General features: G+C 38.7%; 3 protein-coding genes and 1 non-coding gene across 4 annotated transcripts in view; all 4 read left to right on the top strand.

Annotated features, from left to right (window-relative positions):
- The first annotated feature begins 17,945 nt into the window (after positions 1–17,945).
- On the top strand, positions 17,946–30,970 carry LOC132554846 (uncharacterized). The gene is made up of 4 exons (XM_060219169.1): positions 17,946–17,964; positions 29,492–29,758; positions 29,950–30,151; positions 30,736–30,970. The coding sequence occupies exons 1-4, from the start codon at positions 17,946–17,948 to the stop codon at positions 30,968–30,970; spliced, it is 723 nt and encodes a 240-aa protein (XP_060075152.1).
- A 12,483-nt stretch (positions 30,971–43,453) lies between these two features.
- On the top strand, positions 43,454–56,133 carry LOC132554844 (uncharacterized). The gene is made up of 4 exons (XM_060219167.1): positions 43,454–45,227; positions 46,255–46,357; positions 54,464–54,554; positions 55,693–56,133. Exons 1-4 carry the CDS (start codon positions 43,454–43,456, stop codon positions 56,131–56,133), a joined length of 2,409 nt encoding a protein of 802 aa, XP_060075150.1.
- Positions 56,134–70,690: 14,557 nt separating this feature from the next.
- Trnal-caa (transfer RNA leucine (anticodon CAA)) lies at positions 70,691–70,805 on the top strand. Its single transcript has 2 exons — positions 70,691–70,728; positions 70,760–70,805. It is a non-coding gene; the product is annotated as a tRNA-Leu (tRNA).
- A 572-nt stretch (positions 70,806–71,377) lies between these two features.
- LOC132554825 (ras-related protein Rab-11A) overlaps positions 71,378–72,089 on the top strand; it is a 10,725-nt gene continuing 10,013 nt past the window's right edge. Inside the window, exon 1 of the mRNA XM_060219145.1 lies at positions 71,378–71,634. Within this exon, the coding sequence (XP_060075128.1) occupies positions 71,595–71,634 (40 nt within the window). The 5' untranslated portion in view covers positions 71,378–71,594. The remainder of the gene's footprint in view (positions 71,635–72,089) is intronic.

Here is a 72,089-nt window from a genome sequence, read left to right as displayed (position 1 = left end):
ACAGGTAGAAACATACCAAAATCACAGGTAGGAACATACCAAAATCACAGGTAGAGACATACCAAAATCACAGGTAGAAACATACCAAAATTACAGGTAAGAACATACCAAAATCACAGGTAAAAACATACCAAAATCACAGGTAGGAACATACCAAAATCACAGGTAGAAACATACCAAAATCACAGGTAGGAACATACCAAAATCACAGGTAGAAACATACCAAAATCACAGGTAGAAACATACCAAAATCACAGGTAGAAACATACCAAAATTACAGGTAAGAACATACCAAAATTACAGGTAAGAACATACCAAACTCACAGGTAGAAACATACCAAAATCACAGGTAGGAACATACCAAAATCACAGGAAGAAACATACCAAAATCACAGGTAGGAACATACCAAAATCACAGGTAGGAACATACCAAAATCACAGGTAGGAACATACCAAAATCACAGGTAGGAACATACCAGAATCACAGGTAGGAACATACCAAAATTACAGGTAGGAACATAACAGAATCACAGGTAGGAACATAACAGAATCACAGGTAGGAACATACCAGAATCACAGGTAGGACCATACCAAAATTACAGGTAGGACCATACCAGAATCACAGGTAGGAACATACCAAAATCACAGGTAGGAACATACCAAAATCACAGGTAGGAACATACAAGGATTATAGAAATCGATTACGTTCTTTATTGATTACTGTGAAAACTTGTATCTCTATGTTACTTAAAACGATATGAAGTCGATACCATCTGCTTCAACTGACAATACAAGATAATACAATATACAATACAGTATACAATACAATATACAATACAGTATACAATACAATATGATACACACAGCAATGTAAATACAATGTAACTCACAATACAACTTGATGTATGATACAATATGATACCATTTTTATTCAGATATGAAAGCCTTGAAATAAGCGACGTGTCAATCACCTGAGTTCTACATAACGTGTCGATGTTTATGTTGTAGGCGAATCTTGTAAACAAAGTCAGATAACTACATTGTACATTCACTATATTAATACTTCTAATCAAGTCTGAATTATTTCCAATAGTGTACTCCGTAATGTCATTTTACTCAAATAAACAATAATAAACTCCTAACATAGTAACCTTCCCAGGGGGATATGAGACCCTTGGGTCACAAAATTCACAATTTGAGAATCCTCAAACCCTTCCATCCATGACGAGTATCTGATTCTACCAAATCTGTGTTTTGCGAACATTGTCGAAAGTTAACCCTTTTCGGTCCCAGCGCTCAGGAGATGTAGGAAGCACGAACGACAACACTCTTTAACGCAAGAGAAAAGTCTATCGCTATAGGTCAATTTAGACTTTGTCTTAAGTGAAATAAGATATGAAAATAAGAAAATAAACTTTTAATTTCCAGGCAGTCACGAGCTTGATAAGGTGTTTGAGATTATTATAGGATTCCCGATGATATTGGGCATAATTATCGCCGTCGTTTTAGACAACACCGTCAGAGGTAAGTAAATCACACCAAACCATTTGTCTGCCTTAGACTGTGTTACGTAAAACCAAGACTGTGTTCCTTAACACCAAGACTGTGTTCCTTAACACCAAGACTGTGTTCTTTAACACCAAGACCGTGTTCCTTAACACCTACCTTAAAACCAAGACCGTGTTCCTTAAAACCAAGTCTGTGTTCCTTAACACCAAGACTGTGTTCCTTAACACCAACCTTAACACCAAGACCGTGTGCCTTAACACAAAGACTGTTTTCCTTAACACCAAGACCGTGTTCCTTAACACCAACCTTAACACCAAGACTGTGTTCCTTAACACCAACCTTAACACCAAGACCGTGTTCCTTAACACCAAGACTGTGTTCCTTAACACCAAGACCGTGTTCCTTAACACCAAGACTGTGTATCTTAACACCAAGACTGTGTTCCTTAACACCAAGACCGTGTTTCTTAACACCAAGACCGTGTTTCTTAACACCAAGACTGTGTATCTTAACACCAAGACTGTGTTCCTTAACACCAAGACTGTGTATCTTAACACCAAGACTGTGTTCCTTAACACCAAGACTGTGTTCCTTAACACCAAGACTGTGTTCCTTAACACCAAGACTGTGTATCTTAACACCAAGACTGTGTTCCTTAACACCAAGACTGTGTTCCTTAACACCAAGACCGTGTTTCTTAACACCAAGACCTTGTTCTTTATACCAAGACCGTGTTCCTTAACACCAAGACCGTGTTCCTTAACACCAAGACTGTGTTCCTTAACACCAAGACCGTGTTCCTTAACACCAAGACTGTGTTCCTTAACACCAAGACTGTGTTCCTTTATACCAAGACAATGCATGATCTTCAGCATGATAAACGGCAACCAAGGAAAAAAATTCCATTCCAGATTTCAAGGTTGTGTGTGTGTGTGTGATGTGTGTCGACAGTGCCCTTGTGTGCGTGTGTGTGTGTGTATACATGTAAATTTATGTTTGGAAAAAAATTAAGTTACCTGTGGCACTCTTACAAACCTTAGTAACATCGTAATAATTGTTTACATAGTTCATCAATAATGTTCCTATCCCTTTGTCTTCCAATATGATGAGTGAACGGAACCCTATATAGACAGTACACCATTCCTTGTCAGTTCTAGTTGTTTTGTTAATCGGTTCCAACGCCAGGGGCGGACTAAAGTTTGTAGACCAAACGCGCCTACAAAGAAGAAATCAAGCGATGGTGGTTAAGAAGACTGTAAACAGCAGCCACTGACCGAAATATCTGGAACGATTCTCTCTTTCTCTCTATCATATGTGTGTGTGTGTGTGTGTGCGTGTGTGTGCGTGCGTGCGTGCGTGCGTGGGTGTGTGCGTGTGTGTGTGTGTAGGTGATTGTGCTGTGTTCATATGTGTGTGATGGAGGAGGGGAGGCAGGGTTTGGTATTATGGAAATATTCGATTTTTTCCGATGTACACAATTACGAAAACAGAATGTTCTCAGTATTAGGAGAACAAATACTGTCGTGACGTCATCAGTCGAAGTTATATTAAATATGTCTTCAAAAACTAATGTGAATGACACCCATACTTAGTGTCCCTAGATCATACCACATATCGATGAAATTTCTTATCCAAATCCAAACAACAGACGGAACTTCACACATCATAGGGCTTTGTGTTTCTTGTTTCAGGTAGTCAAGAAGAGCGCGGATTTGAACATCTCAAAGTGAATGGAACTGACCATGTGCCCGGAAGTGACGTCGGTATTACATCACGGTCAGAGAAATTTATGGATTTGGGTAAAAGGAACGTAGTTTATCACGTTCCCTATGTGAACCGTCTGTGTAGGAACAATTCGTGTTGGAGATATGTGCCGTTTGTACAGACACCTACATACTCCAAGGATACTGATGTTGTTTAGTGAAATTAGCATACGTAGGTGAAGAAGTATAATGTAATGAGTTCCCACAGAGTCCGACACGGTAGTATGTTTCTCGTGAGTAACTTTTCTTGTAACAGAAGTTTGTCTCTGTTGTCAGTCTGTATATAAATACTTAAACACGTTTATTCCTATAATAATCCTAATATTATGTTAATGACCGCAGCGACATAACTGATGTGAGTACATCTTGACTAAGTTAGATGATCGGACCAAAATCTACCGCCAAATTCGTTATTTAATGTCCGATGCAGATCCCCTCAAGAATTCTTGTGTCCTCTATCAATGAACTCTGAATCATATGCGCGTTTGAAACGGTTAATATTGCAAAGCTTCTTAATGACTCGACCTTCTACTTTGCTATTTTTCCTTACGCTGCAAACTAGATACCAGAATATCTATCGGTTAGTTGTTGATGTAAACTGTGGGGCGGGCTAATATCCGATAAATACACGGTGTCGTGGCTGTATAGCTTTTAACAAGGAACCATGCCACAGCTCTCAATATTGTCTTATACTTTATAAAAAAAAAACGATGTGATGGTTCTGTTTGATGGCAGATGTAGAATCTAAGGCCAAAAGCAGGTAATTCTTCCAACATGTAACCGAAGGTACCTGGATGTAGTAACCAGATGATACCAGCGGAATATTTCTATAAATCGACAGTGTACTTCTGTGTGAGGCAGCACAGGATACACATCCCTGTCAGGTGTTTTTATCACATCGAAAAAAAAAAATAATTCAACTCAAACTGAACTTGAATGCTCCGTCAGCGAGCTACCGGATAGAGGCTACATGAATGGTTATAGGGCTATACATTTACACTCAGATTTATATAGCGAAACTGACTTGGCTCTCTTATCGCTAGAAGGGAGAACAGAAATCTATATTTTCACAATTACCATCGGCAGGGCTTCGAATTCTTTCTGTGTTTCAGACAGTATAGGCTGAAGTCTCCTATTATAACATAAACAATCTAACTTGTCTTATGCAACTTTACTTCAGATTAGAAATCATGCGAAATTCTTTTTTTTTCTATCAACTACAAAAATGGTGGTTGATAAAGACATCAATATGAGGGACCCTACTCCTCTTTTTGTGCTTGGCAAAGTGAGACGAATATACCCCAGAACAAAGTTGGAAGGTATGAGAATTTACATGGACATGTTAAATAGAGGGAGTGACTAGAGTGTGTAGCTCAATCGGGAACCCTCGGCACTTTCCGGAAAGAGCCGAGGGTTCCCGATTTGTGTGTAGCTATGTAGTATGTGCTTGGCAGATATCCTATACATTATATATCATTATTCAATAAAACTTTGTGATAAAAAACTTGCTATATGTTATTTTCGCCATTTTCCTGCATTTCCCTGTTTTTTCTTTCATTCTTCTGATTTCAAAATTCGTTCTAATGTATTAAATATACTTTTTTCACATTCAGTTGAATTAAATTGTTAATGAGTGGGCTTATATTTCTTAACATGTGTCCAATTCTCTTGTTGTTTTAGAAGCAGTAAAGTATCTTTAAACATAAAAGAAAAAAATCTGTTCTAAGAGATTCTTAAGTAAATTCTGAAATATTGTTTGGTTTAATGTACATGAATATATAATTACAGTGGGTTTATTGTCACTTCGATCTAAATCTGGGTATAACACTGAAGTCCTCACAGTACAAAGTAGTCGATAATGAGTCAGTGATAGTATAACACTGAAGTCCTCACAGTACAAAGTAGTCGATAATGAGTCAGTGATAGTATAACACTGAAGTCCTCACAGTACAAAGTAGTCGATAATGAGTCAGTGATAGTATAACACTGAAGTCCTCACAGTACAAAGTAGTCGATAATGAGTCAGTGATAGTATAACACTGAAGTCCTCACAGTACAAAGTAGTCGATAATGAGACAGAGTGATAGTATAACACTGAAGTACTCACAGTACAAAGTAGTCGATAATGAGACTGAGTGATAGTATAACACTGAAGTACTCACAGTACAAAGTAGTCTAAGTCCAAGGCTCTAAAAATGGCTATGAAGTGCAGTGTAAGGCCAAGGGAGATAACTTGAGGAAGTAAGAACGTAAGAAACATTTGTTGCCCAACAAGTGAAGCTACAAAATAGTTTCTGTAAAATTTTGGTGAGATAAAAATGTCAAAGGTCAGGAGAACATGTTTGAGGATATCATTGGTGTATTGTTTATTTTACATGCGCTGTCAATATATTAAAAATCTCAAAGAACACGAAGAGTTATCCTGATATCACCTTCCTTGATATGTATACAAACACAGAATTCCAGAAATTCAAAAATTGTCAACATAAATTGATATTTGGATGAAAGCTACGAGACGACAACATAACCCTACCATGAGTACCTGACTCCATCGTGATGGTAGTTTACTACACACTGTTGTGAGAGAATATCGTAGTTCAAGTGACGGCATTATGGGAGTGAGCAGTAGCGGTTTGTAAGATGGAAGTTCCACCTAAGACTTAAAATAAACTGAATGATATAATATAGTTCTTTTTTATGTTTTTTGTTTTTTTTTTTATCAAATTTTTAGTCTCTATTTGATGTGTTATTGATTCCATTTGCTTTTAATGGGGAACCATTTATCTTTGGTTTATATGATAAAAATCAGTGTGGATAACTTCTTATCTTGAAACACTATATATACAAGGCCAGATGCCTTCAAACAACACTGTTCACTTCTGCCCTAAAAACCTTTAAGATATGCATACTACTCAAAAATATATAGCTGTTGGTAAAGGTGAAATTGATCTCCTGACCTTGAAACAAAAAAGGGAAAGATTATTAGAAACCACATAATTAAAAGATAAATGCAATATACAACCTTGCCTAGTCCCGGATTTTTTTTTTTTTTTTTTGACAAAATGTATTTAATTTTCAATAAGTTTCCATATAATAATTATGAAAAATTAACCTTCATTATTCCTAAGGCACCTTTTTTCTCCGTCTGTTCCTCTGTCTGTTCCTCTGTCTTTTCCTCTGTCTGTTTCTCTGTCTTTTCCTCTGTCTGTTCCTCTGTCTGTTCCTCTGTCTTTTCCTCTGTCTTTTCCTCTGTCTGTTCCTCTGTCTGTTCCTCTGTCTGTTCCTCTGTCTTTTCCTCTGTCTGTTCCTCTGTCTGTTCCCCTGTCTGTTCCTCTGTCTGTTCCTCTGTCTGTTTCTCTGTCTGTTCCTCTGTCTGTTCCTCTGTCTGTTCCTCGGTCTGTTCCTCCGTCTTTTCCTCTGTCTGTTCCTCTGTCTGTTCCTCCGTCTTTTCCTCTGTCTGTTCCTCTGTCTTTTCCTCTGTCTGTTCCTCTGTCTGTTCCTCCGTCTTTTTTTCTGTCTGTTCCTCTGTCTGTTCCTCTGTCTGTTTCTCTGTCTGTTCCTCTGTCTTTTCCTCTGTCTGTTCCTCTGTCTGTTCCTCCGTCTTTTTTTCTGTCTGTTCCTCTGTCTGTTCCTCTGTCTGTTTCTCTGTCTGTTCCTCTGTCTGTTCCTCTGTCTGTTCCTCGGTCTGTTCCTCCGTCTTTTCCTCTGTCTGTGTTCCTCTGTCTGTTCCTCTCTTTCCCTCTGTCTTTCCCTCTGTCTGTTCCTCTGTCTGTTCCTCTGTCTTTTCCTCTGTCTTTTCCTCTGTCTGTTCCTCTGTCTTTTCCTCTGTCTTTTCCTCTGTCTGTTCCTCTGTCTGTTCCTCTGTCTGTTCCTCTGTCTTTTCCTCTGTCTGTTCCTCTGTCTTTTCCTCTGTCTTTTCCTCTGTCTGTTCCTCTGTCTTTTCCTCTGTCTGTTCCTCTGTCTGTTCCTCTGTCTTTTCCTCTGTCTGTTCCTCTGTCTGTTCCTCTGTCTGTTCCTCTGTCTGTTCCTCTGTCTGTTCCTCTGTCTTTTCCTCTGTCTGCTCCTCTGTCTTTTCCTCTGTCTTTTCCTCTGTCTGTTCCTCTGTCTGTTCCTCTGTCTGTTCCTCTGTCTGTTCCTCTGTCTGTTCCTCTGTCTGTTCCTCTGTCTTTTCCTCTGTCTGTTCCTCTGTCTTTTCCTCTGTCTTTTCCTCTGTCTGTTCCTCTGTCTGTTCCTCTGTCTTTTCCTCTGTCTGTTCCTCTGTCTGTTCCTCTGTCTTTTCCTCTGTCTTTTCCTCTGTCTTCCTCTGTCTTTTCCTCTGTCTGTCTCCTCTGTCTGTTCCTCTGTCTTGTCTTTTTATCCTCTGTCTTTTCCTCTGTCTTTTCCTTTGTCTGTTCCTCTGTCTGTTCCTCTGTCTTTTCCTCTGTCCTTTCCTCTGTCTGTTCCTCTGTCCTCTATGTTTTCTCTGTCTGTTCCTCCGTCTGTTCCTCTGTGTTTTCCTCCGTCTGTTCCTCTGTCTTTTCTGATCTGTAACTGTCTTTTTCTTTCTCTATTTAGAAGTAGCACAAAGCACAATGTATTCCAACTCCTCATGAATCTGCTTTGCTTTAGTTACCTGTATAACAGTATAAGTATATACCAAGAAATAGGATTTCTATTTACAGATAAACTATTAAAAATGTGACTTTTTGTACTGCTGTCAAATTTTTTTTAAAAATGTATTGCATTTTGAATCAAATTAGTATTTTCTTCCCTTACAGGAGTATATATCTATGTTTGTACATGATATATTCTATAGTTATACCGGAGAATATATTCTATAGTTATACCGGAGAATATATTCTATAGTTATACAGGAGTATATATTCTATAGTTATACAGGAGTATATATTCTATAGTTATACCGGAGTATATATTCTATAGTTATACAGGAGTATATATTCTATAGTTATACAGGAGAATATATTTATACTATATATTGTACAGGAGTATATATTCTATAGTTATACAGGAGTATATATTCTATAGTTATACAGGAGAATATATTCTATAGTTATACAGGAGAATATATTCTATAGTTATACAGGAGTATATATTCTATAGTTATACAGGATTTTATATTATATAGGTATACAGGAGTATATATTATATAGTTATACAGGAGAATATATTCTATAGTTATACAGGAGAATATATTCTATAGTTATACAGGAGAATATATTCTATAGTTATACAGGGATATATTCTATAGTTATACAGGAGATATATTCTATAGTTATACAGGAGAATATATTCTATAGTTATACAGGAGAATATATTCTATAGTTATACAGGAGAATATATTCTATAGTTATACAGGAGAATATATTCTATAGTTATACAGGAGAATATATTCTATAGTTATACAGGAGAATATATTCTATAGTTATACAGGAGTATATATTCTATAGTTATACAGGAGTATATATTCTATAGTTATACAGGAGAATATATTCTATAGTTATACAGGAGAATATATTCTATAGTTATACAGGAGTATATATTCTATAGTTATACAGGAGAATATATTCTATAGTTATATATATTCTATAGTTATACAGGAGAATATATTCTATAGTTATACAGGAGTATATATTCTATAGTTATACAGGAGTATATATTCTATAGTTATACAGGAGAATATATTCTATAGTTATACAGGAGTATATATTCTATAGTTATACAGGAGAATATATTCTATAGTTATACAGGAGAATATATTCTATAGTTATACAGGAGAATATATATATATTCTATAGTTATACAGAATATATTCTATAGTGATACAGGAGAATATATTCTATAGTTATACAGGAGAATATATTCTATAGTTATACAGGAGAATATATTCTATAGTAATACAGGAGAATATATTCTATAGTTATACAGGAGAATATATTCTATAGTTATACAGGAGAATATATTCTATAGTTATACAGAATATATTCTATAGTTATACAGGAGAATATATTCTATAGTTATACAGGAGAATATATTCTATAGTTATAAAGGAGAATATATTCTATAGTTGTACAGGAGTATATATTCTATAGTTATACAGGAGAATGTGTTCTATAGTTATACAGGAGAATATATTCTATAGCTATACCGGAGAATATTTTGTATAGTTATAAAGGAGAATATATTCTATAGTTGTACAGGAGTATATATTCTATAGTTATACCGGAGAATATATTCTATAGTTATACAGGAGAATATATTCTATATTTGTACAGGAGTATATATTCTATAGTTATACAGGAGAATATAGTCTATAGTTATACAGGAGAATATATTCTATAGTTATACAGGAGTATATATTCTATATTTGTACAGAAGAATATATTCTATATCAGTATAAGTTTATCTTTAAAGGTCTATGATAGATAACGACAATCCACATCAGGATAGTTCAGTGGTTTAGTATATCCGTTCAGAAGCACCACTGTGACAGAGCTAGATCTTAACACACAATAAAGGTAATGTTTGTTACCTACATTCTCTGCTATAACATTATTACATGCGGGTCTAAACAAAACATAACTGTCAATGATAGACTGCCAACAGATCCGACACATATTATAGGCGTGTTTTTTATCGTGTTAATAATGTTTCTCGGACTAAAAACTCGAAAATCTTGGACTCTAGGTTTAAGGTTCAGTGAGACAACCTTTGCAATCAGAGCGGAAGATCGATATCAGGAGTTTCGTCAAATCTTACATGGCGAATGTCATCGGTGAAGCAGACGAAGCTTACCATTACGGAACACCTGGTCTTATTCTCCTTGTCGGTTTAAGGAGTTCCCGTGTGTTTATTATGTACATGTTAGTTTTATAGATGTTGAATTAAGATGCCGTTGACAAGTCAGCGTTATTTTATTTGATATAGAATTAAAAAGGTTTAACATCCAACAGTTGATCTTCCTCCCAATTATTGTCAAGTTAGCTAAAATGTGAAATTAAATCAAAGCGATGACAGAGAAGACTTACTGCCCCCACCTCCACCCTAACACTCCCCACCCCCAACCCAACACTCCCGACCCTCACCCCCACCCTAACACTCCCCACCCCACCCCAACACTCCCCACCCCCAACCCAACACTCCCGACCCTCACCCCCACCCCCACCTCCACCCTAACACTCCCCACCCCCAACCCAACACTCCCGACCCTCACCCCCACCCCCACCTCCACCCTAACACTTCCCACCCCCAACCCAACACTCCCGACCCTCACCCCCACCCCCACCCCCACCCCAACACTCCCGAAACCTTGTATACAAATTTCCTTCCTTCCCAACTACTTTTATGTTGCTATGGATACACTGTGATATCGGTATAATGTTTTTCTATTTTTGTGTTCTCTTTGCTTTATAAACATGTAGATTTGTTTGACATTAAAGGATTAAAGGCCAGACTATATGTGCTTGGCTCTGAATCATTGAATACAGTGAAAATACACCTGCAAAGGGATGTATCGGATACCTACACTTAATTAGGTTGGAGGGCGGTGCTATGTCATTTAAATTTTAATTAAGCCAAGCGTGTAAATAATGTTGATTTATGGGCTCGTGTGACACATTCTAAAGGTAAAATAATTTATCATCATATGATGCATAATCGTCTGGACTGTATACAGATGTGCAATTCCTTAAGATATCAACATTAAAGAGAGTATAATGCAGATGTAACGACTTCCCTAAATAATCCCACTGTCATTCAGGAATTCTAGCGTGTCAACCAAATCGTAAACCAAGGTCAAAGGTTAAACAGAGAGCGGTAACAGTTATATACAGGGTAACAGTTATATACAGGGTAACATTTATACACAGGGTAACATTTATATACAGGGTAACATTTATATACAGGATAACATTTATATACAGGGTAACATTTATATACAGGGTAACAATTATATACAGGGTAACATTTATACACAGGGTAACAGTAATATACAGGGTAACATTTATACACAGGGTAACAGTTATATACAGGGTAACAGTTATATACAGGGTAACAGTTATTAACAGGGTAACAGTTATACACAAGGTAAAAATCACACACAGGGTAACAGTTATACACAGAGTAACATTTATGCACAGGGTAACATTTATACACAGGGTAACAGTTATACACAGAGTAACATTTATGCACAGGGTAACATTTATACACAGGGTAACATATATACACAGGGTAACAGTATACACAGGGTAACAGTTATATACAGGGTAACAGTTATATACAGGGTAACAATTATTAACAGGGTAACAGTTATACACAGGGTAACATTTATACATAGAGTAACATTTATACATAGGGTAACATTTATATACAGGGTAACATTTATACACAGGGTAACATTTATACACAGGGTAACATTTATACACAGAGTAACATTTATACAGAAGGTTACATTTATACACAGAGTAACATTTATACAGGGTAACAATTATACACAGGGTAACATGTATACACAGGGTAACATTTATACACAGGGTAACAATTATACACAGGGTAACATGTATACACAGGGTAACATTTATACACAGGGTAACAGTTATACACAGAGTAACATTCATACACAGGGTAACATTTATACACAGGGCAACATTTATACACACTACGGTTTTATACATATGTAGACAATTCCTTTGATCTGAAGCATCTGTCGACAATTCCTTCAATTTTAGACAATTGTAGCCCATTTCTTCCATTTTAGACATTTTAGAGATATACAGAGAGAAAATATCTAGTTTATATCTTCATGAGAAATTAATATAATTGTTTTAGCATGTTTCTCACTTTCTAAATGTTAGAAAGTAGCTTACGTAAATGTGTCCTAGAAACATGTCTTATTTTCTGGCTGGCTGTGGCTAATCTATGGTAAAGGTTAGACCGGGTACTAAAATACTCCTCACCTGCTCTAGGGCTTTCAGCATAGAGACTAACGACGTAAATAGTTGGTTAAATCTCAAACAAATAGCCTGCCTTCTGAAATCTAGGCTCTGGTATTCAGAACACGGTTCAAGAAACTGGGCGGCTGTCTTGGTGGTAGGAGTATGACAGTTTCTGCCAAAGTTACCCTTCAACAACTCTTAGTCAGGTAATCAGTTTGTCATGTTTTATTTATTTCAACCCATTTAGAAAAAAAAACACGAGCGGAAGAGAAAAAAGATATTTGATCACGTTTGATATTCTCATTAGCCTCCTCGTTTAACTATATGATGTAGTATCACTGACGAGTCCTAGAGGGACGAAACAGGAAAAAGAAACAGGAAGGAGGAGGGGGTGTAAACAAGAAACAGGAAGGAGGAGGGGATGTAAACAAGAAAAAGAACCAGGAAGGAGGAGGGGGTGTAAACAAGAAAAAGAAACAGGAAGGAGGAGGGGATGTAAAGAAGAAAAAGAAACAAGAAGGAGGATGGGGTGTAAACAAGAAAAAGAAACAGGAAGGAGGAGGGGGTGTAAACAAGAAAAAGAACCAGGAAGGAGGAGGGTGTGTAAACAAGAAAAGGAACCAGGAAGGAGGAGGGGGTGTAAACAGGAAAAAGAAACAGGAAGGAGGAGGGGATGTAAACAAGAAAAAGAAACAAGAAGGAGGATGGGGTGTAAACAAGAAAAAGAAACAGGAAGGAGGAGGGGGTGTAAACAAGAAAAAGAACCAGGAAGGAGGAGGGTGTGTAAACAAGAAAAGGAACCAGGAAGGAGGAGGGGGTGTAAACAGAAAAAAGAAACAGGAAGGAGGAGGGGGTGTAAATAGGAAAAAGAAACAGGAAGGAGGGTGTGTTAACAAGAAAAAGAACCAGGAAGGAGGAGGGGGTGTAAACAGGAAAAAGAAACAGGAAGGAGGAGGGGTGTAAACAAGAAAAAGAACTAGGAAGGAGGAGGGGGTGTAAACAGGAAAAAGAAACAGGAAGGAGGATGGGGTGTAAACAGGAAAAAGAAACAGGAAGGAGGAGGGGGTGTAAACAAGAAAAAGAACTAGGAAGGAGGAGTGGGTGTAAACAGGAAAAAGAAACAGGAAGGAGGATGGGGTGTAAACAGGAAAAAGAAACAGGAAGGAGGAGGGGGTGTAAACAAGAAAAAGAACTAGGAAGGAGGAGGGGGTGTATATAGGAAAAAGAAACAGGAAGGAGGATGGGGTGTAAACAGGAAAAAGAAACAGGAAGGAGGAGGGGTGTAAACAGGAAAAAGAACCAGGAAGGAGGAGGGGATGTAAACAGGAAGGAGGAGGGGGTGTAAACAGGAAAAAGAACCAGGAAGGAGGAGGGGGTGTAAACAGGAAGAAGGAGGGGGTGTAAACAGGAAAAAGAAACAGGAAGGAGGATGGGGTGTAAACAGGAAAAAGAACCAGGAAGGAGGAGGGGGTGTAAACAAGAAAAAGAAACAGGAAGGAGGATGGGGTGTAAACAGGAAAAAGAAACAGGAAGGAGGATGGGGTGTAAACAAGAAAAAGAACCAGGAAAGAGGAGGGGGTGTAAACAAGAAAAAAACAGGAAGGAGGATGGGGTGTAAACAAGAAAAAGAAACAGGAAAGAGGAGGGGGTGTAATCAAGAAATAGACTATTTCACAGAGTAACGGACATCGTTCTGCGACAATGTGGAATAGTTTTATTTTACTCGTGACAAAACCTTCAAGTGTGACGTATCCCACACCATGACTAGACACATGTAAATGAGGTAGTGTTTTTATTAATATAAATGAGTATGTTGTGATATGTAGAAACATGTATTGTGGTGACAACAGACTGACGACGAGTCAACTCCAGCAAAATTGATAGACTTATAGAAAAAGACAAAAACTCGTTCAATCTTAATCATAGATATAAGATGGAGTGTGGGACCGCGTGTGAAGGCTTTTAACAATGTGATTTACCAGAGACACATATGGATGTTTGGACACGTGTTGTAATGTTTCTTTGTTTTATATCTGGAGACTGTATGTAGAGATGATGTGGTGTGACTTTTTATACCAACAACAATGACAGGTAGGTGTCCAACAATGGTCACTAGTTACGTCTTTACCTGTATGATGTAATCTAATTACTTCTATGGGCCCACGGCTCTGACAGAACGGCGGATAACATTGCAAATATGTTTTCTTATATGTCGTCATGTTTCACTCTGCACAGATTTAATCAACTTTATGATTTACTTTTATATACGATACCTTGAGTTTAGAGTGATGATAGGTGTAGAGAAGATGAAATGTTATTGTGTAAGGTACACAGATATTGTGTAAGGTTAAAGGTCAGTGACCGCTTCACCACATTACTGACCTTGGAGTGTACGGTTATATGTTATAGATGTAAATCATCACACAGGGTTGTAGTGTACGTTGATATGTTGGGGATGTAAATTATCACACAGGGTTGTAGTGTACGGTGATATGTTGGGGATGTAAATTATCACACAGGGTTGTAGTGTACGGTGATATGTTGGGGATGTAAATTATCACACAGGGTTGTAGTGTACGGTTATATGTTGGGGATGTAAATTATCACACAGGGTTGTAGTGTAGTTATATGTTGGGGATGTAAATTATCACACAGGGTTGTAGTGTAGTTATATGTTGGGGATGTAAATTATCACACAGGGTTGTAGTGTAGTTATATGTTGGGGATGTAAATTATCACACAGGGTTGTAGTGTAGTTATATGTTGGGGATGTAAATTATCACACAGGGTTGTAGTGTAGTTATATGTTGGGGATGTAAATTATCACACAGGGTTGTAGTGTAGTTATATGTTGGGGATGTAAATTATCACACAGGGTTGTAGTGTACGGTTATATGTTGGGGATGTAAATTATCACACAGGGTTGTAGTGTACGGTGATATGTTGGGGATGTAAATTATCACACAGGGTTGTAGTGTACGGTGATATGTTGGGGATGTAAATTATCACACAGGGTTGTAGTGTAGTTATATGTTGGGGATGTAAATTATCACACAGGGTTGTAGTGTACGGTGATATGTTGGGGATGTAAATTATCACACAGGGTTGTAGTGTACGGTGATATGTTGGGGATGTAAATTATCACACAGGGTTGTAGTGTAGTTATATGTTGGGGATGTAAATTATCACACAGGGTTGTAGTGTACGGTGATATGTTGGGGATGTAAATTATCACACAGGGTTGTAGTGTACGGTGATATGTTGGGGATGTAAATTATCACACAGGGTTGTAGTGTACGGTTATATGTTGGGGATGTAAATTATCACACAGGGTTGTAGTGTACGGTTATATGTTGGGGATGTAAATTATCACACAGGGTTGTAGTGTACGGTTATATGTTGGGGATGTAAATTATCACACAGGGTTGTAGTGTAGTTATATGTTGGGGATGTAAATTATCACACAGGGTTGTAGTGTACGGTTATATGTTGGGGATGTAAATTATCACACAGGGTTGTAGTGTAGTTATATGTTGGGGATGTAAATTATCACACAGGGTTGTAGTGTACGGTTATATGTTGGGGATGTAAATTATCACACAGGGTTGTAGTGTACGGTGATATGTTGGGGATGTAAATTATCACACAGGGTTGTAGTGTACGGTTATATGTTGGGGATGTAAATTATCACACAGGGTTGTAGTGTAGTTATATGTTGGGGATGTAAATTATCACACAGGGTTGTAGTGTAGTTATATGGTTGGGATGTAAATTATCACACAGGGTTGTAGTGTACGGTTATATGTTGGGGATGTAAATTATCACACAGGGTTGTAGTGTTCGGTTATATGTTGGGGATGTAAATTATCACACAGGGTTGTAGTGTAGTTATATGTTGGGGATGTAAATTATCACACAGGGTTGTAGTGTACGGTTATATGTTGGGGATGTAAATTATCACACAGGGTTGTAGTGTACGGTTATATGTTGGGGATGTAAATTATCACACAGGGTTGTAGTGTAGTTATATGTTGGGGATGTAAATTATCACACAGGGTTGTAGTGTACGGTGATATGTTGGGGATGTAAATTATCACACAGGGTTGTAGTGTAGTTATATGTTGGGGATGTAAATTATCACACAGGGTTGTAGTGTAGTTATATGTTGGGGATGTAAATTATCACACAGGGTTGTAGTGTAGATATATGTAGGGGAATTATCACACAGGGTTGTAGTGTACGGTTATATGTTGGGGATGTAAATTATCACACAGGGTTGTAGTGTACGGTTATATGTTGGGGATGTAAATTATCACACAGGGTTGTAGTGTACGGTTATATGTTGGGGATGTAAATTATCACACAGGGTTGTAGTGTACGGTTATATGTTGGGGATGTAAATTATCACACAGGGTTGTAGTGTAGTTATATGTTGGGGATGTAAATTATCACACAGGGTTGTAGTGTACGGTTATATGTTGGGGATGTAAATTATCACACAGGGTTGTAGTGTACGTATATATGTTGGGGATTTAAATTAACACACAGGGTTGTAGTGTAGTGTGATCTGGTGGTGTTTTATATTATCACACAGGGTTGTAGTGTAGTTATATGTTGGGGATGTAAATTATCACACAGGGTTGTAGTGTACGGTGATATGTTGGGGATGTAAATTATCACACAGGGTTGTAGTGTAGTTATATGTTGGGGATGTAAATTATCACACAGGGTTGTAGTGTACGGTTATATGTTGGGGATGTAAATTATCACACAGGGTTGTAGTGTACGGTTATATGTTGGGGATGTAAATTATCACACAGGGTTGTAGTGTAGTTATATGTTGGGGATGTAAATTATCACACAGGGTTGTAGTGTACGGTTATATGTTGGGGATGTAAATTATCACACAGGGTTGTAGTGTACGGTTATATGTTGGGGATGTAAATTATCACACAGGGTTGTAGTGTACGGTTATATGTTGGGGATGTAAATTATCACACAGGGTTGTAGTGTAGTTATATGTTGGGGATGTAAATTATCACACAGGGTTGTAGTGTAGTTATATGTTGGGGATGTAAATTATCACACAGGGTTGTAGTGTACGGTTATATGTTGGGGATGTAAATTATCACACAGGGTTGTAGTGTACGGTGATATATGTTGGGGATGTAAATTATCACACAGGGTTGTAGTGTAGTTATATGTTGGGGATGTAAATTATCACACAGGGTTGTAGTGTACGGTGATATGTTGGGGATGTAAATTATCACACAGGGTTGTAGTGTACGGTGATATGTTGGGGATGTAAATTATCACACAGGGTTGTAGTGTACGGTGATATGTTGGGGATGTAAATTATCACACAGGGTTGTAGTGTAGTTATATGTTGGGGATGTAAATTATCACACAGGGTTGTAGTGTACGGTTATATGTTGGGGATGTAAATTATCACACAGGGTTGTAGTGTACGGTTATATGTTGGGGATGTAAATTATCACACAGGGTTGTAGTGTAGTTATATGTTGGGGATGTAAATTATCACACAGGGTTGTAGAATATGTTGGGGATGTAAATTATCACACAGGGTTGTAGGGTTGTATATATATATATATTATCACACAGGGTTGTACGAAAACATATATGTTGGGGATGAACAGAGAACTAAAATTTTTTTATAAGAGGCCATTTGTAGTGTAGTTATATGTTGGGGATATATATTGTATAAACCGACGAAATAAGCAATATGGCGGAACTCAGGAACTGTAAGGATGGGCTATGACAACCATAATATAAATTGATAGCAATCGAATTTGAAATTCCTCGAACAGAGAACTAAAATAATAACAAGGTCAGTCGTAATTTTATCCTACAGCTCCTCTATTTGTTGGTTCCCTTTGTAAGTAAGGATGGAGAGTCTGTATTGCCCTTTAACTCGATATGTTTTTTTTATTGGCATAATGATACTGTCCCTAGAGGCCATTTTAGGGAAATCAGCTTTGTATCAAGTATGAGGCAAGAGAGGAGATCAGTTTGTTTCAATAGGTCTCACTTAATGGTATTTCAACCGATTCTAGCTTACCCTCAATATATTTCATTCAGAATACCAAGATACTTCAATGTTATACAATGATTACATTGTCTTTCATTTAGGATACCTTCAGACTGTTGTAACCGCTCAGCATCATATAATTTAAAAAAGAAAGAATATTATCGTAAGTGAACGAAGCTGTTTAACATTTCACCTATCTCATTATAGAAAAGGTATACTTGTTTACAGAACGATGCACATGTTTCATATCGTTTGGTACCAGCCAATATTGAGCATGTATCGTGTTTCTTATTAGATTTTATGAAATGAGTCTTAAAAGTTTTAATTTAACTCTGAAAAGTCACATTATGATAGGTTTGAAAGGGGGACCTTGTTATAATGTTTGTCTAATATAGGTTTGTCTTACAAGTATTATATGTTATAATGAAAACCTCTTTCCTGTTATAATAGGGGGATTCAACTGTTATAATGTGTTTGTCTTAAAGGGGGACAAAAAGGGTTTGTCTTAAAGGGGGACCTCTTTCCTGTTATAATGGGTTTGTCTTAAAGGGGGACCTCTCTACTGTTATAATGGGTTTGTCTTAAAGGGGGACCTCTCTACTGTTATAATGGGTTTGTCTTAAAGGGGGACGTCTGTCCTGTTATAATGGGTTTGTCTTAAAGGGGGACCTCTCTACTGTTATAATGGGTTTGTCTTAAAGGGGGACCTCTCTACTGTTATAATGGGTTTGTCTTAAAGGGGGACCTCTCTACTGTTATAATGGGTTTGTCTTAAAGGGGGACCTCTCTACTGTTATAATGGGTTTGTCTTAAAGGGGGACCTCTCTACTGTTATAATGGGTTTGTCTTAAAGGGGGACCTCTTTCCTGTTATAATGGGTTTGTCTTAAAGGGGGACCTCTCTACTGTTATAATGGGTTTGTCTTAAAGGGGGACCTCTCTACTGTTATAATGGGTTTGTCTTAAAGGGGGACCTCTTTCCTGTTATAATGGGTTTGTCTTAAAGGGGGACCTCTCTACTGTTATAATGGGTTTGTCTTAAAGGGGGACCTCTCTACTGTTATAATGGGTTTGTCTTAAAGGGGGACCTCTCTACTGTTATAATGGGTTTGTCTTAAAGGGGGACGTCTCTACTGTTATAATGGGTTTGTCTTAAAGGGGGACGTCTTTCCTGTTATAATGGGTTTGTCTTAAAGGGGGACCTCTCTACTGTTATAATGGGTTTGTCTTAAAGGGGGACCTCTACTGTTATAATGGGTTTGTCTTAAAGGGGGACGTCTTTCCTGTTATAATGGGTTTGTCTTAAAGGGGGACCTCTATACTGTTATAATAGGTTTGTCTTAAAGGGGGGTACCTTTCTACTGTTATAATGGGTTTGTCTTAAAGGGTTTGGGGGGACCTCTTTCCTGTTATAATGGGTTTGTCTTAAAGGGGGACCTCTTTACCTGTTATAATGGGTTTGTCTTAAAGGGGGATAATGGGTTTGTCTCTTTCCTGTTATAATGGGTTTGTCTTAAAGGGGGACCTCTTTACTGTTATAATGGGTTTGTCTTAAAGGGGGACCTCTCTACTGTTATAATGGGTTTGTCTTAAAGGGGGTTATAATGGGTTTGTCTTAAAGGGGGACCTGTTATAATGGGTTTGTCTTAAAGGGGGACCTCTTTCCTGTTATAATGGGTTTGTCTTAAAGGGGGACGTCTTTCCTGTTATAATGGGTTTGTCTTAAAGGGGGACCTCTTTCCTGTTATAATGGGTTTGTCTTAAAGGGGGACCTCTCTACTGTTATAATGGGTTTGTCTTAAAGGGGGACCTCTCTACTGTTATAATGGGTTTGTCTTAAAGGGGGACGTCTTTCCTGTTATAATGGGTTTGTCTTAAAGGGGGACGTCTTTCCTGTTATAATGGGTTTGTCTTAAAGGGGGACCTCTTTCCTGTTATAATGGGTTTGTCTTAAAGGGGGACCTCTCTACTGTTATAATGGGTTTGTCTTAAAGGGGGACCTCTTTCCTGTTATAATGGGTTTGTCTTAAAGGGGGACCTCTTTCTTTCCTGTTATAATGGGTTTGTCTTAAAGGGGTGCATCTTTCCTGTTATAATGGGTTTGTCTTAAAGGGGGACCTCTTTCCTGTTATAATGGGTTTGTCTTAAAGGGGGGTATTTTTCCTGTTATAATTGGTTTGTCTTAAAGGGGGACCTCTTTCCTGTTATAATGGGTTTGTCTTAAAGGGGGACCTCTTTCCTGTTATAATAGGTTTGTCTTAAAGGGGGACCTCTTTCCTGTTATAATGGGTTTGTCTTAAAGGGGGACCTTATAATGGGTTTGTCTTAAAGGGGGACCTCTCTACTGTTATAATGGGTTTGTCTTAAAGGGGGACCTCTTTCCTGTTATAATGGGTTTGTCTTAAAGGGGGACCTCTTTCCTGTTATAATGGGTTTGTCTTAAAGGGGGACCTCTTTCCTGTTATAATGGGTTTGTCTTAAAGGGGGACCTCTTTCCTGTTATAATGGGTTTGTCTTAAAGGGGGACGTCTTTCCTGTTATAATGGGTTTGTCTTAAAGGGGGACCTCTTTCCTGTTATAATGGGTTTGTCTTAAAGGGGGACCTCTCTACTGTTATAATGGGTTTGTCTTAAAGGGGGACCTCTTTCCTGTTATAATGGGTTTGTCTTAAAGGGGGGCATCTCTACTGTTATAATGGGTTTGTCTTAAAGGGGGACCTCTACTGTTATAATGGGTTTGTCTTAAAGGGGTGCATCTTTCCTGTTATAATGGGTTTGTCTTAAAGGGGGACCTCTTTACTGTTATAATGGGTTTGTCTTAAAGGGGGACCTCTCTACTGTTATAATGGGTTTGTCTTAAAGGGGGACCTCTCTACTGTTATAATGGGTTTGTCTTAAAGGGGGACCTCTATCCTGTTATAATGGGTTTGTCTTAAAGGGGGACATCTCTACTGTTATAATGGGTTTGTCTTAAAGGGGGACCTCTTTCCTGTTATAATGGGTTTGTCTTACAGGGGGACCTCTTTCCTGTTATAATGGGTTTGTCTTAAAGGGGGACCTCTCTACTGTTATAATGGGTTTGTCTTAAAGGGGGACCTCTCTACTGTTATAATGGGTTTGTCTTAAAGGGGGACCTCTTTCCTGTTATAATGGGTTTGTCTTAAAGGGGGACCTCTCTTTATAATGGGTTTGTCTTAAAGGGGGACGTCTTTCCTGTTATAATGGGTTTGTCTTAAAGGGGGACCTCTCTACTGTTATAATGGGTTTGTCTTAAAGGGGGACCTCTACTGTTATAATGGGTTTGTCTTAAAGGGGGACCTCTTTCCTGTTATAATGGGTTTGTCTTAAAGGGGGATATCTTTCCTGTTATAATGGGTTTGTCTTAAAGGGGGACCTCTCTACTGTTATAATAGGTTTGTCTTAAAGGGGGATATCTTTCCTGTTATAATGGGTTTGTCTTAAAGGGGGACCTCTTTCCTGTTATAATGGGTTTGTCTTAAAGGGGGACCTCTTTCCTGTTATAATGGGTTTGTCTTAAAGGGGGACGTCTTTCCTGTTATAATGGGTTTGTCTTAAAGGGGGACCTCTCTACTGTTATAATAGGTTTGTCTTAAAGGGGGATATCTTTCCTGTTATAATGGGTTTGTCTTAAAGGGGGATATCTTTCCTGTTATAATAGGTTTGTCTTAAAGGGGGACCTCTCTACTGTTATAATGGGTTTGTCTTAAAGGGGGACCTCTCTACTGTTATAATGGGTTTGTCTTAAAGGGGGACCTCTCTACTGTTATAATGGGTTTGTCTTAAAGGGGGACCTCTCTACTGTTATAATGGGTTTGTCTTAAAGGGGGACCTCTCTACTGTTATAATGGGTTTGTCTTAAAGGGGGACCTCTCTACTGTTATAATGGGTTTGTCTTAAAGGGGGATATCTTTCCTGTTATAATGGGTTTGTCTTAAAGGGGGACCTCTTTCCTGTTATAATGGGTTTGTCTTAAAGGGGGACGTCTTTCCTGTTATAATGGGTTTGTCTTAAAGGGGGACCTCTCTACTGTTATAATGGGTTTGTCTTAAAGGGGGACCTCTCTACTGTTATAATAGGTTTGTCTTAAAGGGGGACCTCTTTCCTGTTATAATAGGTTTGTCTTAAAGGGGGACCTCTTTCCTGTTATAATGGGTTTGTCTTAAAGGGGGACCTCTTTCCTGTTATAATGGGTTTGTCTTAAAGGGGGACCTCTCTACTGTTATAATGGGTTTGTCTTAAAGGGGGATATCTTTCCTGTTATAATCTTAAAGGGGGACCTCTACTGTTATAATGGGTTTGTCTTAAAGGGGGATATCTTTCCTGTTATAATGGGTTTGTCTTAAAGGGGGACCTCTTTCCTGTTATAATGGGTTTGTCTTAAAGGGGGGTATCTTTCCTGTTATAATGGGTTTGTCTTAAAGGGGGACCTCTTTCCTGTTATAATGGGTTTGTCTTAAAGGGGGACCTCTCTACTGTTATAATGGGTTTGTCTTAAAGGGGGACCTCTCTACTGTTATAATTGGTTTGTCTTAAAGGGGGATATCTTTCCTGTTATAATGGGTTTGTCTTAAAGGGGGACCTCTCTACTGTTATAATGGGTTTGTCTTAAAGGGGGACCTCTCTACTGTTATAATGGGTTTGTCTTAAAGGAGGACATCTCTACTGTTATAATTGGTTTGTCTTAAAGGGGGGTATCTTTCCTGTTATAATGGGTTTGTCTTAAAGGGGGACCTCTTTCCTGTTATAATGGGTTTGTCTTAAAGGAGGACGTCTTTCCTGTTATAATGGGTTTGTCTTAAAGGGGGACATCTTTCCTGTTATAATGGGTTTGTCTTAAAGGGGGACCTCTCTACTGTTATAATGGGTTTGTCTTAAAGGGGGACCTCTCTACTGTTATAATGGGTTTGTCTTAAAGGGGGACCTCTCTACTGTTATAATTGGTTTGTCTTAAAGGGGGGCATCTCTACTGTTATAATAGGTTTGTCTTAAAGGGGGACCTCTCTACTGTTATAATGGGTTTGTCTTAAAGGGGGACCTCTCTACTGTTATAATTGGTTTGTCTTAAAGGGGGACCTCTTTCCTGTTATAATGGGTTTGTCTTAAAGGAGGACGTCTTTCCTGTTATAATGGGTTTGTCTTAAAGGAGGACGTCTTTCCTGTTATAATAGGTTTGTCTTAAAGGGGGGCATCTCTACTGTTATAATCGGAAGTCGGGTCATTTTACAAAAGAGTTAACCTGATTAGAAACTTCTTTACAACTTGAAAGTGAAGCTAACGATGAAAGATGGCAGGGTCGGTGATTCTGGCGGATGTCACCTTTTTGAAGGCAGTGTTTATCCTTGAGGCTGTAGACATATCTATATGGTAGTTATGTCAGAAACGTCAACTTTTTAGTTGGCATTTTTACCCAAACATGTAATCTTACTTTACAACAGTTTTTGTTTTTTGCCTTTTTCGCTACATAGATATAAGACAGATTCATACGGGAGCGTATTCCGGCCACATTGTGTTGTAAACTCGAAATTTTGAGTTAGTAATCCGAAATTTTGATTTAGTAATCCAAAATTTTGAGATATCATCCCGAAATTTTGAGTTAGTAACTCGAAATTTTGAGTTAATAAGTCGAAATTTCGAGTTGCTATCTTGAAATTTCGAGACAAAATAAAACACAATGCTTCCGTAGATTCTTACTAAGACAACATATATTTAATGGGATAGATTTGTCACAGCTAAACCTGCTTTAGTTTCCCTCAGTAACACGTTCTGTCCTGATTACTACTAAACTACAATGTGTATAATTGATCATTGCCAACGGGTTTGTGGTGACATGTCCTGCTGTGACATCCCTGACACACAAATATTCTCGTCAATTAGAACATCATCCCAGTAACATACACGTGTCACAATATTATCGATGTTATTTACGCTGCAATTCTTATTAGTTTTTTTATAACAGTCAGACGTCTCTGCTCCAGTTAAATCACTCAGATTGGTATATAACGTATCATTACTAAGATCACAACTAAAAATGACTTTAATCGGAACAGTAAACCAGACAGATACATTTTTTATGATACGTGCCATTAACGATTGCTTCAATAAGCTTAGTGATATGGTTATAAAAATGTTAAAAGATATTGCTATGTTTTGAGGGAAACAACTTATATATATTAACATGTAACATTTATTCACCAAGATTCTACTAAAATCACAAATGGAAATTGAATTAATTCACATTATGATTATGCGCAAAACATTTAAACCGATATCTTCCTCTATATGTGTCCCGTAATTATTACAACAATAAACAAACATGTTATAACACAAGTCGTATAGCACTTTAATGTGTTTTGATTGGCTGATAGAAAAAACTTTGAACGAAAGTGTGCTGCACGCTCTCACGGAAATTAGAACGATAAGGATTGATATTGTGATAATATGATGGACGGTAATGCTATATTAACTGACCTCTATATATGATGTAGAATCACGTTATATTAACTTGACAGGTGACCACACAAATATCATAGTACTGGACAGGTGACCACAGTTATAACATAGTACTGGACAGGTGACCACAGAAATACCACAGTACTGGACAGGTGACCACAGTAATAACATAGTACTGGACAGGTGACCACAGAAACACCATAGTACTGGACAGGTGACCACAGAAATACCATAGTACTGGACAGGTGACCACAGTACTTGACAGGTGACCACAGAAATACCATAGTACTGGACAGGTGACCACAGTACTGGACAGGTGACCACAGTTATAACATAGTACTGGACAGGTGACCACAGTTATAACTTAGTACTGGACAGGTGACTACAGAACTACCATAGTACTGGACAGGTGACCACAGAAATACCATAGTACTGGACAGGTGACCACAGTACTGGACAGGTGACCACAGTTATACCATAGTACTGGACAAGTGAGTTATACTGTACTGGACAGGTGACCACAGTACAGGTGACCACAGAAATACAATAGTACTGGACAGGTGACCACAGAAATATCATAGTACTGGACAGGTGACCACAGAAATACCATAGTACTGGACAGGTGACCACAGAAATATCATAGTATTGGACAGGTGACCACAGAAACACCATAGTATTGGACAGGTGACCACAGAAACACCATAGTACTGGACAGGTGACCACAGAAATACCATAGTACTGGACAGGTGACCACAGAAATATCATAGTACTGGACAGGTGACCACAGAAATACCATAGAGGTGTGTATTAACTGTAAAGGTTTTTTTTTGTTGACATATATACATGGTCTACGTGAAGGTTTCCTACGTGTTTCTCATTTTTAATTTTAATTATCTTCTGCATAGAAATATGATACGATAATATACTATAGCACCTCGGCGACTTAGTGAAAAATTATGGAAATCTATGAAGATTTATGAAAATGTACATTTTTGTGCGTGAAGTAATTGACTACATTTGATATGTAAGTAACAATTAATACACTTGGTGATTGATGTACATGTTTGTATATCTAATGACTCAGGAAACATGCACGCTGCTGGTGCGCCTCACCAACAAAGATCAGGGTTTAGATTTTATCTGTTGTGAAGGTTTCATCACTTCAGTTCCTCAATATCACTGACCAGCTGTATGATTAAACCTGTATATATCATAGTATAGTGCTTAATCTTGTGTATCGTGTTATAAATTTGTTGTTAAATGCAGTTTTTCTGTAGAGAGTCATTGTGTGAGGGAGGGTGTGTTTGTGTGAGTTTTTTTAAACAATCTTTCGAGATTGTAGGTGGTAGACTCTCATTGTAGGCTGGAGTACCCGCAGTTTTCAATAACCGTCATGTCACGGTTTAGTTGTTTAGAATAGCGGAATGATTTAGTGTATACTATTGTACTTGGCGTCCGTTTGAAACCGTTCAGTAAATGAATCCAAATCTCAAAGAAATGTGGCGCTAATGCACATATCCTTCGATATCATGGCAAACCTTTCCGCCAATTTTCGTTCTTTGCCGCTTGTGTTACTTACGAGCCCTAAAAGGACGAAACGGCTGTATGATTTAGTAACACTAACGAGCCCTAAAAGGACGAAACGGCTGTATGGTGTAGCATCACTAACGAGCCCTAAAAGGACGAAACGGCTGTATGATGTAGCATCACTAACGAGCCCTAAAAGGACGAAACGGCTGTATGATTTAGTAACACTAACGAGCCCTCAAAGGACGAAACGGCTGTATGGTGTAGTAACACTAACGAGCCCTAAAAGGACGAAACGGCTGTATGGTGTAGCATCACTAACGAGCCCTAAAAGGACGAAACGGCTGTATGATTTAGTAACACTAACGAGCCCTCAAAGGACGAAACGGCTGTATGATTTAGTAACACTAACGAGCCCTCAAAGGACGAAACGGCTGTATGGTGTAGTGACACTAACGAGCCCTAAAAGGACGAAACGGCTGTATGGTCAGATTTTTTCGCTTTAGACTCGGCCCTATGCAATCCAATTTTCTATTTCAACATGCTATTGTTTTGTGTGTGTTTCGTACAATCCTAATGATAAAACATAGAGCTGTGGGGATCTGGTGTCGGATATCATGAAAACCAGTGGCAAATGGGGTAGATTTGGTTTCGGGTGTTGTGATGTAACAAATTGGAAGCTATTGACATGATATAACCAATTTGACAGACAGTTTTATATTTGTTGGATCCTCGGCGGAAGTGAGGGCTGTCTACCTCGCCTTTGAATATATTTAAACAAACAATGCAATAAGAGCTGTTATCCGTTCAGACTCTCTTTCTGTTCCACAAAGTCTTAACAATAGAAATGTCGACAATATCTTCATTGATAATACATTAATTCTATGTCATGAAATTGCCTTAAACTTTCGTTTCGTTGTTTGCTTGGTTCCTGGGCACATGGGAAATACCAGGCAATAAAAAAGCAGATCGTGTCACAAAGGAAGCTTGATCGCTACCACCAGTTGTTTTTAAACTTCATTTTACCGATTTTAAACCATTTATCAAACAAATTCTAATAGGTCATGGACAGGAGGAATGGAATCCATTTACCGACAATAAATAACATTCCGTAAAACCTATCATCAGTGAATGGTCTTCATGCTATAGAGACAACCACCGAGACGAAGCTGTCCTTGCACGTCTTCGGATGGGTCATACATACCTTACATATTCATATATGTTGAAAGGTTAAGATAATCCTTGGTGCATAGGATGTAATGAGTCATTCACAGTTAAACATTTTAGTGCAGGGCATTGGAAAGGTACGGAAGCGTATTCCGGCCACATTGTGTTTAATTTTAATTCGAAATTTCGAGATAGTAACTCGAAATTTCAGGTTAGTTATATGAAATTTTGAGATATTAACCCGATATTTTGTTGGATCCTCGGCGGAAGTGAGGGCTGTCTACCTCGCCTTTGAATATATTTAAACAAACAATGCAATAAGAGCTGTTAACACGAAATTTTGAGTTAGCAACTCCAAATTTCGAGATAAATAAAACACAACGTCGTCGGAATATGTTTCCGTAAAAAGGTGCATTTGGGAATTTGCGCAAAACTTAAGAGAGTATCATCCTGATATTCAATATATAAACAAACTTTTGTAAAAAAAATCCATCACTTATGAAATAACCGTGACAAATTCTTCCTCTTCTTCTCCTCCTTCTTCTTCTTTCTTCTTCTTCTTCTTCTTCTTCTTCTTCTTCTTCTTCTTCTTCTTCTTCTTCTTCTTCTTCTTCTTCTTCTTCTTCTTTCAACTGGATTTTAAATTTAAAAAGTAATTTGAACGAGGAACCAGTTTATTCCAGCCATTTGTAACACGTTACACTATCCGCCTACAGATGTTACCAGTAGTATACAGGAGAACGACACTTTTCCCTCACTGGGCGTGACACATAAACATATAGTATTTATCATCACTATTGTGCCATGACAGACCTGAATTTTCTAATGATTGATAAAACGTTAAGGAAGACATTGCTTCCTCTTAATTCGTCATATTCTCTAACCAGTTCATACTGCTGTTAATTTCATAAAAATACTTGTCCCAAATTAGTTTACGGAAATTAGAACCATTACGGATTTACCTATTGAAACGATTTAAATTAAGTTCAAATATTTCATCAATCATTTATTCATTAAATTTGATCAAAATGACATTTAATTAATTTAATTATTCATCTATCATTACCCTGATATGGGTCCATATATTATCACGCGTGTTTTATGTAAAGTGAACTATTATATAACTGATGAGATGACCCAGATAGAATAGTGCACGCGCTCGTCTGTTACTATGACAATTACTTTACAGCTAGGTGTAAATTGAGTTATCATTAGTCGGCACAGCGTATATCTTTTAATCTTTCAACTTCTCACGTCAGAGTGACATCGGTAAAACACTCCGGAGTTGGTGACATCGGTAAAACACTCCGGAGAGAATGACATCGGTAAAACACTCAGGAGTTTGTGACATCGGTAAAACACTCCGGAATTGATGACATCGGTAAAACACTCCGGAGTTGGTGACCTCGGTAAAACACGCCGGAGTTGTGACATCGGTAAAACACTCCGGAGTTGGTCACATCGGTAAAACACTCCGGAGTTTGTGACATCGGTAAAACACTCCGGAGTTGGTGACATCGGTAAAACACGCCGGGGAGAATGACATCGGTAAAACACTCCGGAGTTGGTCACATCGGTAAAACACTCCGGAGTTGGTCACATCGGTGAAACACTCCGGAGAGAATGACATCGGTAAAACACTCCGGAGTTGGTCACATCGGTAAAACACTCCGGAGTTGGTCAAATCGGTAAAACACTCAGGAGTTGGTGACATCGGTAAAACACTCCGGAGTTGTGACATCGGTAAAACACTCCGGAGTTGGTCACATCGGTAAAACACACCGGAGTTGGTCACATCGGTGAAACACTCCGGAGAGAATGACATCGGTGAAACACTCCGGAGAGAATGACATCGGTGAAACACACAAGAATGGACGACAACATGCCAATATTTGGTGTTATTAATTAAGGTATTTGAACGTTGCTGTTTTTTCCTCCTCATCCTATGTGTAGAATTATCTCGATGGAAGGGCGAGTTGTTTGTGACTGTAGGCTAATTAGATATAGCGAACAGACCGACTTATTTGAAACAGGTTAAAGAAGCTATTTGCTAAACGTTCCTTTGTATTTTGAACAGGGATAGTGATGTGTCCAGAACTGGCCAAACGGCACCGATTTATAACGAGGAGCAACAGAGACTCATTAAAATTGACCTCCTACAGACGAAATCCAGGAACGAGTGTCGTTATATCCTGTATAGCCCCGGAAACACACCGACTGAATGGCGACGCTTTTGTCACATGTCTTCATAACGGACGCTGGAACAAGCCTATACCTCGCTGTATCCATGGTAACGACTGGGGAACTGAAGGACGGTCCTCGGCTAACGATCTCACTATTGCAGGTAGCGCTTGTCGGTCATGTTCAGTTTTATGGCACGCAATTGAATGAAGTCATGTTAAACTGTGAGATAGTCATACTTATGGTCTCGTAAGACAAAGCTTACATTTTGAAACTAAAGCGGGAATTTTGAGAAAATTTGAACATATGAAGTACGACTGATACATATTGGAAAATATTTCTTTATAATGACAGGTCCGAAATCACAAAATGCCGTGTCATTTGGGAGTATTTCGCAGGCAGATGCTCTGCCCTACGTCATCACAGTTTCCGTTCTAGCCTTAATGTTCATCGCACTCATCGCTGCTATCGTCTACTTGGCGTATCTCCGGCGACGACTAGAGACGTCCATTAAAGAGGCCGAGGCTCGACCTGCGCGTGTCAGAACTGTAGGAAGGTAGGTAGACTGTATCTGGGTAGGAAACACGTGTTTTAGTCTTATAGAAAACATAGTAATATGCATGTATGTGTAATAGTTATAAATTCAAACTTCATACGGGACGAATATTGTTTAGTATCTATCGGTAGGAATGGAAGTGAAAAATAGTGTGTCGAGATCTTTTTTATAAACTGTTTGGATCTTGTAATCTGGGCCCGTATTCATGAAACCGTTCTCATGCTTAAGCAGGAATTTTGTGTTCGAGCCTTATATCTTGTATAAGTTAAAATTAATAAATAAGACCGATTTTGCCTAAGATTTTTTAAAAAAAATTTGAAAGGACTTCAAGTCAAAGTTATATTCAATGTTTATATTTGACATTTGTATTATTTTATATGATTTAGGTAAATTATAAAAAAAAGTCTGCTTACGCTTGGTTTCATGAATACGGGCCCTGGTGTACGTGGAATTGTTTGATTCTTATTAACAGTAATATACCACTAAAAGATCTCAAATAAACAGCTATCGACGTACAGGATATGTCCCCAATTCTCAAATAACACACTGCTCATTCTCACAAGTTTTTAAAAATCATATTTTAGTATGACGTCATTACCAACAACGTCATCAACAGCCTACGACTTTTCCATGAATGTAGATGGCGCTGCTTACGTTTCATCTTCCGGAACCAGTTCTCCGACATATGGCCCGGATTTAGAGTACCCTCCCTGGAATACATATCCCCGACTACACCAGTCCCGGTTAAAGTTAGAAACAGAGAGCACAAGTGGATCAGTACGTTACACAACCGTCTCCGACTACCTCGTGTATAAATAAATCAGTGTTTACCCACCAAGGGAACACACAAAACTGAAATAAAGCGACTCGGACTCCGAACGTTTGACGTTGTTTCCTGGTGGATACTGGTTCGATTAGGAGGTGATATATACTGTTCCCTTTAACATAGCTGTAACAGAAGAACAATGTTGAACAATTAAATCAGTGACATTTATCACTGGTGAACAACCTGTATCTCGAACATGTTGATCATTTATGAACAATTAATGGCTCAAACATGTTCATTAATTTTGAACAATTTACAGATCGTGTTCATCACTGTGGAGCAATTTATTTTACGGACCTGTTCATCACTTGTGAACAATTTATATCCCGAACTTGTTTATCATTTGTAAGCATTTTTTATCTCGATGTTCATCAATCATGAACAATTTGTATTGAGTAAATGGTCATTTTTTGTGAAAAATTCATATACGAATAATGTCCTCCAAGTTTCGTAATGTGTCCTAATTCTCCCGTTATTGTTTCGGTGTATAAGCCGGGTTATATATAACAATATGACCTAATTCTCCTGTAATTGTGTCGGTGTATAAGCCTGGTTATATATAACAATATGACCTAATTCTCCTGTTATTGTTTCGGTATATAAGCCTGGTTATATATAACAATGTGACCTAATTCTCATGTTATTGTTTCGGTGTATAAGCCTGGTTATATATAACAATGTGACCTAATTCTCCTGTAATTGTGTCGGTGTATAAGCCTGGTTATATATAACAATGTGACCTAATTCTCCTGTTATTGTGTCGGTGTATAAGCCTGGTTATATATAACAATGTGACCTAATTCTCCTGTAATTGTGTCGGTGTATAAGCCTCGTTATATATAACAATGTGACCTAATTCTCCTGTTATTGTGTCGGTGTATAAGCCTGGTTATATATAACAATGTGACCTAATGCTCCTGTTATTGTTTCGGTATATAAGCCTGGTTATATATAACAATGTGTCCTAATTCTCCTGTAATTGTGTCGGTCTATAAGCCGGGTTATATATAACAATGTGACCTAATTCTCCTGTAATTGTGTCGGTTTATAAGCCTGGTTATATATAACAATGTGACCTAATTCTTCTGTTATTATGTATAAGCCTGGTTATATATAACAATGTGTCCTAATGCTCCTGTTATTGTTTCGGTGTATAAGCCTGGTTATATATAACAATGTGTCCTAATTCTCCTGTAATTGTGTCGGTCTATAAGCCGGGTTATATATAACAATGTGACCTAATTCTCCTGTAATTGTGTCGGTTTATAAGCCTGGTTATATATAACAATGTGACCTAATTCTTCTGTTATTATGTATAAGCCTGGTTATATATAACAATGTGACCTAATTCTCCTGTTATTGTATCGGTGTATAAGCCTGGTTATATATAACAATATGACCTAATTCTCCTGTTATTGTTTCGGTGTATAAGCAGGGTTATATATAACAATGTGACCTAATTCTCCTGTAATTGTGTCGGTGTATAAGCCTGGTTATATATAACAATGTGTCCTAATTCTCCTGTAATTGTGTCGGTCTATAAGCCGGGTTATATATAACAATGTGACCTAATTCTCCTGTAATTGTGTCGGTGTATAAGCCTGGCTATATATAACAATGTGACATAATTCTCCTGTAATTGTGTCGGTGTATAAGCCTGGTTATATATAACAATGTGTACTCTATCTATGTACTACATATAATTAGCTAGGAAGCAAACACACACGTTTGTTACAGTATATATACCAATAGAGATCAATAAATCAAAGGTTTACACTCACATCATAGGTGTTGCCGCTAGGTTTAACACTGAGTTTCCACATAGTAAGATCAGGGCCCGTAAAACCATTCTCATGCTCATAAATAATACAAATGTCAAATATAAACGTTGAATATAACTTAGACTTGAAGTCCTTTCATTTGTTTTAATCTTTGGCAAAATATATAAAATAATACAAATGTCAAATATAAACATTGAATATAACTTTGACTTGAAGTCCTTTCATTTGTTTTAATCTTTGGCAAAATCAGCATTATTTATTAATTTTAAACTTAAACAAGGCATAAAGATTCAGCACAAAATTCATACTTGAGCATGAGAACGGTTTCATGAATACGAGCACAGATCTGAAAGTATGCTTATAAAATTGTTAATTGATAAGCTGTAAGCCAGATATTTAAGGGTTTGACTTTTGGCGGACATATTGCATTATTTTTCAACATACTCCTCTTCACTTTTGCCAGCGATGTTTAAGGGCCTCAATGCAATGCCACTTCTAAAGAAGTCCTTTTCTTTGCCGTTCAGAAAGTCCCCTTCTTTGCCGTTCAGAAAGTCCCCCACTGCATGTATGACTTTATCATCTGAGTGGGTACTGGAAATGGCCTTTTTCAGTTTTGGAAATTTCTGAAAGTCTGATGGAGAGAGATCAGGAGAATAAGACGGATGCTCAATCAACTCAAAGCTACAATCGTTAAGGACAGCCATGAAAATAACAGACTTGTGAATAGGGGCATTATCCTTGTGGAACAACTCATCTTTAAAGATTTTTCCGCGGCGTTTGACTTTAATATTTTCTCGTAGATGACTTAGAAGTGATGCATGATATGTGCCATTGATTGTTTGCCCCTTTCGTAGATACTCTACCAACAGAATACCATCAGCATCCAAGAAAACCAAGGTTATAACCTTTTCAGTCTTTGCCTTCTTTGATGGGGTGAACCTAGGTGCTTCCATTGTTTGTTTGGCTTCTGGGTTGAAGTGGTGGACCCACATTTCATCCATAGTCACAAACTTCTGCAGAAAGCAGTATCTGCCTCTAAATGATTCAGATGAGCATGTGACAAGTCTGTCTGGTATTCTTCTGATCAACTGTCAGAAGTCATAGTACCCTACGGGCTGAGAGCTTTCTCATTGTAAGATCTTCCGTAAGAACGGAATGTACTCTTTCCTGTGAAATCGTACTGGCTATATATATCTCTGTAACTCGCCTGTCAGCCATAATAATATGGACTTTATTGACCATTTCTGAGATTGCAACAGTGACAGGCCTTTCATGACTACTGTCATCCCCAAGGCTCTGTCTGCCTAGCTTAAATTCCGCCACAGTTTTCACTGTAACATATGAGGAGCGTCATCCCCTAGTGTTGTTACCATATCAATATGGGTGTCCTCAGCTCCGAGATTTTCTTATACAAATATTAAATCACTGCTCATCAATTTTGTTCATTTTGCAAACATCACTTGCCTTGTTTATTTAGAGTGCCACATCTTCGATATAAACCGACCAAATGACACCAGTCTTCGGGTACATGGCCTTAAATAGTCAGGGAATAGTAGAGCTAAAAAGGACATCCTTGCTTCACCCTTCAATATAAGGCTCACAACTTGTCAATCAGCTCTCGTATTTGAATAATTCCGCTAAGATTATATTTTAATATGATCTGGGACCTCTGACTTACTAGACTTCAGTTCTCTTTACTGCGATCGGTTTGGACTAGTAAACCAGAGGCCCCCAGTTCGAATCCTAGCGGATGTATTTAAATAATTAATGACCTCTGTGACACTAATATCTTCACTTGTTTTTGATACGTTTTCTTTCAATGTATTCTTGGGAAGAAACCTTATACCTATATGGCCGTGCAATGTAATGTACATTCTATGTATGTACATGAGCGGTATTCAACAATGATAACTCGTAAAAAACTTTCGAATCACAGCTCGCACTAATAGAACGTTCCATTGATGGCGTCATAATGTTAATGACGTCATAGTTAGTGATATCAAGTCATGATGCTTTTAAAATATCATAAATGTACTGTTTCATGTTTCATATATTGACTACACTATCATACGAGACACAATAAATCTGTTACAATCAGGTTGGGGTTTGTCTGTACCTATATTTACAGCTATGATGATTCAATAGTTTGATACAAAATTACCACAGACGATGTACCTGTGTTCACTTATCACCTTTTCATTCATTGTTCTACCTCTACAGTTAACTCTTTTAAGTAATATATAAGTAAAAACAAATCTGGCTAAGTTATGAACTCTAGTTACTGCCGTGGCAAACGAGTACAAAAATGGCTGTACAGAGGATCTGAGTGGTTACAGAGCGTTTGCGCAGTGGTTGAGAATTGGTTGTGGAGTATGTCATCAGATTCGCTGATACAGATAATTTGAAACCAATCCGTAGATAATCCGATTACTCGAACTTGTAGATACTCTGCACCTACTCCTCAGAAACTCTCCGCATTTACTTTTCAGCAACTTATCAGCACCTACTCCACAGAAACTGCTCCGCACCTACTCAACGGAAACTCCCCGCAACTATTCCAAGTGTACAGCCTACATATTTACTCTCTCGTTATATTTCATGGTTAGAGACGCGGATATTTCTAAACCATCTCAACATTTCCTTCATATAGACATGATCCCAGTGGACAGACCCAGAACAAACTAGGAACAAACCATGAGTTGGCCAGGAACTGACCATAAGGTGTCCAGGAACTGACCATGAGTTGTCCAGGAACTGACCATGAGTTGTCCCGGAACTGACCATCAATTGACAAGAGACTGACCATGAGTTGACAAGAGACAGACCGTGAGTTGACAAAAGACTGACCATGAGTTGACAAGAGACTGACCATGAGTTGACAAGTGACTGACCATGAGTTGACAAGAGCCGGACCATGAGTTGACAAGAGACTAACCATGGGTTGACGACTGACCATCAATTGACAAGAGACTGACCATGAGTTGACAAAAGACTGACCATAAATTGACAAGAGACTGACCATGGGTTGACGACTGACCATCAATTGACAAGAGACTGACCATGAGTTGACAAGAGACAGACCGTGAGTTGACAAAAGACTGACCATGAGTTGACAAGAGACTGACCATGAGTTGACAAGAGACTGACCATGAGTTGACAAGAGACTGACCATGGGTTGACAAGTGACTGACCATGATTTGACAAGAGACTGACCATGAATTGACAAGTGACTGAACATGAGTTGACAAGAGACTGACCATGAGTTGACAAGAGACTGACCATGAATTGACAAGTGACTGACCATGAGTTGACAAGAGACTGACCATGAGTTGACAAGAGACTGACCATGGGTTGACGACTGACCATCAATTGACAAGAGACTGACCATGAGTTGACAAAAGATTGACCATAAATTGACAAGAGACTGACCATGGGTTGACCAGGAACGGATATTCTTGTTTAACATCTGTTTTAACAGCAAGCGTTCAATAAGACGAAAGCCTGTATTAACACTGTATAGTGGTTATAATCAGTAGGTAACGACAGAAATCTCTGTTTACATCAGAGTGATCAACTTCTCATAACCTCATCAATCATAATCGTTTAATTAGAATTTTTTGCAATATCATTTTATGGTAAACCCTAGTTTGACAAAGTAATGAAAATGCTCATAAATATGATACATCACTAACATTTTACCTATTTCTATATGATTAACTTAGGAGTAAAAAAACATCATTCATAATTTTCTGATTTCTTTGTTCATGATGAATGTGATCAATGTAAACCAATGATAGTTGAGTTGATAAACGACACAGTATGGATTGTGTGGCAGAGAACACTTAAGACAAAGTATGGATTGTGTGGCAGAGAACACTTAACGACACAGTATGGATTGTGTGGCAGAGAACACTTAAGACAAAGTATGGATTGTGTGGCAGAGAACACTTAACGACACAGTATGGATTGTGTGGCAGAGAACACTTAACGACACAGTATGGATTGTGTGGCAGAGAACACTTAATGACACAGTATGGATTGTGTGGCAGAGAACACTTAATGACACAGTATGGATTGTGTGGCAGAGAACACTTAATGACACAGTATGGATTGTGTGGCAGAGAACACTTAATGACACAGTATGGATTGTGTGGCAGAGAACACTTAATGACACAGTATGGATTGTGTGGCAGAGAACACTTAACGACACAGTATGGATTGTGTGGCAGAGAACACTTAACGACACAGTATGGATTGTGTGGCAGAGAACACTTAACGACACAGTATGGATTGTGTGGCAGAGAACACTTAACGACACAGTATGGATTGTGTGGCAGAGAACACTTAACGACACAGTATGGATAATGTGGCTGAGAACACTTAACGACACACAAGGAACAAGTCTTTGGTATATAGCTGTTAATAGTTTTCCTAAAATACAACGTGCGCGAGCAATGCTTGCTTACGACACAAAAAAGTGGCATTTTGAAAAATAACAAAATGACACATTATAGTCACTGGAACAAACAAAAATTATATTTTTAAACTATGATACACAGTATTTCATATTAAAAGATATGTTTGAATTTACACCTGGCGAATGTGAAAGCGATCTGGTAGAACTGAAGAGGTCATTTATTTTGTTTATATATCACAAAATACATAGTAAACAATGTCCATAGCGATGTAGACAACACAGGGGGGGGGGGGTTAAAATTAGGTAATTTTTAAAAAATCTTCTCATGATCCAACTGTCACATTAAGTTCATATTTGATATTTAGGGTCCTTATGGTAAGGTCTACATAGTTTACGAATGGAAAAAAAATCTGGTCAAAATTGGCCCCACTAGGGGGCGCTCAAAAGGGTCAAAAATTCAACTTTGACCGATTTCAACCAAATTTGGTAGAAAGCATCCCTTAGTGAAAGACATATGAAATTATGTTGAAAAAAGTGATTATGTCCTCTTTGGGGCCCATAAGGGTGTAAAAGGGGCCATATGTAAAAACCTTCTTTAAATGACTTCTTCTCAAGAACCAGAGGATGGATTTTGACCAAACTTGGCACAAAGCATCCCCATGGGAAGTCCATTCAAGTTAGCGAGGAAAAAGGGCGTGGCCCCAATAGGGGCCCAAGGTGGGGGAAAAAGGGGGTAAAATTAGGTAAATCTTTAAAAATCTTCTTCGCATGAACCAACTGTCAGATTAAGTTAGTGCGTCGTGCGTCGTTAACTTTTTAGGTCACCTGAGCCAAAGGCTCATGGTGACCTATTGCCATCATGATTTGTCTGTCGTCGTCCGGCGTGCGTCGTGCGTCGTTAACGTTTCACATTTTCGACTTCTTCTCAAGAACCATTGGATGGATTTCAACCAAACTTGGCACAAAGTATCCCTACAGTAAGATGCATCAAGTTTGCGAACGAAAAGGGTTTGGCTCCAATAGGGGCTACAGGAGGGCGCAAAAAGGGGTAAAATTAGGTAAATCTTTAAAAATCTTCTTCTTATGAACCAAGTATCAGATTTTCCTAAAATTCAAAATTAATGATTCTTAGAGCAAAGTCTACAAAGTTTGCGAATTAGAAAAAAATTGGGTCATAAACACGCCCTCCAGGAGGCACTAAAAAGGGGTCAAAATTCAAAGTTGGCGGATTTCAACCAAATTAAGTATATAGGGTCCCCTAATGAAGAGCATGTGACTTTGAGCTGAAAAAAGTTTCTGAGGGGTTCTGGGGCATCACGGGAGGCAAAAAGGGGTCAATTAGATTATGTTTTTGAAAATGGGTTTAATGGCATTGACCATTTTTTGGGTTACAACCACACTAAGCACAAAGCATCTGTGTAATAAGACACATTTAGTTTGGGTGAAAAAAAGTAATGGCTGCAATAGGGGCCCCAGGTGGGGGTAAAAAAGGAGTAAAATTAGGTAAAGTAAGCTTCTTTAAGTTTACAATAGAAAAAGGTGTGGCCTCAATGGGGGCATATTTAATGGGCAGAAAGGGGTAGAATTTGTTAAATCTTAGCAAGTCTTGTTGTCCTGAACCAAAAGTGTAACTTCATAAAGATGATCTTTAAGCAAAAGACTGCAAAGTTTGTGAGAATAAAAATAACTGGTCCAAAATTAACCCCTCTGATATTTGTTACATATTAAACTTTAATAAAGACATGTTGTGTGTTTATGGCAACCATATAGGCGAGAAAAAATGTGTAGCCAGATCTTTCATCAAACCCGGATCTTATTACTCGCTGAACCTTCTATGTTCTGAGCTACATGTATAATATGGTTCAATACCTGCGGTAGCACTACATTTCTCAGCCTTGATACATATATATTCCTGTCTCAGAAGAAGAATTGTTTTATGTGAGTTGTTTTAGTTGGATGCCTTATTGTATTAGGCAAGGAAAAGATTGTGGATAGACTTGAAATTGATCTGATTTTTGTATACTTTAGCTATACATGCATCTACTAAGATATATTTCAACATGTAAATGAAAACATGATTTGCTTTATACAAATGTGCAACCATGGCCTCTGTTTGGCTAAGACATTTTGGACTTCCTCTTAAGAACCACTGGGTGGATCATGTTCAAACTTGGTACAGATGTTTTACACACGGCCCTGCACAAGTGTTGTTACATTTTTGCAACATTTTAAAATCCCCAGATTATTGACATATATTCCTCAGGTGACCGTTAATGCCCCTTGGGCCTCTTGTTACTAATAGTGAATAATATAGAGAATACATGGTCAGTGTCTTCAAATATAAGCTGTACTTTGGCGAAAGTGAAGAAAGACAAAAATGGCGAGTCACTTTTGTCTTTCTGTCCTTTTATCCTGCAACTTTGATTGATAATCAGACTATTGAGACTTAAACAGTTTTGTCGTTCAGTCTGTGTTTACCTGACATTGACGTTACGCTGAATTTTGCCTGATGACGCGTGTACGAACGCCAAAATAAGCAGAGTTCCAAACTTCATCGGATATAACAGCGATTTTATGAATTTTCATTAATCAACATGTTCATTACAACATGTAAAATCGCTTATTTCAACAACTGTTATATTTCTGAACGTAATATTTAAGTAAATTCAGAGAGTAAGTCTGTCGAATTACACGCATGTGCTAAAACACAGTTGTTTCCCGCCACTGCCGAATACAGCCAAAATATATGTGACAGGTTTATTCCGACACCGGCAGCACCAGTTACAGTCTAAATCCTGATTGTCTGTAGCTGTCTATACCGCTGGTAACCCTAATTATACAGCACCAGTAACAGGGAAAATCCTGATTGTCTGTGTCTATACCGATGGTAACCCTAACTATCCAGCACCAGTTACAGGCTAAATCCTGGTTGTCTGTAGCTGTCTATACCGATGGTAACCCTGAATTTCCAGCACCAGTTACAGGCTAAATCCTGATTGTCTGTATCTGTCTATACCGATGGTAACCCTAATTATCCAGCACCAGTTACAGGGAAAATCCTGATTGTCTGTAGATGTCTATACAGTTACAGGCTAAATCCTGGTTGTCTGTAACTGTCTATACCGCTGGTAACCCTAACTATCCAGCACCAGTTAAATCCTGATTGTCTGTATCTGTCTATACCGATGGTAACCCTAATTATCCAGCACCAGTTACAGGGAAAATCCTGATTGTCTGTAGATGTCTATACAGTTACAGGCTAAATCCTGGTTGTCTGTAACTGTCTATACCGCTGGTAACCCTAACTATCCAGCACCAGTTAAATCCTGATTGTCTGTAGCTCTCTATACCGATGGTAACCCTAATTATCCAGCACCAGTTACAGGCTAAATCCTGATTGTCTGTAGATGTCTATACAGTTACAGGAAAAATCCTGGTTGTTTGTAGATGTCTATACAATTACAGACTAAATCCTGGTTGTCTGTAACTGTCTATACCGATGGTAACCCTAACTATCCAGCACCAGTTAAATCCTGGTTGTCTGTAGCTGTCTATACAGTTACAGGCTAAATCCTGGTTGTCTGTAACTGTCTATACCGATGGTAACCCTAACTATCCAGCACCAGTTAAATTCTGGTTGTCTGTAGCTGTCTATACAGTTACAGGCTAAATCCTGGTTGTCTGTAACTGTCTATACCGATGGTAACCCTAACTATCCAGCACCAGTTAAATCCTGGTTGTCTGTAACTGTCTATACCGATGGTAACCCTAACTACCCAGCACCAGTTAAATCCTGGTTGTCTGTAACTGTCTATACCGATGGTAACCCTAACTATCCAGCACCAGTTAAATCCTGATTGTCTGTAGATGTCTATACAGTTACAGGCTAAATCCTGATCGTCTCTAACTGTCTATACCGATGGTAACCCTAACTATCCAGCACCAGTTACAGGAAAAATCCTGATTGTCTGTAGCTGTCTTTACCGATGGTAACCCTAACTATACAGCACCAGTTACAGGAAAAATCCTGATTGTCTGTAGATGTCTATACAGTTACAGGCTAAATCCTGGTTGTCTGTAGCTGTCTATACAGATGGTATCCCTGATTTTCCAGCACCAGTTACAGGAAAAATCCTGATTGTCTGTAGATGTCTATACAGTTACAGGCTAAATCCTGGTTGTCTGTAGCTGTTTATACCGATGGTAACCCTAACTATACAGCACCAGTTACAGGCTAAATCCTGATTGTCTGTAGATGTCTTTACCGATGGTTACCCTAACTATCCAGCACCAGTTACAGGGAAAATCCTGATTGTCTGTAACTGTCTATACCGATGGTTACCCTAACTATCCAGCACCAGTTACAGGGAAAATCCTGGTTGTCAGTAAATGTCTATACAGATGGTAACCCTAACTATTCACAATGTTAGTTCTTAGTTTCAGAATATCTCTGAGTTTTACTTATCTCTCCATAACAGATGTAGGTAAAGTTTATCATCTTCGTCACGTATGTAAATGATACTGTTAGGTGTCAAAACCTCTGTGATGTATAACATCGATACAATATATTATTGTATTTACAAATGTAGGTGCATTGTTATGTGCATGAAATGTTTGATCTCTCTCGGAATTTGAACGTGTAATGGATCATTACATAGCTAATTCAAGTGTTAATACAATATTAGTGAATACCACAAGTAATATGTATGTTAAAGGTAAAAAAAATATGATAAATTGTCCTTATATACCAGGACGTCGGACATCATACTACACCATAGTGTGAATGTTAGAGTAATCCATTAAAACGGAAAACATTCTACTAAAGTGATTCTACCAAGAAAATGAGTGATGTCACCAGACACTGTGATTCATCTGCTAGAAATCTGGAAGGATACGAGGAGTTTACAACAAACACATCCTGTATGTGACGAAGGCCTGAATTAAAGAAATACTGATGTTAAAATGACGACGAAAATTTGTCAAAATTTCACAAATCATCTGTTGAAATAAAGGAAATAAAATGTAGATGTAAACCAATATTAAAATAAATTTACATCAATAAGTAAATCCCCGGACCTCATCAGTCGGCGGTATATGACCTGATCAGTCGGCAGTGTATGACCTGATCAGTCGGCAGTGTATGATCTAATCAGTCGGCGATGTATGACCTGATCAGTCGGCGGTGTATGACCTGATCAGTCGGCAGTGTATGACCTGATCAGTCGGCGATGTATGACCTGATCAGTCGGCGGTGTATGACCTGATCAGTCGGCGGTATATGTCCTGATATGTCGCGGTGTATGACCTGATCAGTCGGCGGTATATGACCTGATCAGTCGGCAGTGTATGACCTGATCAGTCGGTGGTGTATGACCTGATCAGTCGGCTGTGTATGTCCTGATCAGTCGGCGGTGTATGTCCTGATCAGTCGGCGATGCATGACCTAATCAGTCGGCGGTGTATGACCAAATCAGTCGGCAGTGTATGACCTGATCAGTCGGCTATGTATAATGTCTTCCCCGATTATCAGTATGAAATCACTTAACAGCATGGCTACCTTCCTTATGTCGCTAAAGTCAATCCGAACGGTACACGGTTCTCAATCTTGATGATAGATCTTGATGTACTCTTACGCCTGTCATAAATAAGGTATCTGGTATTTTTTGATGTTTGTCACGTTCAACGAGATAAACAAAAGTCTCACACCCTTATTTATAAAATAGTTCCGAAATGTCATCTGTCAACATCACAACACACACATTACCGTCCATCCATCACCTTAGCTACACGTTATTTCAATGTCATGACGTCATGACCCACGAACACAATCTTAATTTGACTGGAACTGACCTCGATAAAGAGGACATTGAAAGCAGCCGATACTATCAGACATACCCCGCGTTAAATCTGTATATAGGTTACTTAAAGTCGATGATCAAATGTGTTCAAAATAAATAATTAGTGATTCTTCTATTCCGTTATACTCAAATAGATTAATATTCACAGTGAAGGATATCGTAAAGATGTTGAGTGGTTGAGAAATATGTGATCTTTCAGGACATACCTCACCAATCTACTGATAACTGTTCCTCCGATGTGTCATCATATAACAGGATGCTCGCGACAGTCCATTTGTCAAAAAGAGATTAAAGAAAAGTCGTCCATCCATTAAATTGAGATTATTTAAAACAATGGTTACGACAGACCATACCGCAAATACCGACTTAATTACAAAATAGTGGCCACTGTCCATGTCTAAATATAGATTAAATAACAGGATGTTCACGAAAGTGACTAATAAGGCTCCGGTTCTAGTACAGGACAGTAAGACGGCTGTCAGTGTAGACATTAATGAGGCTCCGGTCCTAGTACAGGACAGTACGACGGTTGTCAGTGTAGTCACTAATGAGGCTCCGGATCTAGTACAGGACAGTACGACGGTTGTCAGTGTAGTCATTAATGAGGCTCCGGTTCTAATACAGGACAGTACGACGGTTGTCAGTGTAGTCACTAATGAGAGTCTGGTTCTAGTACAGGACAGTACGACGGTTGTCAGTGTAGTCATTAATGAGGCTCCGGTCCTAGTACAGGACAGTACGACGGTTGTCAGTGTAGTCACTAATGAGAGTCTGGTTCTAGTACAGGACAGTACGACGGTTGTCAGTGTAGTCACTAATGAGAGTCCGGTTCTAGTACAGGACAGTACGACGGTTGTCAGTGTAGTCACTAATGAGGCTCCGGTTCTAGTACAGGACAGTACGACGGTTGTCAGTGTAGTCATTAATGAGGCTCCGGTCCTAGTACAGGACAGTACGACGGTTGTCAGTGTAGTCACTAATGAGAGTCTGGTTCTAGTACAGGACAGTACGACGGTTGTCAGTGTAGTCATTAATGAGGCTCCGGTCCTAGTACAGGACAGTACGACGGTTGTCAGTGTAGTCATTAATGAGGCTCCGGTCCTAGTACAGGACAGTACGACGGTTGTCAGTGTAGTCATTAATGAGGCTCCGGTCCTAGTACAGGACAGTACGACGGTTGTCAGTGTAGTCATTAATGAGGCTCCGGTCCTAGCACAGGACAGTACGACGGTTGTCAGTGTAGTCATTAATGAGAGTCTGGTTCTAGTACAGGACAGTACGACGGTTGTCAGTGTAGTCACTAATGAGGCTCCGGTTCTAGTACAGGACAGTACGACGGTTGTCAGTGTAGTCATTAATGAGGCTCCGGTCCTAGTACAGGACAGTACGACGGTTGTCAGTGTAGTCATTAATGAGGCTCCGGTCCTAGTACAGGACAGTACGACGGTTGTCAGTGTAGTCATTAATGAGGCTCCGGTCCTAGTACAGGACAGTACGACGGTTGTCAGTGTAGTCATTAATGAGGCTCCGGTCCTAGCACAGGACAGTACGACGGTTGTCAGTGTAGTCATTAATGAGGCTCCGGTCCTAGTACAGGACAGTACGACGGTTGTCAGTGTAGTCATTAATGAGGCTCCGGTCCTAGCACAGGACAGTACGACGGTTGTCAGTGTAGTCACTAATGAGAGTCTGGTTCTAGTACAGGACAGTACGACGGTTGTCAGTGTAGTCATTAATGAGGCTCCGGTCCTAGTACAGGACAGTACGACGGTTGTCAGTGTAGTCACTAATGAGGCTCCGGTCCTAGCACAGGACAGTACGACGGTTGTCAGTGTAGTCACTAATGAGAGTCTGGTTCTAATACAGGACAGTACGAAGGTTGTCAGTGTAGTCACTGATGAGAGTCCGGTCCTAGCACAGGACAGTACGACGGTTGTCAGTGTAGTCACTAATGAGGCTCCGGTCCTAGCACAGGACAGTACGACGGTTGTCAGTGTAGTCACTAATGAGAGTCTGGTTCTAATACAGGACAGTACGAAGGTTGTCAGTGTAGTCACTGATGAGAGTCCGGTCCTAGCACAGGACAGTACGACGGTTGTCAGTGTAGTCACTAATGAGAGTCTGGTTCTAGTACAGGACAGTACGACGGTTGTCAGTGTAGTCACTAATGAGGCTCCGGTTCTAGTACAGGACAGTACGACACTGATTACCGCGTTTCACCTTGTTACACAGATTACTATGTTACATCTGTTACACAGATTACTGTGATAAACAGATTACCGTGTTAGATCCTGTTACACAGATTACCGTGTTACACAGATTACCGTGTTAGATCCTGTTACACAGATTACCCTGTTACACAGATTACCGTGTTAGATCCTGTTACACAGATTACCGTGTTAGATCCTGTTACACAGATTACCGTGTTACACAGATTACCGTGTTAGATCCTGTTACACAGATTACCCTGTTACACAGATTACCGTGTTAGATCCTGTTACACAGATTACCGTGTTAGATCCTGTTACACAGATTACCGTGTTAGATCCTGTTACACAGATTACCGTGTTAGATCCTGTTACACAGATTACCGTGTTAGATCCTGTTACACAGATTACCGTGTTAGATCCTGTTACACAGATTACCGTGTTAAACCATGTTACACAGATTACCGTGTTAGATCCTGTTACACAGATTACCGTGTTACATCCTGTTACACAGATTACCGTGTTAGATCCTGTTACACAGATTACCGTGTTAGATCCTGTTACACAGATTTCCGTGTTACATCCTGTTACACAGATTACCGTGTTAGATCCTGTTACACAGATTACCGTGTTACACAGATTACCGTGTTAGATCCTGTTACACAGATTACCCTGTTACACAGATTACCGTGTTAGATCCTGTTACACAGATTACCGTGTTAGATCCTGTTACACAGATTACCGTGTTACACAGATTACCGTGTTAGATCCTGTTACACAGATTACCCTGTTACACAGATTACCGTGTTAGATCCTGTTACACAGATTACCGTGTTACATCCTGTTACACAGATTACCGTGTTAGATCCTGTTACACAGATTACCGTGTTACATCCTGTTACACAGATTACCGTGTTAGATCCTGTTACACAGATTACCGTGTTAGATCCTGTTACACAGATTACCGTGTTAGGTCCTGTTACACAGATTACCGTGTTAGATCCTGTTACACAGGTGACCATGTTACGGTGTCAGTGTCTTGGGACAAGAACAGTCAGGATAGTATGTTGACAGGTGTCCTACGTGACAGGTGTCCTATGGGACAGGAACAGCCAGGGTAGGATGTTGACAGGAGACCTATGGGACAGGAACAGCCAGGGTAGGATGTTGGCAGGTGTCCTATGGGACAGGAACAGTCAGGGTAGGATGTTGGCAGGTGTCCCATGGGACAGGAACAGTCAAGGTAGGATGTTGGCAGGTGACCTATGGGACAGGAACAGTCAGGATAGGATGTTGGCAGGTGTCCTATGGGACAGGAACAGTCAGGGTAGGATGTTGGCAGGTGTCCTATGGGACAGGAACAGTCAGGGTAGGATGTTGGCAGGTGTCCTATGGGACAGGAACAGTCAGGGTAGGATGTTGTCAGGTGTCCTATGGGACAGGAACAGTCAGGGTAGGATGTTGACAAGTGTCCTATGGGACAGGAACAGTCAGGGTAGGATGTTGACAGGTGTCCTATGGGACAGGAACAGTCAGGGTAGGATGTTGGCAGGTGTCCTATGGGACAGGAACAGTCAGGGTAGGATGTTGACAGGTGTCCTTCGTGACAAGTGCCCTATGGGACAGTAACAGTCAGGGTAGGATGTTGACAGGTGTCCTATGGGACAGGAACAGTCAGGGTAGGATGTTGACAGGTGTCCTATGGGACAGGAACAGTCAGGGTAGGATGTTGACAGGTGTCCTTTGGGACAGTAACAGTCAGGGTAGGATGTTGACAGGTGTCCTTCGTGACAAGTGTCCTATGGGACAGTAACAGTCAGGGTAGGATGTTGGCAGGTGTCCTATGGGACAGGAACAGTCAGGGTAGGATGTTGACAGGTGTCCTATGGGACAGGAACAGTCAGGATAGGATGTTGACAGGTGTCCTTTGGGACAGTAACAGTCAGGGTAGGATGTTGACAGGTGTCCTTCGTGACAAGTGTCCTATGGGACAGTAACAGTCAGGGTGTCCTAGGATGTTGGCAGGTGTCCTATGGGACAGGAACAGTCAGGGTAGGATGTTGACAGGTGTCCTTTGGGACAGTAACAGTCAGGGTAGGATGTTGACAGGTGTCCTTCGTGACAAGTGTCCTATGGGACAGTAACAGTCAGGGTAGGATGTTGACAGGTGTCCTATGGGACAGGAACAGTCAGGGTAGGATGTTGACAGGTGTCCTATGGGACAGGAACAGTCAGGGTAGGATGTTGACAGGTGTCCTTTGGGACAGTAACAGTCAGGGTAGGATGTTGACATGTGTCCTTCGTGACAAGTGTCCTATGGGACAGTAACAGTCAGGGTAGGATGTTGGCAGGTGTCCTATGGGACAGGAACAGTCAGGGTAGGATGTTGACAGGTGTCCTATGGGACAGGAACAGTCAGGATAGGATGTTGACAGGTGTCATTTGGGACAGTAACAGTCAGGGTAGGATGTTGACAGGTGTCCTTCGTGACAAGTGTCCTATGGGACAGTAACAGTCAGGGTAGGATGTTGGCAGGTGTCCAATGGGACAGGAACAGTCAGGGTAGGATGTTGACAGGTGTCCTATGGGACAGGAACAGTCAGGGTAGGTGTCCTATCATCATTTGAGGTCGGGTGTCCATGAAGACGACAATAACTGATGCCATAATTTGGTAGAATCAGTTGATTGAGAGAAATATCGGTATTAGTTAGAAAACATAAAAAAAACGGTTATATCTTCACTTTTAATCTGGTATTACTGTAAAGATATCGTATATTCTGATGGAATTTAACCTGATGATGTGTTACAGGTGTGAAGTTGGACTCAGATATGGTACAGGTTAAACAAACAAGAATCCTGTTTTTGCCACCATTTCAAAAGAAAATGTTATTATTGAATAAGTTGACATTTACATGATTCACAACCTTCCTGTCATTAAATTATATTATCAAAATCATACTCGTTATTTCTCGATAAATTAGTGAAGGGGAGACAACTCTCTTGTGATTTTGTGATTAAACTTATCTACCACTGTTACTTATTCTGACAACAATATGAACGTTACATCTAAAAGGAACCTGAAATTAAGTCAGTATTGAAGTATGTTGTATTTAGAGTATTCCTACGAGGCGGTATAAACCATTCCTAGCGAGAAAAACTATTCATTTAGCGATTGATAAATTATCATTCAGACAGTATAGAACCGAGAAGAGGGGGCTATAAACATGAAAATCAATTACATTTTATATAGTTTCATCCATATTTTGATCAAAATCATGTTTATATTTGTATTTGTAAATGAATGATACTTATTAAAGTGACCTTTTTAATTTGTGTCCTTAATGTGAACCACACAATAAAAATCTGGTATTGCCTTGTACGTATCTGTATGTTGACAGTGGGTCGAGATTTTACAAACTTCTCAGTGTTGTTAATATTCCATTACTTACTGTATATAGAGAGGGTATACATGTCTATACTACGTCAGTGAAAAGTCCCCATATACATACACCCGTCAGAGTAAGACCGATCCTTACCCACAATATTTTGATTAAACATTGATTCATTGACTTAACGCCGTGACGAAGTGGACACTGACCACTAAGTACGTCACTGGTAACCTGTATATATACGTGACACGACAGCCGTAATGGATTTCCATTATAGATCTAACAATTCAATGATTGTTTACCAATCTTCTGTAACGGTACTTATACAGAAGGGCTTGGATTCTAGTCAAACACTTCTACTATATGGTCAGGAGCCGTCCTGTATGTCAATATATATGTTTCACATATACAATGGACGAACAGACGGAAAGATTTATATTATATGGTCACGGACCGTCCTGTAGTTCTATATCAATATGTATCACATATACAAAAGACGAACAGACGGAAAGTTTTATATTTTATGGTCACGGACCGTCCTGTAGGTCTATATCAATTTGTAACACATATACAAAGGTCGAACAGACGGAAAGATTTATATTATATGGTCACGGACCGTCCTGTAGGTCTATATCAATATGTAACACATATACAATGGACGAACAGACGGAAAGATTTATATTATATGGTCACGGGCCGTCCTGTAGGTCTATATCAATATGTAACACATATACAATGGACGAACAGACGGAAAGATTTATATTATATGGTCATGGGCCGTCCTGTAGGTCTATATCAATATGTATCACATATACAATGGACGAACAGACGGAAAGATTTATATTATATGGTCATGGGCCGTCCTGTAGGTCTATATCAATATGTATCACATATACAATGGACGAACAGACGGAAAGATTTATATTATATGGTCACGGGCCGTCCTGTAGGTCAACATCAATATGTATCACATATACAATGGACGAACAGACGGAAAGATTTATATAATATGGTAACGGACCGTCCTATAGTTCTATATCAATATGTATCACATATACAATGGACGAACAGACGGAAAGATTTATATTATATGGTCACGGGCCGTCCTGTAGGTCTACATCGATATGTATTACATGTACAATGGACGAACAGACGGAAAGATTTATATAATATGGTAACGGACCGTCCTATAGTTATATATCAATTTGTAACACATATACAATGGACGAACAGACGGAAAGATTTATATTATATGGTAACGGACCGTCCTGTAAGTTCTATATCAATATGTATCACATATACAAAAGACGAACAGACGGAAAGATTTATATAATATGGTCATGGGCCGTCCTGTAGGTCTATATCAGTATATAACACATTTCCAATGGACGAACAGACGGAAAGATTTATATAATATGGTCATGGGCCGTCCTGTAGGTCTATATCAGTATATAACACATTTCCAATGGACGAACAGACAGATAGAAGTCTGAGATCGTCGATACTTCATTCATACTTAGTTCTCTCAAGCATTAATGTTCTTCCTACTAGTTTTGATAAGGGATGGTCGGTATGGATTATACGTCCCTGTATTTCAACCCTCCATATTGAGCCTTTTGTAGCCTTTGCCAGATAAGTTTCTATGAACTTAGGCAGTTGTCCTTTGTGTTGAACACAAACTGTAATCGTTATTAATATCAATGCTAATTACAAATATGTAGCGACTGATTCAGCTGTACGGGTCCTTGATACAAACAGTGATTGGTTTTTATTTTTAGAAATAATTAATGACATTTTTCAACCTCTACGGTTAATGTGTAATTAAGGAATAACATACTGGTAGCACAGTGGCAAAGTTCACACTATCGGGTCTAGAAAAAGTCTGGGTCGAATGCTCATAGCGTCAGGTATATTTTTTATGGAAGGGAGACCATATTGTTTTTTTCTATTTTTATTTCATAAGAACAGGTATTCCGGAAGAGTAAGCGTCTTCTGCTTCATCCACGACACCTGCAAACATTGGTCAATCCAAGTAACGTCACGTTCTGTAATGAGAACAAGGTACACAACAACGGAACCAACAGGCACACTGGCAAGCACAAATACGTCCAGCGTCATGTCGTACAAAGAAATATAACAGTAAAACTTCTCCATAATTTTTTAATCCTTGTGTTACGAGTTTGTCAGTCAGTTGACGACTTCTTGCACGAAAATCGTGATAATGGGGGCCAGGTTCTTGAACGTCGAATCAACTGTGACATGTAAATATCATAGGTTGGAGATGCAGGAGTTTTGCTATCCAGAAATGGAAAATTCACAATAGGGAAATTAAAATCATCACATTTATCATACATCTTGATGGAAAGCTGTCCATGTTGGTTTCGTTGTAGGAAAAGATCGAGATAAGCAGCTGATGTAGAAGAGTATGTCGTATCTTTGATTTCCGGTTCTGTGGATATACGATTGATGTAGTCAATGAATTTCTTGTTATTATGAGACAAGACGTCATTAGCATATCTGAAGGTGAAGTTAAACGACTTTGCAAGGTGTTACCTGTTTTGATACGCTCTTCAATAAATTCAACCGTGTATGAAAACAAGAACACGTTAGCCAACAGAGGGGTGCAGTTGGTTCCCATAGGCATGTCAATAATCTGTTGGAATATCTAACCACTCGATTTTACGAAATACGCTTCACAACCATATATTCACTCCGCCGTTCACCTTTTTTGGAGAAGAACGATTTCATAACAAGAGGTTCCGTCAGATTAGAATGAGGTATGGTAGTGTACATGATGGAAAAATCAACCTGTTTCCACGAGAAATAGTTTTAATCACAATGGAAATCGCTTATTTATCTCACGAATACTATAGTTAACTCGTTTAAGCTACAGCAATAAACCTTTGACCGTCGTTATTGCACAGCTAATTTAACACCTTGGAGTGTCCTTAGATCTCGGACAACTGGTGACGTCTGTTGTCCTGCGTGGTTATATTTACCTGTGTATACACACTCTGAACGACAACCATTAAAACACTTGACATTACCATACCTACTGTGTGTCGGTGCCAAGCTTACTGTTTGTCGGCACCAAACCTACTGTGTGCAGACCTACTGTGTGTCGGTACCAGACCTACTGTGTGTCGGTACCAAGCTTACTGTGTGTCGGTACCGGACCTACTGTGTGCAGACCTACTGTATGTCGGTACCAAGCTTACTGTGTGTCAGTACCAGACCTACTGTGTACCAGACCTACTGTATGTCGGTACCAAGCTTACTGTGTGTCAGTACCAGACCTACTGTGTGTCAGTACCAGACCTACTGTGTGTCGGTACCAAGCTTACTGTGTGTCACCGTGTACCAGCCGCTACTGACACGTGGAGATATGGCTCTTGGTTTTACACAAGAAAATAATGTATTGAGATTTGTTTTGATATCAGATTGTTTTTGAAGATTAAAAAGGTGACCCGTTAACTGTGAATCATGTGTACGACATACCTGTATATGTTCCTCGGGAGTGTGTGTATGCCGTCCAAGTGATCACCATGGCTCACACTAACCGATGATCGGAGATGACTGACACTAACCGATGATCGGAGATGACTGACACTAACCGATGATCGGAGATGACTGACACTAACTGTGGTGAGTTTTTTTTATATTGACCATCAATTTAGTAGGTAATAACGATATTTTTGTTGTCTGTAGTCACGGCAATGGCATTCATTGGCGGGTTTCTCAATCCAAAATCAGATTTTCCTGTCGTTGTTTAAAACATCATATATACAGTGTAACACATTGTTGTTTAAAACAGCATATATTTTTTATGATACAGCAAAACACCAGGAGTGTTTATATCACAGTTAATTATTACAGCTTAACACCAGGACTGTTTATATCACAGTTAATTACGATACAGCTAAACACCAGGACTGTTTATATCACAGTTAATTATTACAGCTTAACACCAGGACTGTATATATCACAGTTAATTATTACAGCTAAACACCAGGACTGTTTATATCACAGTTAATTATTACAGCTTAACACCAGGACTGTATATATCACAGTTAATTATTACAGCTAAACACCAGGACTGTTTATATCACAGTTAATTATTACAGCTAAACACCAGGACTGTTTATATCACAGTTAATTATTACAGCTAAACACCAGGACTGTTTATATCACAGTTAATTATTACAGCTAAACACCAGGACTGTTTATATCACAGTTAATTACGATACAGCTAAACACCAGGACTGTTTATATCACAGTTAATTATTACAGCTAAACACCAGGACTGTGTATATCACAGTTAATTACGATACAGCTAAACACCAGGACTGTTTATATCACAGTTAATTATTACAGCTAAACACCAGGACTGTTTATATCACAGTTAATTATAATACAGCTTAACACCAGGACTGTGTATATCACAGTTAATTACGATACAGCTAAACACCAGGACTGTTTATATCACAGTTAATTACGATACAGCTTAACACCAGGACTGTTTATATCACAGTTAATTATTACAGCTAAACACCAGGACTGTGTATATCACAGTTAATTACGATACAGCTAAACACCAGGACTGTTTATATCACAGTTAATTACGATACAGCTTAACACCAGGACTGTTTATATCACAGTTAATTATTACAGCTAAACACCAGGACTGTTTATATCACAGTTAATTACGATACAGCTTAACACCAGGACAGTTTATATCACAGTTAATTATGATACATCTTAACACCAGGACTGTATATATCACAGTTAATTACGATACAGCTTAACACCAGGACTGTGTATATCACAGTTAATTATTACAGCTAAACACCAGGACTGTTTATATCACAGTTAATTACGATACAGCTTAACAATAGGACTGTGTATATCACAGTTAATTATTACAGCTAAACACCAGGACTGTATATATCACAGTTAATTATAATACAGCTAAACACCAGGACTGTATATATCACAGTTAATTATAATACAGCTAAACACCAGGACTGTATATATCACAGTTAATTACGATACAGCTTAACAATAGGACTGTTTATATCACAGTTAATTATTACAGCTAAACACCAGGACTGTTTATATCAACTAAACATTTCTTAATATTACACTTTAACTTATATCACAGTTAATTATTACAGCTAAACACCAGGACTGTTTATATATCAATTATAAACAGTAAACACCAAACCTCCTCCGTTTAATCCTAAACAAACATATCACGGTAAGTAGCTTAACACCAGGACTGTTTCATATCACAGTTAATTATTACAGCTCACATGTTGTTTATATCACAGTTAATTATAATACAGCTAAACACATGTCAGGACTGTGTATATCACAGTTAATTATGTCATACAGCTTCATGTCACTTTTATCAGGACTGTGTATATCACATTTAATTATTTGTTATGAAACATGTGTCTAAAACACCAGGACTGTTTATATCACAGTTAATTATTACAGCTAAACATGCCAGGACTGTGTATATCACAGTTAATTACGATATATTAACACCAGTTGTACTGTTTATATCACAGTTAATTATTACAGCCACCAGGACTTTTATATATTACAGTTAATTACTGATACAGCTTAATATATAGGACTGTTGTATATCACAGTTAATTATTACAGCTAAACACCAGGACTGTTTATATCACAGTTAATATATTACACCTGTTGTACCTTGTGAATTTTGATATATAACACCTGTTGTAACTTGTGACTATTTTTATATATAACAACTAAACATTTCTTAATATTACACTTTAACTTATTGTGGGATTCTATCTTCTCAGCACCTGGATCTGTTGCATGATGCATCAAAATAAAGTACAACCCAAACCTCCTCCGTCACGTGACCCTAATGGCCTAAACAAACATATCACGGTAAGTAGGAAACACGTCATCTTTTCATCATCGTCATGTCACGTCTCATATGTCGTCATGTCACGTCTCACATGTTGTCATGTCACGTCTCACATGTTGTCATGTCACGTCTCACATGTCGTCATGTCACGTCTGATATGTCGTCATGTCACGTCTCACATGTCGTCGTGTCACGTCTCACATGTCGTCATGTCACGTCTCACATATCGTCATGTCACGTCTCATATGTCGTCATGTCACGCCTCACATGTTGTCATGTCACGTCTCACATATCGTCATGTCACGTCTCACATGTTGTACGTGACTGTGATATTATGTATATTACACATATCGTCATGTCACGTCTTTTTTTTTATATATGTCACGTTGTCACATGTTGTGATATTTTTATATCACACCTGTTGCACCTTGTGACATGTTTGTGACATGTATATTACACCTGTTGTACCTTGTGACTGTGATATTTTGATATATTACACCTGTTGTACCGTGTGACTGTGATATTTTTATATATTACACCTGTTGTACCTTGTGACTGTGATAATTTGATATATCACACCTGTTGTACCTTGTGACTGTGATATTTTGATATATTACACCTGTTGTACCTTGTGACTGTGATATTTTGATATATTACACCTGTTGTACGTTGTGACTGTGATTTTTTATATATTACACCTGTTGTACCTTGTGACTGTGATATTTTGTATATTATGTTGTAACGCTTTTCATTATATAACACCTGTTGTACATATGTGACGCTGTGATATGTGATATTTTGATATATTACACCTGTTGTACGTTGTGACTGTGATATTTTGATATATTACACCTGTTGTACCTTGTGACTGATAATTTGATATATCACACCTGTTGTACCTTGTGACTGTGATATTTTGATATATTACACCTGTTGTACGTTGTGACTGTGATATTTTGATATATTACACCTGTTGTACCTTGTGACTGTGATATTTTGATATATTACACCTGTTGTACCTTGTGACTGTGATATTTTGATATATTACACCTGTTGTACCTTGTGACTGTGATATTTTTTATATATTACACCTGTGGTACGTTGTGACTGTGATATTTTGATATATATATTTTTTTATTTATTTTTTTTTCTATTCAGATCCACTTTCATGACATTCTAGCTGAGCAGAAATCACCAGAGAGCCTCGATATCGTTTGGGACTGTTCGGAAATATGTTACTCATGTTGTTCGACTCTTTGTTACGGTCTCCTCACCGTCTTTACTGGTCCATGCATCGCCAGCGCTTGGGCCTGCCAGTTTGCCTACATCGCCTTTGCGCATGTCTGGTGCCTTAGTCCAATCCTACTGAACACGAGGCTTTGTATGTTCGACTGTTTACAGCGATGTGTTCGGTATGTACTAAACTGCTGTATTGTACCATGGACAAACGCATGCGGAGGCTTTTTCCATCTGTGTCCAGTGAAACGGAAACCCGCTCCAGAACCACAGGAAGCTCCACCTCCGCAGCTCATTATTATACCCCCCAAAAAGGATGTTTCTAAAACTATACAGCGACAACTGGCTCTATTCTTACGATAGTGGACCCAATGGAAAAAGTTGAAACTCAAAACTTTACTGGACATTTCTCAGTAATTTTAGATGTCATCAGACCAATTTATCCTTCAATAAAGAGCACGTGTCAGGTAAATGTGGAACTGGACACAAGTTACACAACCGTGGTTTATACAAGGTAGAATAACTGACTGACAAAAGTGTAAGATATATGGTACCACAGAAGTTACACAACCGTGGTTTATACTTGGTAGGATAAGTGACTGACAAAAGTGTAAGATATCTGGTACCACAGAAGTTACACAACCGTGGTTTATACCAGGTAGAATAAGTGACTGACAAAAGTGTTATATATCTGGTACCACAGAAGTTACACAACCGTGGTTTATACAAGGTAGAATAAGTGACTGACAAAAGTGTTATATATCTGGTATGTACCACAGAAGTTACACAACCGTGGTTTATACCAGGTAGAATAAGTGACTGACAAAAGTGTTATATATCTGGTATGTACCACAGAAGTTACACAACCGTGTTTTATACCAGGTAGAATAAGTGACTGACAAAAGTGTTATATATCTTGTATGTACCACAGAAGTTACACAACCGTGGTTTATACCAGGTAGAATAAGTGACTGACAAAAGTGTTATATATCTGGTATGTACCACAGAAGTTACACAACCGTGTTTTATACCAGGTAGAATAAGTGACTGACAAAAGTGTTATATATCTGGTACCACAGAAGTTACACAACCGTGGTTTATACCTGGTAGAATACGTGACTGACAAAAGTGTAAGGTATCTGGTACCACAGAAGTTACACAACCTCGGTTTATACCAGGAAGAATAAGTGACTGATAAAAGTGTGAGATATCTGGTACCACAGAAGCAATCCATTTAGTATTTATAAAGTAAAACCAGGTGGACGCAGCCTCGCTTCCAAGTATGACGTCATTTGTTTCGTCAGAATCTCACAATCTGTGCACGATGCACCAGATATATGGGCGTAACAGAACGCCGCTCTTTTTCACGAAGGACTAGTAAGCTGACAGTAACAGATCTTTGAACAGAATTCACTGAAAGTTGAGGGAGCGAATTATTTCATTTATATAGTTATATCAAAAGAAGAATAATGGTAAGTGCTTAAATGAACGTCATCATAAGGCCCTAGCGAGATAGACATGATCATTATTATCAGCTTTTCCTTCCTTAATCAAGGTATATACGATCGATCATGGCTTACATTTTTCAATATGAAAGCCTATCGAAAATTGGAAAATGATTTCAGGAAATTATACTTGTAATTTAATATAGTTCTTGCATTTGAATTTACATACAAAAGTATTGGTAATGGACGATCTATTTTGAGCTGTCACTTTTTTAGAGTGTTTATGTAAATATATTCAATATTGTCTGTGTTATTATCATTGTATCAATCATGTGATTCATCTCATGAACAAAGGTAGATAGGTTTTGATGAAATATGTACATAAAGAGATCAATTAATAATTATAATAAGGAAAAATTCTTGTCTTTTGATCAACAGTCTGGATATGTAATTTTCTGCGTCATATATGATTACGCATGCGCACAAAACGTCGTCTGAAAACAAAAATGGCTTCCCGCCTAAATCGGTTGACGATCAATGTTACTTATTTCGCTACTCTGAATTGACTTAGAGTTATCAAATAGAATTTGCCACACTCTTAACAAAATCCGAAAAATTTTGCTGTGTCACTACTGCCGCTGTCATGTCTCATGGGTTCGTGTTCACAAAATGAACTACCACGTTTTCAAAATTATCACATGACATTATCATCGCTGAGAGGGGTTTCCCGAAAAATGATCACATGACGTTAGCAGCGCTGAGAGGGGTTTCCCGAAAAATTATCGCATGACGTCAGCAGCGCTGAGAGGGGTTTCCCGCACCAAAGAAGTGGTCAGGTAGGACACAATCAACAACAATATCAATTTTTTCTGCTATATCCCTGAAAGTGAGTTTTCATTGCCTAGGAAATTTTATGAAACTTTTGAAGTTAAAATTAAAACAAATTTCAGACATTTTTTATCAAATGACTGAGAAATGATACATTTGGATAGGCTTTGAAGTCACTCTGTGGAGGATAAAATCAAACATAAGCAGCCATATTGTTTCGCTATTTTCGACTCATTGGGTAACCATCCATATATGTATTATGACGTCACAACTGATTTCCGACAGGTGCAGCCAATGAAAACACTCTAGGGTACATTGTACATTACGCTGGTCACATATACGCAAAATAATTACAAGGGCGAAATCACCGAGTTACAGGCTATGTGATAAATAATTTTAATTAACAAAGTGTATATCTGTATGTAAATGATACCGATTCTATCTGTGATATAAAAATATTCCGTGTAAATTGTCTACAAACATGTTTATTATATATTATACTTATTGATATGTAACATATAAGTTATCAAACATCTGTCTGTGATTAACATATTTATAATACTGACCTGCACGTTTTTATGTGCTAATGTTTGTTGTTATTAGAAAAAAGACAATAAAATTCAGAATGACTCGGATAATATCTTTTGGTTTTAACTTCTCCCAGCTGACTGATTAGAACATCCTGTCACCATCTCCAAGTTGACTGTGACTAGAACATCCTGTCACCATCTCCCAGCTGACTGTGATTAGAACATCCTGTCACCATCTCCCAGCTGACTGTGATTAGAACATCCTGTCACCATCTCCAAGTTGACTGTGACTAGAACATCCTGTCACCATATATCAGTTGACTGTGATTAGAACATCCTGTCACCATCTCCCAGCTGACTGTGACTAGAACATAATGTCACGTCTCCCAGCTGACTGTGATTAGAACATCCTGTCACCATCTCCCAGCTGACTGTGATTAGAACATCATGTCACTATCTCCCAGCTAACTGTGACTAGAACATGCTGTCACTATTTCCCAGCTGACTGTGACTAGAACATGCTGTCACCATCTCCAAGCTGACTGTGACTAGAACATCCTATCACTATCTCCCAGCTGACATATGTAATTTTCAATAAGTTATCGTGACTAGAACATCCTGTCACCATATATCAGCTGACTGTGATTAGAACATCCTGTCACCATCTCCCAGCTGACTGTGACTAGAACATAATGTCACGTCTCCCAGCTGACTGTGATTAGAACATCCTGTCACCATCTCCCAGCTGACTGTGATTAGAACATCATGTCACTATCTCCCAGCTGACTGTGACTAGAACATCCTGTCACCATTTCCCAGCTGACTGTGACTAAAACATCCTGTCACCATCTCCCAGCTGACTGTGATTAGAACATCTTGTCACCATATCTCAGCTGACTGTGACTAGAACATCCTATCACCATATCTCAGCTGACTGTGACTAAAACATCCTGTCACCATATATCAGCTGACTGTGACTAGAACTTCCTGTCACCATCTCCCAGCTGACTGTGACTAGAACATCCTGTCACCATATCTCAGCTGACTGTGACTAGAACATCCTGTCACCATCTCCAAGCTGACTGTGACTAGAACATCCTATCACTATCTCCCAGCTGACTGTGACTAGAACATCCTGTCACCATATATCAGCTGACTGTGATTAGAACATCCTGTCACCATCTCCCAGCTGACTGTGACTAGAACATAATGTCACGTCTCCCAGCTGACTGTGATTAGAACATCCTGTCACCATCTCCCAGCTGACTGTGATTAGAACATCATGTCACTATCTCCCAGCTGACTGTGACTAGAACATCCTGTCACCATTTCCCAGCTGACTGTGACTAGAACATGCTGTCACCATCTCCCAGCTGACTGACTAGAACATCCTGTCACCATACCCCAGCTGACTGTGACTAGAACATAATGCCAACGTCTCCTAGCTGACTGTGACTAGAACATGGTGTCACCATTTCCCAGTTGACTGTGACTAGAACATGATGTCACCATCTCCCAGCTGTCTCAGATTAGAACATCTTGTCACCATATCTCAGCTGACTGTGACTAGAACATCCTGTCACCATATCTCAGCTGACTGTGACTAAAACATCCTGTCACCATATATCAGCTGACTGTGACTAGAACTTCCTGTCACCATCTCCCACCTGACTGTGACTAGAACATCCTGTCACCATACCTCAGCTGACTGTGACTAGAACATCCTGTCACCATATCTCAGCTGACTGTGACTAGAACATCCTGTCACCATCTCCCAGCTGACTGTGATAAGTTATTCAGTCACAATCTCCCTGAGAGTATCGCGACATGTTCTGAGTCGGTATATCAGTTCGAAGTTCCAGTACCAGGGGATGGTGTGGGGGAATGTTGTTGATAAACTCACAAAATCAATACTAGACGGTTGTTGATTCGTGTTAAAACAAGGTTACCACAATGTTAGATATGTGGTTGTTTTACTCTGCGTGAGTGTGTAATATTGTCCCACAGTTTTCTGTAATGTGTGACTCCATCATGTCCGACAATCGCCTGTGATTGGACAAATTATCATTATCAGTAGGTATAAATAATAGGCCAGCGTGACGTCATTATTATAGTACTATGATTGAACGTTTTAGACATTTTGACAGATTTCTTGTCGTTTCGGCTGTTATTATATCTTGTCGTTTCAGCTGTGATTATGACTGGTCGTTTCAGCTGTGATTATGACTTGTCGTTTCAGCTGTGATTATGACTTGTCGTTTAAGCTGTGATTATGACTTGTCGTTTAAGCTGTCATTATGTTTCAGCTGTGATTATGACTTGTCGTTTCAGCTGTCATCATGACTTGTCGTTTCAGCTATCTTCATGACTTGTCGTTCCAGCTGTCATCATGACTTGTCGTTTAAGCTGTCATTATGTTTCAGCTGTGATTATGACTTGTCGTTTCAGCTGTCATCATGACTTGTCGTTTAAGCTGTCATTATGTTTCAGCTGTGATTATGACTTGTCGTTTCAGCTGTGATTATGACTTGTCGTTTCAGCTGTGATTATGACTTGTCGTTTCAGCTATCTTCATGACTTGTCGTTTCAGCTGTCATCATGACTTGTCGTTTCAGCTGTCATCATGACTTGTCGTTTCAGCTGTCATCATGACTTGTCGTTTCAGCTGTCATTATGACTTGTCGTTTCAGCTATCTTCATGACTTGTGGTTTCAGCTGTCATCATGACTTGTCGTTTCAGCTGTCATTATGTTTCAGCTGTGATTATGACTTGTCGTTTCAGCTGTGATTATGACTTGTCGTTTCAGCTGTGATTATGACTTGTCGTTTAAGCTGTCATTATGTTTCAGCTGTGATTATGACTTGTCGTTTCAGCTGTCATCATGACTTGTCGTTTCAGCTGTCATTATGACTTGTCGTTTCAGCTATCTTCATGACTTGTCGTTTCAGCTGTCATCATGACTTGTCGTTTCAGCTATCTTCATGACTTGTCGTTTCAGCTGTCATTATGACTTGTCGTTTCAGCTGTCATTATGACTTGTCGTTTCAGCTATCTTCATGACTTGTCGTTTCAGCTGTCATCATGACTTGTCGTTTCAGCTGTCATCATGACTTGTCGTTTCAGCTGTCATTATGTTTCAGCTGTGATTATGACTTGTCGTTTCAGCTGTCATTATGACTTGTCGTTTCAGCTATCTTCATGACTTGTCGTTTCAGCTGTCATCATGACTTGTCGTTTCAGCTGTGTTTCAGCTGTGATTATGACTTGTCGTTTCAGCTGTGATTATGACTTGTCGTTTCAGCTGTGATTATGACTTGTCGTTTAAGCTGTCATTATGTTTCAGCTGTGATTATGACTTGTCGTTTCAGCTGTCATCATGACTTGTCGTTTCAGCTGTCATTATGACTTGTCGTTTCAGCTGACTTGTCGTTTCAGCTGTCATCATGACTTGTCGTTTCAGCTGTTATTATGACTTGTCGTTTCAGCTATCTTCATGACTTGTCGTTTCAGCTGTGATTATGACTTGTCGTTTCAGCTGTCATCATGTTTCAGCTGTGATTATGACTTGTTTCAGCTGTCATCATGACTTGTCGTTTAAGCTGTCATTATGACTTGTCGTTTCAGCTGTCTTTATGACTTGTCGTTTCAGCTGTCTTTATGATTTGTCGTTTCAGCTGTCATTATGACTTGTCGTTTCAGCTGTCTTTATGACTTGTCGTTTCAGCTGTTATTATTATGACTTGTCGTTTCAGCTGTCTTTATGACTTGTCGTTTCAGCTGTCATTATGACTTGTCGTTTCAGCTGTCATTATGTTTCAGCTGTGGTTATGACTTGTCGTTTCAGCTGTCATTATGACTTGTCGTTTCAGCTGTCATTATGTCCTGTCGTTTCAGCTGTAATTATGTCTTGTCGTTTCAGCTGTCATTATGTCTTGTCGTTTCAGCTGACTTTATTACTTGTCGTTTCAGCTGTCTTTATGACTTGTCGTTTCAGCTGTCATTATGTCTTGTTGTTCCAGCTGTCTTTATGACTTGTCGTTTCAGCTGTCTTTATGACTTGTCGTTTCAGCTGTCATTATGACTTGTCGTTTCAGCTGTCTTTATGACTTGTCGTTTCAGCTGTCTTTATGACTTGTCGTTCCAGCTGTCTTTATGACTTGTCGTTTCAGCTGTCTTTATGACTTGTCGTTTCAGCTGTCATTATGTCTTGTTGTTCCAGCTGTCTTTATGACTTGTCGTTTCAGCTGTCTTTATGACTTGTCGTTTCAGCTGTCATTATGACTTGTCGTTTCAGCTGTCTTTATGACTTGTCGTTTCAGCTGTCTTTATGACTTGTCGTTCCAGCTGTCTTTATGACTTGTCGTTTCAGCTGTCTTTATGACTTGTCGTTTCAGCTGTCATTATGACTTGTCGTTTCAGCTGTCTTTATGACTTGTCGTTTCAGCTGTCATTATGACTTGTCGTTTCAGCTGTCTTTATGACTTGTCGTTTCAGCTGTCATTATGACTTGTCGTTTCAGCTGTCTTTATGACTTGTCGTTTCAGCTGTCTTTATGACAGGGACTTTTTTTAAATGTTACCAACTAACAAGCATAAATAACATATGTATAGTTTCTTAAGAAGACATGACAAATGTATAGAGGTCTGTATGTACTTTTTATTTATTTTGTTTATTCCATTATTTCAATTCAAATTTCACGTTTCAGAAATGCACCAATAATATTTCATGCAACCTTAAAGATATTGAAATATTTAATAAAGGGGGTTTCACCATTAAACGGCTGTATTCTCATGTTTACAATTTATTTAGGTAACAAAACACAACTATACTATACTATGTGCATTGAAATAAGATGAGTATATTTTGTACATGCTCTTGTTGAAAAATGAAAAATTTGATATTTGGGATTTTTTTTTATTGAAACTGTAACTATTCCATAGCGTGTCTGCTACCCCGTGCATCCAGCATTATTTACTGAAATACACGATACAATATGTAACTGAAATACACGATACAATATGTAACTGAAATACACGGTACAATATGTAACTGAAATACACGGTACAATATGTGTTACAGGTCAAATATAACAACAACGAAATTGCCTGCCATTCTTTTATTGGGCCTTCCCGTGAACAGCTATAGCATGAAACCCCTGGAAAAAAATACACAAATAGCTGGATAGTACTAAGACATGGTGATATGTTACGTAACATGTACGTTTTAATTTACTGTATACATGTCAAGTCCAATTCCGCGAATGAAAGTAATTGAAACGTAAATTATAATATTTACCTTCCAAAACCCCGTCGGTCTGGCAAAGTGCTTCATTCTGTACGCATTTTGTACTATCATGCGGGCATACGTAAACGGACCCCAGAGGATACGTCCGTATATACGACGGTCCTGGCTATAGTGCGCCGGACACGCTGTGTAAAAGGGTTTTTATTATTTCACTTCCATACTCCACTCACCATTACATGCTTTTTCACAACTCTTTACACCCTAATTTACATACAGGACGAAAACAACACCAAATATGGACGATGACACCACCATCCTGGCACGACACGTGTAACAGGAACTTCCCAACATTGTTGACTGACACGTACTGACACAGACAATGATAAGACATTTTACTAAGTTAATAGTAATTGAACTACCTGTCACATATTCCCCCTGCCTGGAAAATGTCGTCCCGGCATCTCATCTTTATATTCTGCCCTCCTGAAAACAAACCAAATTCCCAAACATGAAACACCTGTAAACAAATAAACAACCCCATTAGTCATTAAGGTCACATTACATACCCATAACTTAACTTGTGATGATTCAGGATCTGTAATACAATTTCAAATTACACTTATTGAACACCTGAAAGTAATACCAACTAACAATTACATCTGAGTTCTATGTACATTTTCAACAGCACCCAATCATCCCCACAATTTGTTGCATTACATACTGGTCAAACCTTTGTGGCATTCTCCTGTTACGGGATGATCTCCGCAACGGTGGTGTTGGTTCTACAAGTGGCTCCTCGGCAGCAGCAGCATCGGGCAGACCGGGGGAAGAAACCAACCCTCTTTGTGGTGAATTACCATTGTCCCCACCAATACCACTACCACTACCACCAATGACCTCAGAGATCGTATCCCCATTGTCACTACCAATACCACTACCACCAATTACCTCAGAGATCGTATCCCCATTGTCATTACCAATACCACTACCACTACCACCAATTACCTCAGAGATCGTATCCCCATTGTCACTACCAATACCACCCACTGCATCAGAGATATCTGCATTCTGCCTGGATATATCTACATATAACCCTTCTAGATCTGGGTTTACCTAGAGTATGCCTGCTTGGACAATCCCAACATATGGCAATAACAGATTCCTATGTAAGGTCCTTACTCGACCCTTACCATGTTCCAGTCTCACTCAATACACTGGGGTGTCAGTGTAGGGTTTGGATAAGCTCTTGTAAGGAATTCTTTCCCATTTATCCGCTATCTTTTTCTTGCCTTTCAGGTTAACATTCCTGACTAACACCCTATCATCTGGCTGCAGAACTGAAATACACGGGACAATATGTAACTGAAACACACGGGACAATATGTAACTGAAACACACGGTACAATATGTAATTGAAATACACGGTACAATATGTAACTGAAACACACGGTACAATATGTAACTGAAATACACGATACAATATGTAACTGAAACACACGGTACAATATGTAACTGAAATACACGATACAATATGTAACTGAAACACACGGTACAATATGTAACTGAAATACACGATACAATATGTAACTGAAATACACGGTACAATATGTAAACTGAAATACACGGTACAATATGTAAACTGAAATACACAGTACAATATTTAACTGAAATACACAGTACAATACGTAACTGAAATACACGGTACAATATGTAACTGAAACACACGGTACAATATGTAACTGAAATACACGATACAATATGTAACTGAAACACACGGTACAATATGCACTGAAATACACGGTACATTATGTAACTGAAATACACAGTACAATATGTAACTGAAACACACGGTACAATATGTAACTGAAACACACGGTACAATATGTAACTGAAATACACGGTACAACACGGTACAATATGTAACTGAAACACACGGTACAATATGTAACTGAAATACACGGTACAATATGTAATTGAAATACACGGTACAATATGTAACTGAAATACACGGTACATTATGTAACTGAAATACACGGTACAATATGTAACTGAAATACACGGTACAATATGTAACTGAAACACACGGTACAATATGTTACTGAAACACACGGTACAATATGTAAACTGAAATACAGGGTACAATATGTAACTGAACTACACGGTACAATATGTAACTGAAATACACGGTACAAAATATAACTGAAATACACGGTACAAAATATAACTGAAATACACGGTACAATATTACACAAGGAGCTTCTAGAAAAAGGCGGTACCAATATTTAACTTTAAAAATCCAATATTGACGTCTGTCTACTATTTTGTACATTTGACCAGTTCTACAAAATACAGCGTATATACATGAGTATTGAACGAAGGGAGGTAACTCCTATATCAACAATATCAAACTCGATCAAATGAAAGAAAAAATCCAGATAAATGAATATTAATACAGATGTAAATGAGAGAGCTGCTAAACAGTGAAGATAAAGTTAAGTTTATATAACATAGACTATAACACGGGTTTCATACCGTACATTTTGACACGTTTCAGACCGTGAGGGACTATATGTTCAATTCATCATTCATATTACGACATCACCATGGTTTCAGATTGGCCATGTCAATGAAACATGCTCCGACAGGGGGACATATATGTGCCTTACTTTTAGTTATAAAATACAACTGGTAAAAATTTACCAATGCAAATGGTGTCAGTTGTACCTATGTACAGTCAATCCTGATGTAAATGCCACAAATTGGAGCAGATTTGATTACATTGGGGCCTAAACACAGTGAGGTTTATATACAGGTACTTGTTACATACGAGTGGCCCCTACATAAATATTCATCCTATGAATTGTAAGCTGACTTCCTGAAACCTACCGGTTTATTCCCACCTAGCCCACATTTGAAAATATCACAGGTACAGGTAGCTTTCACACCTTTTTTATCTGAGGGTTATAGTTTGTCTCAATTAATTAACCACACCTAGAAGTAACCCCAACATCGCACTGAAGCATCCAAGCTTGTGTATATTAAAGAATTGTCTTTGTTTTCATGAACAGTTTTATACCTTATTAGTTAATTATAGAACAGTAAATAGAATGTGGGCTAAGTGGGAATACAGGAACCTACCCACATACAGAATGGACATCAATGTCAACAGAAAATATTCCGTTAAAAACATAAGATATTTATACATTAGAAATAGTGATAACAAGCATGTTGTGTTCTGATACAGCATTCCATACCTTCACCAGCTTTTACGCTGTAATGTTTATAAAGATTTTGCTGATTGATGTTAATTTGACAAACAGAAAGGTATATAATTAGATAATGTTATGTTGATGGAACAATGAAATGAAGTAATGTGACAATCTGACGATACATCATCGAGGTTTAACAATGTGTTGTGGTTATTTGTAAATGTGTGAGGTCTGATCAAAATCCTTTGAGGAATTATGCCGCCAGACCGCTGATAAAAAAAATCTAAAAATGGTAACAGTGACCTTGACCCTTCAACTCTGACACTCAAAGTTGTCAAGCATAATTTGTTGCTTTAAAAATGTGTGAATTTTGATGAGAACCCTCAAGAAATGGAGCCGCTTAAGCGCTGACAATTATTTTCTAAAAATAGTAACAGTGACCATGGACCAAACAATCCTTAAAAAAATCAAATATATCAGAGATAATTTGATGCTTTATAAATGTGTACATTTCACTAAGTAACCCTCAACGAATGAAGTCACCAGAGCGCTGACAATTGTCTCAAACGAAGGGATCGACAAACCTCCAGAAATACTATAGCTCCCAGCTGACTGTGACTAGAGCGTCAAGTCACTTTATAATCCAGTACCCATCTCCACGCTGTGATTAGATCGTCAAGTCACCATCTCCCAGCTGACTGTGAAAAGATCGTCAAGTCACCATCTCCGAGCTAACTGTGACTAGATCGTCAAGTCACTTTATAATCCTGTCACCATCTCCACGCTGTGACAAGATCGTCAAGTCACCATCTCCAAGCAAACTGTGACCAGATCGTCAAGTCACTTTATAATCCTGTCACCATCTCCAAGCTGTGATTAAATCGTCAAGTCACCATCTCCCAGCTGACTGTGAAAAGATCGTCAAGTCACCATCTCCGAGCTAACTGTGACTAGATCGTCAAGTCAGTTTATAATCCTGTCACCATCTCCACGCTGTGACAAGATCGTCAAGTCACCATCTCCAAGCAAACTGTGACCAGATCGTCAAGTCACCATCTCCGAGCTAACTGTGACATGATCGTCAAATCACCATCTCCAAGCTAACTGTGACTAGATCGTCAAGTCACATAAAGTCTTGTCACCATCTCCACGCTGTGACTAGATCGTCAAATCACCATCTCCAAGCTAACTGTGACCAGATCGTCAAGTCACCATCTCCAAGCTAACTGTGACATGATCGTCAAATCACCATCTCCGAGCTAACTGTGACTAGATCGTCAAACATCTCCAAGCTAACTGTGACCAGATCGTCAAGTCACCATCTCCAAGCTAACTGTGACATGATCGTCAAATCACCATCTCCGAGCGAACTGTGACTGGATCGTCAAGTCACCATCTCCAAGCTAACTGTGACTAGATCGTCAAGTCACCATCTCCAAGCTAACTGTGACTAGATCGTCAAGTCACCATCTCCAAGCTAACTGTGACATGATCGTCAAATCACCATCTCCGAGCTAACTGTGACATGATCGTCAAGTCACCATCTCCAAGCTAACTGTGACTAGATCGTCAAGTCACCATCTCCAAGCTAACTGTGACTAGGTCGTCAAATCACCATCTCCCTGCTAACTGTGATTAGATCGCCAAGTCATTTCATAATCCAGTTACCACCTCCCTGGTAACCATGACGATATTATCCAGTCACCACCTCCCTGGTAACCATGACGATATAATCCAGTCACCATCTCCCAGGTAACCATGACGATATCATCCAATTACTGTCTCCCTGGTAACTTTGACTATATGATTTAGTCACCGTCTCCCAGGTACCCAAGACTTAATCATCCTGCCACGATATCTGAAGTAACTGGTCCTGAAACAGCACTGATTAAAGAATAAATTCAGTCATCGTCTGCCAGTTGTGACCAGAAAACTCAATCACCATCTAACTGTTATGACAAGAATCTGCAATTTCTATCTCGCAGCAGTAAGACGAACATCAGGTCACAGTTTCTCCTATCTAACTAGAAATCCAGTGTCCCATCTAGTTGTGACAAGTTTATCTGTGTCAATAATGAATTGAAAATAGATCTAAGGGAGAGTACTCGCGACTAATCAGTCAGTTCAGTACACGATATAGAGAAAACTCCATATGATCGTCATTGAATTATTTTAATGTGCCAAAAACCATTCGTCAACGAAAAACATTGTAAGCATCCTATTTTTAAAAATCACAAATTTGTTACATTTAATTCAAAATACGAGAGTCCGTGTTTTATATAATTAGATATCTTTCAACCGGGCAATGAATAAGTCAGTGTAGCTTGAACTTCATTTTGGATTTCAAACGCGGAAATGTGCCTGGCGAAAAGCACATGAAAAACACCACAACGTCAGCACCACATCAGCATCACCTCAAATGCTGGTCGGGTGGCGAAATGGTAACGCACTCGCCTTTCACGTAGACGTCCGGGGTTCGATTTCCGACGTGAAAAGGCATGAGGTTACCTGCCAGATCACGTGAGTTATTTTTGGATACTCCGGATTTCTCATGCCGTAACACCCTTGCGCTCTTCCATCCGAGCCATTAAGAATGATAAATATAACTTGGAAACTACGTAATTGTTGTAAAGTTTAATTTCAATACTCATCTCAACACCACAATCTACCAGTACTGTTGATAGAGACTTTGTGAAGTCAATAACTTTAATGAAAATATGGTATATAATAACATGTAAAATGGCTGTACGAACGTTCAAAATTGGGACCTGTATCATTTCACTGGAGATTTACTTAGGACCTACCTCATTTCACTGGAGATTTACTCAGGACCTACCTCATTTCACTGGATATTTACTCAGGACCTGCCTCATTTCACTGGAGATTTACTCAGGAAATGCCTCATTTCACTGGAGATTTACTCAGGAAATGCCTCATTTCACTGGAGATTTACTCAGGAAATGCCTCATTTCACTGGAGATTTACTCAGGAAATGCCTCATTTCACTGGAGATTTACTTAGGACCAGCCTCATTTCAATGGAGATTTACTTATGACCTGTCTCATTTCAATGGAGATTTACTTATGACCTGTCTCATTTCACGGGAGATTTACTTAGGACCAGCCTCAACCACTGGAGATTTACGTAGCACCTGCCTCATTTCACTGGAGGTTTACTTAGGACCTGCCTCATTTCTTATCATTCCTATCAGGGTTAACACTGTAAATCTCAATATTATACAACATTACTTTTAGACGTAGATATACGATAAAGTTATTCATATTAAGATTATGAAAAATTTAAAACTAAAATAATTCCGACTGGTGTTGGTTTTTACAAGGAAAACTACGGTAGGTAGATATATATCTACATCTAAGTCTCCATCTAGAATTATGACCTTATCAAGCATGAAGGTAGATGGTTAATCGGTTTTAATTGACAGCCACCCCCCTCCCCTTTAGTTCACAAAATCATCAGACGTTACGTTTAAAAAAGATATTCTGTTCATCACGTAATAGTAACTATTAGAATCTAGTCCTAAGATTGGTATTTTTTTTTTTGAAATAACAAAATATCATGTATATGATGTATGTAGATATATATATATAAAAGGACTACGCTCGAAAAAAAATATATAGTGGACTATAAATACCTGTGAAATATGTCAGGATGGCCGAGCGGTCTAAGGCGCCAGACTCAAGATTATACTTCTTGGCAAATGCAGGGTGAGTGTTCTGGTCCACATATGTGGGCGTGGGTTCGAATCCCACTTCTGACAAAATATTTTGCTTTTACCTTGAACAGAAAGGAAAATGCACAAAGGTGTCAAAATCGATCATTTTGTGACACCAATTATGATTAGTATTGTTGTTTTGAAGATATAGGCCGATGTCAAGCGAACAAAAATTTAAACGTAGGTTTTTTCTATAACAAAATAAAATAAAGGTTAATCGGTGAGATGACTTACTGTATTTCAGATCATTATACTTCTTAACCAGAGTATATGCATTTGGTTCCTATGACAGGCAAATGTTAACTATTTAAAACGGGCGCGAGACAAGCCTAAGATAACAATGCTTCACATTATACAAACCGGTCCTGCAGGATTTATGGAAATTTATGCTGGCTTGTTTTTAATTCTGTTTCTGATTTTTTTTAATCCTGTAAACTTTAATTACTTCGTTTATCTCGCCTGTTATTTTAACATATTGTCAGCATGTATATTAAAGAATGACCTCAGATATTTATTTCGGAGTGTTTTTCTTCTGTGAGTTGGCCGGGTACATGTCAACTTCCGGCTGCGCTAAGTTGACGTCATTACCTGCGCAGAGCATAAGGGGCGTCAAATCCGCCATATTGAATACACTGACGGGAGAGGAGACGAAAGGGAGGCTGAAATTCCAACCAATATCAGCGCCATCCTTCATATTACCCTAATACTGATACCTGACGGGAATTCTTAACTTCATAATAGAACAGCCGACGGGCTGATTTTGTATCAATAGTCAGCCAAGGCGCTAAACATTTCTAATATATATAGCTTCCGTCAACTTCCGGCAGAACAAAAATGGGTACCAAGGATGACGAATATGATTATCTTTTCAAAGGTAGGCAGTTCACGGAGGAATTATCAATAGATAACTCTTCAGGGCATGTACATTTTTTCGTCACTTAAAATAATTTGGCGAGACAGTGAAAAAACAGTTTACATACCTTCCTTTTGATCACTTATTCACTGAAATGTCAAACGAGGAAGCAGTGTCATTGACATTTTTGACAGCTGAATGTTTCCGACATTTTAAGACTTGAGACTTGCATACCTGTCTATAAACAGTTGAGTTCTTGTCAAAAGTCAAGTATAAGATGTTCGTTGAATAAATTTGTTTCTAACGGGCATCTTTAACAAGAACATACATGTTTTGATATTTTTTATTTTACATTAGAAATCAATACCTCAAAATTTCACTGCGAAGTTGTACATTGAGTGAATTATAATTATGACAATGTTTCCATATGTTTAGTATTTTATCGTACTATAGATACGCAACTCTTTCCTGATATT

This window comes from Ylistrum balloti, unplaced genomic scaffold (assembly GCF_031769215.1).
Source record: "Ylistrum balloti isolate Yb309-2 unplaced genomic scaffold, AGI_CSIRO_Ybal_v1 Utg370448, whole genome shotgun sequence".
Lineage (NCBI taxonomy): Eukaryota > Metazoa > Mollusca > Bivalvia > Pectinida > Pectinidae > Ylistrum > Ylistrum balloti.
The sequence above is the reverse complement of the archived record's forward strand: the minus strand, read 5'-3'. Positions and strand labels throughout refer to the sequence as shown.

What these genes read in the sequence shown, in the direction of transcription:
- LOC132554846 (XM_060219169.1), top strand. An exon ending in TAACGATCTCACTATTGCAG is followed by an intron (nt 29,759 to 29,949) that starts GTAGCGCTTGTC and finishes TTATAATGACAG; the next exon opens with GTCCGAAATCACAAAATGCC. An exon ending in CGTGTCAGAACTGTAGGAAG is followed by an intron (nt 30,152 to 30,735) that starts GTAGGTAGACTG and finishes ATCATATTTTAG; the next exon opens with TATGACGTCATTACCAACAA.
- LOC132554844 (XM_060219167.1), top strand. Translation starts at nt 43,454, where the DNA reads ATGTTCACGAAAGTGACTAATAAGGCTCCGGTTCTAGTACAGGACAGT. An exon ending in TCCGGTTCTAGTACAGGACA is followed by an intron (nt 45,228 to 46,254) that starts GTACGACACTGA and finishes CCTGTTACACAG; the next exon opens with GTGACCATGTTACGGTGTCA. An exon ending in ATGGGACAGGAACAGCCAGG is followed by an intron (nt 46,358 to 54,463) that starts GTAGGATGTTGA and finishes CTATCTTCTCAG; the next exon opens with CACCTGGATCTGTTGCATGA.